This window comes from Zingiber officinale, chromosome 4A (genome assembly GCF_018446385.1).
Source record: "Zingiber officinale cultivar Zhangliang chromosome 4A, Zo_v1.1, whole genome shotgun sequence".
NCBI lineage: Eukaryota > Viridiplantae > Streptophyta > Magnoliopsida > Zingiberales > Zingiberaceae > Zingiber > Zingiber officinale.
In genome coordinates this window covers 89,169,428-89,241,516 of record NC_055992.1, presented here as the reverse complement: position 1 = coordinate 89,241,516, position 72,089 = coordinate 89,169,428, and the positions used below count along the sequence as shown (strand labels likewise).

Here is a 72,089-nt window from a genome sequence, read left to right as displayed (position 1 = left end):
GGTTGCTCCCATATCCAAGAAAGTCATGTGCCTCTCCATGCAGTCCTGGAAGCCAATTTTAGAAATTAATATTTATGGAATTAATAACTTAGGTAGATTTGAATCAATAGTGTTAAGTTCCGCTTGCGATTCAAATCTAAACCATTAAGAACAGATAAGTTAAATTTGGAATCAATGATGTTAAATTCCCTCTGCGATTTCTAATTTAACTTCTAAAGAACACAATAGGTTATTTAAGGAAAGGTTCGACATTTGTACAAAAATTTTTGTACAGTGGAACCGGTACGTTTTCCTAGGACTAACCAACAATTGGTATCAGAGCTAGGGTTTTCCTCTGTGTATTTTTAGAATTCAAATAGGTTATGCACATGTCATACATAATTTAGGCAGGAAAATAGTAGGATGTGCTAACTCTTTGGTTGCAGACACCAACTATTATGACTTATTGATATTGTGTGTGATTGGACCCTTGGACATGTTAAGGGTATTATTTGTGTGCATGATTGTATGTATAAAATACAGCAGGAGCTGTATTATTTTTAGAATTTTATTTTTTGTTCGATCTAGAATACATGTACATTCCCTCGTGGAATATAGGATCGATATATGTAAAATTCTATTTTTGTCGCGAATCGGATTCTTGCGAGGCGTGGTACTTTTGGAGCACCAGAGTCGCAGCAGAATAAGAAGCAAGATGGATGCGACGACTCGACCCGATGGCAGTGGCTAAAGATGGCAGCACTTAGGGTTGAAGCACAAAGAGGATAGTAACAGAAAAAGGCCATAATAGTTGGAAAATGATTTCCATATTTATTGCTTTTATTTACTGTGATGTGTGTGTATGCATGTGATGTATGCTAGCATAGGTTAAAATCCTCATTTTTAAATAACTAAGTGGGAGAGGGATTTTAATAAATCCCATGGTCTCCATTACTGGTTTGTAAGTGATACAATAGGCTTGCGTGTTGGCTCTGAGTGCCTCTCTCCACAACGGATGGGTTTGTTGCAGATCACTAGATCAAACTTCCTTTTATGGATGGTTATAGGAAATTATTTAGGAGCGTGTGATCTTCTCCAACTGAAGGGGCACAATCCTATTTAATGGACTTAGTATCAAGTAATGGTATACACTTAGACACATTCAATAGTATCCTCCCCAACGGAGTCACTGCTATTGTTTTGTGTGACCAAAGTGAAACCAAGTATTAATTTTATTTGTCATAAAGTTAGGATGACACGATAATAAAATTAATGGGTCACACCCTCCTCTTACAAATGTTGAATTTGTATACGTCCACACTAACGTGGCATGCAATATTCACGGTGATTTAAGGTGTTGGTTAATTTAAAATAGTATTATTTGAGGAATCAATATTATTCTAAATTTAGAGTTATGACCAAAGTTTATTTTTGTGATTCTTAGGATGACTTTCAACCCACTGGCCATTATACTGAAAGAGAACAAACTTACTAGTCCCAACTATATTGATTGGAAAAGAAACCTGGGCATTGTCCTTACTGCAGAAAGCTATAAATTTGTACTGACTAAGGCTTACCCTGATACACCTGACGGTGACTCTACCCCAGAGGAGATTGAGTATCATAAGAAATGGGTAAAAGCTGATGAGATGGCGCGGTGTTATATTTTGGCATCTATGTCAAATGTATTGCAACATCAGTATCAAGATTTACCAACAACTTATGATATAATGAACAATCTCAAAGAACTTTTTGGGCACCAGAGTCAGACTGCTAGGCAAGAGGCAATGAGAAAGCTAATGACAGTCACCATGTCTGAGGGAACACCCGTAAGGGATCATATCCTCAAAATGATGACCTATCTGAACGAAATACAAGTTCTTGGAGGAGAAATCGATGGGGAAACCCAGGTCGATATAATTCTCCAAACGCTACCCAAAAGTTTTGAGTAGTTCCGCCTGAACTATAACATGAACAAAAGAGAGTATACGTTGGCGGAACTTCTGACAAAACTACAGACAGCAGAAGGAATTTTTCGTCAAAGTTCTCAGATTCACTATGCTGAAAATGGTTCTACTTCTAAGTCGAAAGGCAAGAAGAAGAAGAAACAGGTCTTTTCAGCAAAGAAGGTGAATAAACCTCAGAGTATATGACAGAAAGCTAGAATGAAGAAACCGAAGGGAAAATGCTTCATCTGCAAGCAGTCTGGACATTGGAAAGCGGACTGTCCTCGTAAGAACCAGAACAATAAAGGTATATCTCATACTCTAGTAGTTAAAACATGTTTAGCGATGTTATCTACCAGTACCTGGTGTGTAGATACGGGAGCCACTGATCATGTCTGCAATTCTTTGCAGGGGTTCCAGGAAACCCACCGACTATTTGATGGAGAGATAACTGTCTACATGGGCAATGCTACTAAGGTGGCGGCTGTTGCAGTGGGAGACGTCTACTTATCTTTTGATAGGAATAGAAATTTGATTTTAAGAAATTGTCTTTATCTACTCAGTTTTAAAAAGAATTTAATTTCAGTTTCTAAACTGTATTTGGATGGATATTCAGTTTCTTTTAGTAACAATGTCATTATAAAGAGAAATAAGGTGATTATCTGTTCTGGTGCATTGGTTGACAATTTATACACTTTAAATCCAATTTCTCCCATAAAGCAAAATATGGAAATTAATAACACATCTTCTAACTCTAATAAGAGAAAAGAACCTTCGGAAATGAACCAAACATATCTTTGGCATCTAAGGCTTGGACATATTAACTTAAGTAGGATTCGAAGGCTTGTAGTCGATGGACTATTGGATTCATTAGAGTTGGAAAACTTTCCAACATGTGAATCCTGCTTGGAAGATAAAATGACCAAGAGACCTTTTAAGGCCAAGGGGTATAGAGCCAAAGATGCGTTAGAACTGGTTCATTATGATTTGTGTGGTCCTATGTCTATCCAGGAAAGAGGTGGTTATGAATACTTCATCTCCTTTATAGACGATTATTCAAGATACGGATACATTTACCTGATGCGCCGCAAGTCTGAATGCTTTGACAAGTTCAAAGAATATAGGGTTGATGTGGAGAAACGTCTTGGTAAAAGTATCAAGACACTACGGTCTGACCGTGGTGGCGAATACCTCTTTGGAGAGTTTAGGAATTACTTATCAGAAGTCAGGATTCAATCCCAATTGTCTACACCTAGTACACCCCAGCAGAATGGTGTGGCAGAACGAAGGAATAGGACTCTTATGGAAATAGTTAGATCAATGATGAGTTATTCAGAATTACCGAATTCATTTTGGGGATATGCTTTAGAAACAGCAGTGTACATTCTGAATATGGTACCTTCTAAAACAGTTCCTTATACTCCCATGGAATTATGGAATGTGCGTAAGCCTAGTCTGAATCATATCCGGATATGGGGTAGTCCAACATATGTGCTGAAGGGAGATACTGACAAGTTGGAATCACGTACAGAAGTTTGTCTGTTTGTGGGATATCCTAAGGGAACGAAAGGTGGTTTATTTTATAATCCTAAAAATCAGAAGATCATTGTTAGTACCAATGCTTGATTTTTAGAAGAAGATTATTTAATGAACCATAAGCCCATGAGTGAAGTTGTTCTAGAAGAACTTAGAGATGACACGTCTACTTCAGTACCAACAGTACAAGATGAAGTACCACAAGAGACTGCAACACGTGTCACACATGATACACAACCACAGACGGTGCCTCGTCGTAGTGGAAGGGTTGTAAGGTAGCCTGAGAGATTCATGTTTTTAGGAGAGTCTTCGGACTTGATCCTGGGTAAACATGAACCTGATCCCCGGACATATGATGAAGCACTCTAAGATATAGATACAGTATCTTGGCAAAAGGCAATGAATTCTGAAATAGAGTCTATGTACTCTAATAAGGTTTGGGAGTTAGTAGAACCACCTGATGGTGTAAAAGTCATTGGATGCAAGTGGATCTACAAAAGAAAAAGAGGGATAGATGGGAAGGTAGAAACCTTCAAAGCAAGGCTTATTGAGAAAGGGTATACTCAGAAAGAGGGAATCGACTATGAGGAGACTTTTTCATCGGTAGCCATGCTTAAATCTATCCGGATACTCTTATCCATTGTCGCTCATATAGATTATGAGATTTGACAAATGGATGTCAAGATAGCTTTCCTTAATGGAAGTCTTGAAGAAAATATCCATATGAAGCAACCAGAAGAGTTCATTGAAAAGGGCAAAGAGCATCTAGTGTGTAAGCTCAATCGTTCCATTTATGGACTAAAGCAAGCTTCAAGATCTTGGAACATCCGATTTAATGAAGTAATCCAGTCATATGAATTTATTCAGTATCCAGATGAATCTTGTGTATACAAGAAGTGTAACAGAAACGTGGTGGTATTTCTTGTACTATACGTAGATGATATTTTGTTAATTGGCAACAATGTCAAGGTATTATCAGATGTAAGGGTATGGTTGTCCAAACAATTTGATATGAAGGACTTAGGATAATGTGCACACATTCTTGGGATCAAAGTTATAAGGGATCGCAAGAAAAGAATGTTGTGCCTATCCCAAGCTTTATATATAGATACAATTTTTGCTCGTTTTAGCATGCAAAACTCCAAGAAAGGTTTCTTAACTTTTAGGCATGGAGTAGCCTTATCTAAAGAGATGTCCCCGAAGACATCAAAGGAGATTGAGGACATGAAGGCAGTTCCTTATACTTCGGCTGTAGGAAGCCTTATGTATGCAATACTGTGTATGAGACCTGATATCTGTTTTGCCGTGGGCATGGTTAGTAGATATCAGAGTAACCCTAGACAAGGGCATTGGACTGCGGTAAAGCATATATTAAAGTACCTGAGAAGGACTAGAGATTATATGATAGTTTACCAAGAAGACGATTTGCTCCCTGTGGGTTACACAGATTCGGACTTCCAATCAGATAGGGACAATAGTAAGTCAACATCAGGCTATGTGTTTACTCTAGGAGGTGGAGCTATTGCATGGAGGAGTGTTAAGCAGAAATGCGTCTCGGACTCAACCATGGAAGCTGAGTATGTGGCAGCCTCTAAGGCAGCCAAAGAAGCTGTATGGCTCAGGAACTTTCTAATGGACTTAGATGTGATTCCTGGTTTGCCCAAGATCATCACAATTTATTGTGATAATAGCGGTGCAGTTGCAAACTCGAAGGAACCACGAGCTCATAAGGCAAGTAAACATATAGAGCGCAAGTACCACCTGATACGAGACATTGTCAAGCGAGGAGAAGTTGTCGTCGCCAAGATTGCATCAGAAGATAACCTAGCAGATCCTTTCACAAAGGCCCTTCCGACAAAAGCTTTTGATCGGCATGTGGAGGGGATGAGAATCAGATGTAAGGCAACAGATATGACAACTTAGTCTTTTAGTATAAGTGGGAGATTGTTAGAGTGCATACTAAAAGCCTAGATTTTGTAAACATTTATTTGTTGAAATAAAAGAATCACATTGGTCAAAATCTGCATTTATTAAATTTAATTGTTCAATTAATTTATATAGTAGACAACATGGAGTGTGGTGTCATACTCAGAAGATCATGTTGTCGGTTCTCTATAGATTATAAACAGTTGCTCGCGACTAAGATGGAAATGAACAAACCATCAGAATAGTCGTAGTGTAATTAAGTATTAGTTTATCTTTACTAATAAATTACACTGATACACTTTAAGTGTATTGAGTAGGATCATTTAGGTAAGTTCTTTTTGTACTGACTTAGTAAAAGAACTAAACCTTAGTTATTATAGAAGTGTGTGCTCTTAATTCTAATATAATAATAAGTACATATATTTAATATTTATTTCTTTGATTTATCAAAGGGTGAGGTTTAGCTCGATAAATCAATATGCCCGATAAGTTGGAAAATGATATTACCTATAGTGTGTGTTGTTGATTATAGAAGGAATCTGTGTCCTAGTTAGGTTGAGAATGCAATTAATTTTGGTGATTGATTCAATTAAGAGGAAAGACAAGTAAAAATAAAAGGAAAAATTAAAGGAAAAACTCTTGGATGATTTTATTTTTTGTAAAAAGTTTTCCTTATTTACCTTGGGCAAATAATATAAAAGAAGGGGTGAGGGGGCTTCATGAGGAATAACTCTTATTCTTTTGCTTGGAGAATCTCTTGGTGGCCGGCCCTCTCTTGGCTTTCCCTTTGCTCTCTTCTCCTTGGTGGTCGTGGTGGTCGGATTTTAGAAGAAGAGGAGAAGCTCTTTTGGGTGGTGTTTATCTTGGAGGATCGTCGCCCACACGACGTCCAAGGCGAGGCGAGGAATACGGCAGAAGATTTCGAGGTCATTAGCTTACAAAGAGAAGGTATAACTAGTATTTTTCTTCCGCATCATACTAGTTATTTTTCTTTGTATGAATTCTAAATACAAGAGGCAATTAGATCTAGTTTATCAAATTTATTTTTCGATTTTGTGTTTTCTTCTTTTTCAAATTTGTGATTCGATTGTTCTTTTTGGTTAACCTAGAGTTATTTAAGGAAATAAATATTAGCTTTCCTTAAAAGGCTTTGCCTAGGCGGTGGTGGTTGCTCCCATATCCAAGAAGGTCATGTGCCTCGCCATGCAGTCCTGTAAGCCAATTTTGGAAATTAATATTTATGGAATTAATAACTTAGGTAGATTTGAATCAATAGTGTTAAGTTCCGCTTGCGATTCAAATCTAAACCATTAAGAACAGATAAGTTAAATTTGGAATCAATGATGTTAAATTCCCTCTGCGATTTCTAATTTAACTTCTAAAGAACACAATAGGTTATTTAAGGAAAGGTTCGACATTTGTAGAAAATTTTTTATACAGTGGAACCGGTACGTTTTCCTAGGACTAACCAACACAAACAAGAAACTAAAATTATGTTCTTAGTTAAAGTAGGCACATAACAACAATCATCCAACTCTAGTACAAGCTCAGAGGGCAAAGATAGAAAATAAGTCCCTACAGCAACAGCAGCAACCCGTGCTCCATTGCTTACGCGTAGGTTCACCTCGCCCTTTGTCAATGTCCTGCTATTTCTTAGCGCCTGCACATTAGTACAAATGTGAGAAGCACATCTAGTATCTAATACCCATGATGAAGAAATAGATAGATTGACTTCTATAACATATATACCTGAAGTAGAAATCTTATTTCTCTTCTTCTTAAGATCTTCCAGGTATCCTGTGCAGTTCCTCTTCCAGTGTCCTGCTTGTCCTTGATACAGTTGACGAAGATGTTCAACCATATCATAAGCAATCATCAACTCATGTTGCTTCTGAAGCTCAGAGTTCATGGTTGCGAGCATAAGACATGACACATCTAATGCGTCATCTTGATGCTTCTTGTAAGCATCACGATCAGCTCGCATGGCAGTGGCAGGAAGTGCCTCGGGAATGGGCTACTCCAGGACGTACAGTTTTCTTTCCTGAGTGAGAACTATTCTCAGATTTCTGTACCAGTCCAGGAAATTTGCTCCGTTGAGCTTGTCCTTGTCAAGGACAAAACGCAGAGAGGTGTTCGTGTTTGACGTCATGGTTATCTACAACAAAAAAATGTAGAAAATAAATAAACATCATATTCTAGTAATCATTAGGCCTTTTAATTAAATGATGCTCCTACTGAATTCTATAATTCATGTGGGACAAGATCTACATCATACTATGCCCTGAGTTAGCTTTGACTAAATCGCCCAAGACTTAGTATGATCGGTAGGTAACTAATTACCAATTACATCTCTATGCAACTCTTGTTTATAGGATCAAGATCCGTATTTATATTAAAGCTTGAGTTAGCTTTGGCTAATACGCCCAAGAGTTAATATAAACGTGATTTTGACCTATCTACCAACCATTGGAAAATGCCTATAGTTAAACTCGATCCAATTGAGTTAACTAGTTACTCAATCTAATTGAGTTGTACTCACCCATGCATTGATAGGTGGGACCAAGATTGTCCCTCCGTATCCTACCGAGATAATATGTGTTGCTCTGCTTTGGTAGATTCAACAACAACATGTGATTGGGGGTAGTGATAGGTATCATGGCATGGTAGGCATTTCGAGTTGACGCGATTGAGATCTAATCTAATCGACGATGCGTATCATATACTCAATTTAGATCTAATCTAATCGTGGAGGTGCATCATGTGCGCGACTTAGATTTAATCTAATCGTTAAGGCACTAATTAATTACTAATCTAGCGTGCATCACATATACACACACAAGTAATTAATTAATATATTTTGTGATTAGTCATGGCCCTACTACGATCTTCTCAAGCCAATGAGAAGATCAGATGGTCAACCTAAGGTCAACAGCTTCTCAAGCTCCTTCCTTTGACCACCTCGTGTTGCTCGCACCCTCATCGTAACTCCGTCTCGAGTGGACCTTCCACCACCTCATTTTTTTGTACATTACAAAAGGTGAAACTCGAGTTACATTCGAGTCTAAACTATTTACAACAAGAATAAATAAATAGAAAGGCACGACGCGCAGGTCGCGTATCAAATATACAACACGCACAATTACATGACGGCACACAGGCCGTATTATGAATTACAACACATAATATCCAATCAAATTGGGTCTTTTGGGCCATGACCATCACAAAATAATATATAATTCTAAATTATGTAATTTCTATAAATTTCTGTAATTTTTCTTACAATTTTTACAATTTTATGAGTAAAAATTCCTGGCGGTCCCGTTTAGTGATTTTCGGGCGTAATCACGGAACGAAGCCCCTTGCGGGGTTAGGGACAGCACCCCTACCCGCGATATAACCATTGCGAATATTCCTTAGCGATCCTACAGCGCCTTAGCCTACTGTCCCAAAATGATTTGGGGCAAAACCTTGTCGTTTCAGAAAAATTTTCTCGGTAGTCGAAGCCTACAAGTGTCTAAACTCTTGTGCTTCGCTTCTACGAGAAAAATACCCATAAAATCTTTAAAAACAGTAAATTTACAGAAATTCATAGATCTGTAATTTTCATAAAAATACAAATTAAAACTCGTACGCACTTCGCACGTGGCTCTGATACCACTGTTGTATTTTTCGGGCCGCAAAAACCTCTTTTTGCGTTGCGAAAACCCCGAAATTCCCATGCCACGGATCCGTGCGAAGAAATAAAATTTCGTTAAACTTTCACATACGAGTTTTCTAAGCCTAGATCTACTTTAGATCTACAAGATAAGAATTTACCCTTGATGCGAAGCCCTTCGCTTAATCCCGCTCGTCCACGGTTCACCGGATCTCGAGAGTATCAAAGTAGATACTCCTCTATGTGTATTCACACAAGCAAGAGATGGAGAAGAAATCTTGAGTGTGCTAGCACTCCAAGAAGTCTCGGCCAAGAGGAGGAGAGGGAGAGAAGAGAAGAGAGCAATGAGGAAGAAGATGGGAGTTACTCCACAAAATGAAAACTCCCACACAAGAATGAATGTGACTGGCCACTTCATGGAGGAGTTTTAACTCCATGGGATACCAAGAGTCACAACTCTTGGTAACTCCCATGAGGTGACATCTCACTTAAGCAACCATGATGATGTGGAGCATTATCATTAGTCCACTTAATTCCAACTCACCAATGAGGTGGCAAATGGTCAAGTCAAACTTGACCCTTCATCTTCCTCTCAAGTCAAGTCAAACTTGACAACTTCTCTCCCATGGTTGATCAAATCTAACCATTGGTTCAAGTCAATTTTAATTTAATGAATCTCTATTCATTGAATTAAATTAATTAAATGAGTCTAAGTCCAAATTAGACTCACTTAACACATGAACCAAATTGAGTCCAACTCAATTAGCTCAATTTGAATTACTCTTAATCCAATTTGGTTCATCACATGAACCTAATCCTTTAGGTTCATCAAATGAACCTAATCTCCATATAATTGCCCTTTGTGTGTGGCCCTATAGGTTCTTATAACATTGGCAATGCTCCTAAACCCATTTAGAAGCATAAGTAATGAGCGGTATCTAGTAACACATCATTACTACCCAAGTTATAAGAATGTTGAGATCCAACATCACCTTATGACTACCAATTGTGACTCCTCACAATATATGTCATTGTCCTTCTATCATAAACATCTAGATTGATCAAGGTAAGGCATAGACCGTGTCATCCTCTAATCAATCTAAATCTTGAATCCCAAGTAGACTTACTCAATCAAATGAGCTCAATTTCTCATATTGACTCATTTGGGCATGACTATGCACTTAGTGGTCTCACTCTATCAAGAATATCGATGTCACTCCCGTCATATAGAAGGGATAGACCCCATCTACATCACTCACATCCCTCCGCATAATTTGTTATATACCCAGTAATCGCCTTTATAGTCCACCCAGTTACGGGTGACATTTGACGAAGTCACAGTACGTGACTCCTTATGTAGGGAACCATGGTGATTTCAGGTCCAAGGACTAGTAGTCATACTAATAGCCACATGAGAAAGTATATGACACTCATATAACGATCCATGATACTTTCTCATGGCGGATCATTCAATATACATTCTCCAATGCATACCCATGTGTCAACTTGATATCTCTATATCCATGACTTGTGAGATCAAGTCATCGAGTTGACCTACATGCTAGTCTCGTCGCATTAACATTGTCCTTGAATGTTAATACTTGACTAGGAATGATTAAGAGTAGTGTTCTCTATATCATCTCACTATCGATTCAACCAATCGATTGATATAGGTAAGAACCTTCTACTCAAGGACGCTATTATACTTAGTTATTTGGCACCAATACAAGTAAGTATAATAACAAAAAACAAATGCCTTTATTTATATACAAGAATATGATACAACGAGTTCATACAACAATAATTAAATGATTGGCTCTAGGGCTCTAACTAACATCAATATATTGTGTCAAATTGATGTTTGAGGGAATGAATATTGATCCAGGGGATGATTAGTAGACGCCATGTGCATAAGAGAAGATTGGTGAAAACTGTTAAGGTGATTCCAACAGAAGAAAGTTTAGGGTCTCCTAGCTCCTTAGCCTTCTGTAAGTACCCCGTGATGGTTTTGATGTGATCAACCAAGTCAAGTTAGGTTCTATTGGTATTTAACCCTGTGTTTAAGTGTCTAGGAACTTAGGAGCACAGGAAGTCTAGCGAAAGACGCAGCTAGCGAGAAGGACAGCACGGGAGAGAGCCGACGGGCTCGGTGTATACGAAAGATGAGGTGTTGCGGAAAAGTATGTTGGTGGACGAGAAGGAGGCGCGCGACATTTCTTAGGGACGAGAAGCCGGAGCGGAAGACTGCTCAAAGGTCAAAAAATGGGTTCAGATGAGCCCTATTTCAGATGGCTGAAATCACCCAAGCAAGCGGAGTTGGAGCCGGAGCGGAAGACCCAGGCCCAAGCGAGTAGAGCCGGACCTAGAACCCGAACCAAACAAGTTAACATAAGGTTAACTTTGGTCTGGGCACCCGGATCAGGTTTTTATCCAGAAGGAGACGTGGCGCATTCCATTACAACGAGGATAAAAGTTTAACCACCCCCCCAGGCACCTGGAACCCTTCCAAGTACCCCGACAAGCGCTATAAATACAACACTGGTCCCAGAAGTTTAGATAAAACACTTGTAATCAGTCCAGATTCAGTCTAGCTTTGTAATTAAGTGCTTCAACTGTTGTAAGAGGGTTCTCCACCTACGATGAAAAGAGAATTTGATTAGTGCTTCAGAGTCTTGGATTAACAACCTTCTTAGTTGTAACCAAGTAAAATTCATAACCTCTTTCTTTCTTTAATTAGTCTCTTATTCTTATGCAAGTGTTAGATTTATTAAAGCTATAAAATTTCGAGAAAGGTTTTTTTATTTTTATTGTGTAGGCTATTCACCCTCCTCTAGCCGGTCGACAAAGGAACCAACAAGTGGTATCAGAGCCCAAAAGCTTCAGGAGGACTAACCGTTGAATGAAGCACACGAGATGGCCAGACCGAGCATCTACCCACCAAAGTTTGAGGGGGAATTCACGAGCTAGAAGAAAAGGATGAAGATATTCTTTAAAACATATTTCGTTTGCTTTTAATACATCTACTAAGCATCTTACCGCCATAAGAAGTCAACCAAATCAGAGCCTACAAGTTAGCAAAGGAGCTCTGGGAGAAATTCCTAGAACTATACGAAGGGGCTTCAGAGGCGAAACTCACAAGATGGGATCTGCTCAAGAACCAGATCAGTAACATCAAATTAGAAGAAGGAGAAACTGTTGGACATCTTTACTTGAGAATAAAGGAACTTATCACCAAACTCTCGAATCTCAGAGGAAAGGTAAGCAACCAAGATTCGCTAAGGTACGCACTTAAATGCATTTCCTAGGACTACTGAATGGGCATCATTAATAGATGCTTATTATATATTTAAGGATCTAGAATCAAATACTTTAGAAAAATTATTTTCAATATTTGAAGTCCATGAAACAAGATATGCAGATCTGAAGAATGAGTCAAAGCACAACATTACCTTAAAGGAAAAAATTGATGAACGAGATTTTGAATCTTCTCTCGATGACAATGAAACGACACTCATGGTAAGAAAATTTAAAATATTATTTAAAACTAATAAATTTAATCAAGTGCAGGGTAATAAAAAGAAAAGAAAGATAAGATATTACCACTGTAATGAAGAAAGACATGTTAAAGACAACTACCCTAAATTGAAGAACAAGGAGAATAACAAGAAGCCAGCCTAGACCAAGTATAATCTAAAAGTGACATGAGACGAAACATTGTCCAAATCGGAGATAGAAGTCCTCACCGGACTTGTGCTAGCGGCAAGTCACCAAGAAGACAAAGACGAAGCAAGCTAGTCCGAAATGAACATCGAGATTATCGATGAAGGGCGGGTGACATCGGAAGAAAGAAGCACTTTAGGAGGAGCTTCAAATTACGGGATCGACAAGGTAAGTCATGTACGATCTCTTTCTCCTAATAAGTTATTTCAGTTTGTAAAAATATTATCGAAAAATTAATGTAAGTTAGAAAAGGAAAATAAGGAATTAAAATCAACTTTAGCTGGTTCTTGTTAATTAGAAGACTTCGACAAAGTAAAAATAGAAAATGACAAATTAAAAATAAAAATAGAATATTTGAAAAATTGTGCATGCTCAAATAATCAAAATATTAGGAGATACAATAGTTTAAACTAGTATTTCAAATAGCATAATGGCCAAATTAGGAAAATATCATAGAAATACATTCTTAAGAAATTTTTGATTAATTTTGTAGGAAGGAACGTATTTTGGATTCCAAAATCATATTTAGATTAATTATTTTTTTTTGCCTTGTAGACAGAAAGTTAAATATTTAATTTTCTTGAAAGGCTTTGTCTAGAAAGTGGTTATTGCTCAAATATCTAAGGACTAGTGCCTCGCCACAGCTTGGAAACTAATTATTGAAATAAATATTTAATTGACTAAATGTTAAATAATTAGTTGTTATAAAAATGATTTAAATTATTTGTCAAAAATTTGATTAGAAATTAATTAAAAGTTAATTTTTTTCAAGAAAGATAACTTTATCACTTATCTGAAAAGATAATTTAATGTGGAAAAGACCTTATTTTTTACTGAACGATAATTTTAACTTTATATGAATTTTTTTTTACCTTATATAGGTTAAATATTTTTTAAAAACTTTATTAATAAATCCAGATTTTTTGAAACTTAAACTTTAATATTTTTTTTGGAATTTTTCCTTAAACTTTTGTTTTAGACTTTCCAAGTAACATTTTTAATGTACCCCACTTTTAATGTGATCAAAAGGGGGAGTAGTCAAAATTAAGTCTAGGGGAAGGGTAGTACAATTTTTAATTTTTTTTTGTACTTAATGTTTTAAATTTTATACTTGCAAAAATTTTATGACTGTTATTTTTATGGTTTACCCTAACTTAACTTGGGTTTGCTCACATCAAAAAGAGAGAGATTGTAAGTACCCCATGGTAGTTTTGATGTGATGAACCAAGTCAAGTTAGGTCCTGTTGGTATTTAACCCTGTGTCTAAGTGTGCAAGAACTTAGGAGCACAAGAAGTCGAGTGAAACATGCAGCTAGCGAGAAAGATGACACGGGAGAGAGCTGACGGGTTCGGTGCGTCCGAGGGATGAGGTGCTATGGAAGAGTACGCGGGCAGACGAGAAGGAGGCGAGCGGCGTTTTTGAGCGACGAGAAGCCGGAGCGAAAGACTACTCGAAGGCTGGAAAATGGGTTCGGGTGAGCCCTATTCTAGATAGTCGAAATCACCTAAGCATGCGGAGATGGAGCCAGAACGGAAGACCCAGACCCAAGCGAGCGGAGTCGGAGCTAGAACCCGGACCAAACAAGTTAACATAAGGTTAACTTTGGTCCAAGCGCTCGGAGTAGGTTTTTATTCAGAATCCAACATGGTGCGTTCCTTTGTGATGGGGATAAAAGTTTATCCCCCAAGGTACCTAGAACCCTTCTAGGCACCCCCGACCAGGGCTATAAATATAGCCCTAGTCCCAAAAGCTTAGATAGAACACTTATAATTAATCTTGATTTAGTCTAGCTTTGTAATTGAGTGGTTCAACTGTTGTAAGAGACTTCTCTGCCTAAGACGAAAGGAGAATTTGATTAGTACTTCAGAGTCTTGGATTAACAATCTTCCTGATTGTAACAAAATAAAAATCATAGCATCTTTCTTTCTTTAATTAGTCTCTTATTTTTATGCAAGTGTCAGATTTATTAAAGTTGTAAAAGTTTGAGAAAGTTTTTTTTTTGTTTTTATTGTGCAGGCTATTCATCCCCCTCTAGTCGGTTGCCAAAGGGACCAACACCTTCTAGCCCCCGACTCTCGGGCCTGCAAGCCTCTTAGGCCTCCCGACCCCCAACTCTCGAGCCACCCGGCCTCTTGGCCTCCCGGCTCCTTAGCCCCTCCTGGTTCTCGAGTCTCTAGGCTCTCAACTCTTGGGTCACTACCCCTTTTGCTTCCCGACCTCTTGACTACACAGGACACAAGACCATTTCAAGAAAATAATAAATCATCATGCGAATCTCGGATTATTTTAGGAAAGGGATAATAATCACGCAAATATCAGACTATTTCAGTTAAAAGCAACGCCGTGAACAAGTCTTGCATTATTTAAGGAATTAAATAATGACAACATGAAAAAATGAATAGAAGGAAAAGTATCTCCTTATAAAAAAGAATCGTTTATGGTATCCAGGTACACACACCTCTATATACATCAAAACCCTAATACTCATTTTCTTCATCATCTAACTTGAGTGTCAGAGTGTCTACTCCAGAGAACACATAGTCATCATTCTAACTCTCTTCTTTTTTGTTTACCATCGTTTAATCTCCCCACCACCTCATTATCCTTGTTGTTACTAAACAATTGGCGATTAAGTTGGCAACAGAGCCAACTCACTAGGGAATCACATGTTGACATTTGCGGGCAGGATCAAATTGATATTGTATATGGGAAAAATGGGCTAATACCTTAACCGAAATGTGAAAATGGATGATGCTAGAAGACCTAATGTCCTTGCTATAGCAACGGAAGACTTTGACAAGTTAGTAACGATGACGCTGCAGGCGGTGTTAAAGGGGCAACCCTCATATCCTCCTACAGTTAATCTTTCAACTGAACCACCACCCCAATCGATTAAAGCAACACTTATGCATCAGAAGGTACCTTGGCCTATGGGAATGTCGTAAACTGCTTCTCCCATACCTTTGGGTAAGTCCATCGTTACAGAGCTCTCTATAGAATTTTATGATGAAACCTCTCATCGAGGTTTCCCACAAGGAACAGGAACTGAATTCGATAGATCGAAAGCCCCTCAAGGTCATTCATTCTCAAAAGACATCCTCCATGATGAATTACCAAAGCACTTTAGGGCATTACAGATCGAGGAATATAATGATACTACAGATCTAGAAGATCATATCAACAAGTTTGAGAACAATTTATATCAGTATACAAATAGAGTCAAGTGTTGAGTTTTCTTAACTACTCTCTCAAGTTTGGTGTAGAGATGGTTTAGTCAACTCCCTACCTCTTCTATTTTGACCTTTTAGGAATTTAAAACCATCTTCATGAAATACTTTACAACCAGTCAAAGATATAAAAAAACTCCACATGATTTGTATCCTCTTAGATAGAAATTCCAAGAACCCTTGAAGGAATACTTGCAATGGTTTAATCAAGTAGCCATGGATGCTCCCTTGATTACCCTAGAGGTGTAGGTTAGTGCTTTCTCTCAAGGTTTGGTTGACTAAGATTTTTTTAGATCTTTAGTAAAAAAGCCTCTAGCTGATTTTGAAGGGTAACAAGTCTAGACACTTAAATATACTCAAGTCGAGGAAGCCCAGTCAGGAAAGAGAAAAGAAACATAGACTCTGGCTCCTATCCCCACTCATCAAGATCAGAGAGCTCCTCCCCCACCCATGTAAAATCAAAAATTTACAAATCGAAGGGGAGAAAAAGTTGTATAAGCTATAGAAGTAGCCCTGACTCCGACTCTCAAATTCGGTCGACAATCTCCCAAGATGACTTAGTATTGTGCCTACCATAAATCAAGCATTCACTCCATTCGAGATTGTCAGGAGTATGTAAGGGAGTTAAAATGAATATCCAACCTGCGGAAGACCAAACAAAGTGATTTGAGCAAGAAGAAGTCTCCTAAACCCTACAAGCGTCATCGCCACCATGATACTGACCAATCCACGAGTTGGTGATCCCGTTCAACTTCAAAAGAACCTTGAGGCCCTTCTTAGTCTCGATAAAAGGCCAAAGAAAAAGACACAAGTAAGGACAAGATTAATGCTTGAGGAACTGTAAACATAATCTCAGGCGGACCCACAGATGGGGACTCCACTTGAATCCAAAGGGATTATGGTAGAAGGCTAGAAAATTATGCTGTTAGCACCAGTCAGGGAAGAGGCAATGTCCTTTCATAAATTTTGGACTCGACTACGTCCAAGTTCGGGAGAGTTTGGGTCTTGTAAAGGATAAGATGATACAATACTCACTCTTCCCTTTTACAAAAGAGAGTCTGCTACCGCAGCCTAGAAGATCTCAATCCTGACTACATCTAAGTCCGGGGGAGTTTGTGCCCTAAAAAAGACAAGGTGATATGGTAACAAAGGCACAAGTGATGCTAAGGTAATGAAATGTGATTTGTTGTTAAATAATTTGTTTAACATAAAAATGTAAGATAGAGAAATGTCAACTCAACTACATGCAAAAATCAAAGACATCCTCAATAGACTGCATATGATCGACCACCAACTAGAGAGTAGGGACATAATCAGGTATGCTTGAAATTCTTTCCCTCAAAATGCACTTGGGTATCTATAGTATATGCTTATAAAGTTTTGAGGAATTTGTCCAAATTAAAATTAGATGAATTATTTTATGAGTTAGAATTGCATGAATAGACTAACTCAAGACAAGTCAAGAAAGGTATAGCATTTTTTGTAGGTTCATCAAAGGAAGCAAAAACAAGAACTCAAACCAAGCCCAAGTTAGAAGATGAGTTTGACTCAAAATCTGACGAAGAAGAGCAACTAGTTAACTTAGTAAGGAAAATGTTCACTAGGAAGAAGAAAAACTTTACCAAGAACTATCTCTAGAAAATAATCAAGTCAACATCCAACGACGCTAAAGCAAACATCAATTTCTTCAAATGTAACAAGAAGGGGCGTTTCAAGTATGAGTATCCAAATAAAAAGGAAGACAAATCCAAGAAGACAAGGAGGAAGAAGGCACTCCAAGCCACCTGGGATGAATCCTCTTTAGAAGAGTAAGATATAGAAGATCAGAAGCAACTTAGTCACCTTGAACTAGTGGCAACCTAACCCGAGTCAAAGAGCAACTCAGATCAAGAAGATGAGTCAAAATACAAATCAAGCCATGAGTCTGTATTCATATCCAAAGGTTTCAACGAGGTAATATCTATTTTAAATGCAAAGTTTTTCATAATAACTTCATGTTTAAATAAAAAAAATTATCTAAATCTAAGAAACAAACTAACATGCTCCTTAAGAAAAACCAAGACCTTAAGGAACAACTTAACCTAAACTCAACTAAACAAGTTCAAAATGGAAACTCAACTCAAGTTGCAAAACTTGAGAAAGAGAACTCTAGTTTGAAATGTTAAGTTGATAATCTTAAAGGATTACTAGAAAAATTCACAACATGATCTAAAAATTTAGATTTAATACTTGGATCCCAAAGAGCTATTTATAACAAGTCTAAATTCAAATACAAATCTAGATCAACAAATAAACCATTTATTTCACTAATGAGTCAAAATAAAAAATAAATCAAAGCATGAGTTCTGAAAAAATTATCTAACAAAGCAAGTAGAATAAAATAAATATTATATACCAAAAAATAAAATTTATTATATTAAAATAAGATATAATATATATAATTCAGAGGGAGACATCAGATTAGTTGGCACATCAAAAACATAGCCTACCATTTTGGATAATTAGGACTAGAAAAAAAAAAGATAATTTGACTCTTATCCTACCTAGTACTAGGGTTGGATGAGATGATAGTACTGTAGGCTCGGTGCACACATGAGAGAAGGGGGAGTGAATCATGTGTGTTTTTAAAAATAGTCTTTTAATAATTTAAAACAAAGTGCAATGGAAAGAAAGAAACAAAAACACAAGAAGCAAAACACAAGATTTGGTCGGTTACTTGGTTCGAAGCCTTCGGAGACTCCTACTCCAAGACCCATAATTCCTTAGATCGCATTGATGGGCAATTCACTATAAGCCTATTATGGAACCACTAGAAAAGAGAATTGAGTACAAGTACAAAAAAAATGAGAAAGTGTAATAGCCTACACTTTCCTTTTGCAAGTATGAAAGATGTACAAAAAATAGTTAGTGTATCTGCTTTTAGCATCTTTGAATAAATGCCCCAAGAAATAGATACAGTGTTATATTCCATATTCTTGTCGAGTAGGACTGCAACAATTGCTCCTTTGGATGCTGATAAATATACCCACAACATTTCTAGTGTTACTGGTTTGAAGAGCAAAGTTAGTCGAGACAAATATTACTTCAATTATGCGAAAGCTTCATCACACTTTGTGTCCCACTCGAACTTAGAAGCTTTTCTCAATATTTTGAAAAAGGGTAAACTTTGATCAACTAAACAAGAGATGAATCGAGAAAGTGTTGTAATATGCTCAACTAATCGTTGTGTTTCCTTAAGATTATGAGGGGAGGTATGTTTTGGAGTGACTGGATCTTCTCAGGATTTGCCTCAATTCCTTGTTCAGCCACAATGTATTCAATAAAATTTTCCAAATAGGCATTTATTGGGATTTTAAACTCATGAGTGTGTGACACGTCTCCTCGATATATGAGATTAAGATATCATATCATATAGACTTGATAAAAATATCATCAACATACACCTCGATGTTTCTCCAATTTTGATGATTAAAGACTCGATCCATGAGTCATTAATAAGTTGTGCCTACATTCTTTAATTCTATGGCATGACAGTATAACAAAAAATTTCATTAGCAGTTATGAAACTAACATTTTCTTGATCTTTAGAAATTAAGGGAATCTGATGATATCCTTGATAAGCATCTAGCATATATATAAGTTAACAATCAGAAGTAGAATCTACTAGTTGATCAATATAGATAAGCTTTATTGAGGTTACAAAAGTCAATGTAAACTCTCCATTTACCTTTTGGTTAGCACTGAAACCACATTAGTGACCCAAATAGGGAATTGAACTTCCCGTATGTATCCGGATTTCATTAACTTGGTAATCTCTGTCTGAATTACTTGATCATGTGCTGACGAGAAGTTACGCTTCTTTTGTCGAGCGGGTCTAAGTACTAGCAGTGTGTTCAACCAATGAACACTGATAGTGGGTAAAATTCCTATAACGTCCTTGGAGGACCAAGTAAAGTCATCATAATTGTGTAAGTGACATGCAATTAGTTCTTGTTTTTGCTCCAAAGGGAGGTTAACCGCTACTTGAGTGACCCCATCTAGTCTATCGGGATGTATCCGTACATTTTCGTGATTCTCCTTTGGTAAGGACATTGGCATCTTTTGGATGGCTTGGACAACACTATCTTAAGCTCGACTAATTTTACGTGAGTTAGTTCAGATTATATCCATATAGTATTTTCTCGCCACCAACTAATTACCTTTTACCTCCCCCACTCGGCTTCCCACCAAAAATTTAATTTTCTTATGAAAAGTGGAGACCACTGCTTGGAAGGTAATTAGCATCGGCCTTCCCAGTGTAGCACTGTAGGCTGAGGTAGTATTTATTATGATAAAGGATGTTTGTTGAGTTCATACTAATGGATCTTTTCATGAGGAAAGAGAGAAGTTAATTTGACTGATAGACCATGTCCTGTGAAATCATAAAAGGGAGTATGTATGAGATGAAGTTCCTCACTGTCCAGATGCATTTGATCGAAAGCATTTTTAAATATGATGTTGACATAATTGTCGATGTCAATGAATACTCTTTTTACTTGATAATTAGCAATGAAGGCTTCCATTACTAAAGCATCATCATAAGAGACCTCATCTCCTCCTAGATCCTTGAGTTCAAAATTTATAGAAGGAACTTGCTCTCTTCTCCAACTGGTGCTAATAGCGTAACTTTCTAGTCTTCTTCCATGAGCCCTTCGAGCTCGAGTGGAGTCCCCATCCATGGGTCTGCCTGAGATTATATTTACGATTCCTCGAGCATTAATCTTGTCTTTGCTTATATCTTTTTCTTTAACCTTCTATCGAGAATGAGAAGAGCCTCGAGGTTCTTTTGAAGTTGAATGAGATCGCTGACTCACGAGTTAATTGGTATCATGGTGGCGATGACGCTTATAGGGTTTAGGAGACTTCCTCTTGCTTGACTCACTCTGTTTGACATTCCACTGGTTGGCTATTTGTTTCAACTTCCTTGCATACTGTTGACAATCACAAATGGAGTGAGTACTTGATTGATGATAGGTACAATACTGAATCACCTGGGGGGATTGTCGACCAAATTTAAGATCCGGAGTCAAGGCCAGTTCCATAGTTTGTACCATTTTTTCTCCTCTTCGATTTATAAATTCCTAATTTCATAAGGGTAGGGGAGGAGCTCTCTAATCTTGATGAGTGGAGATAGGAGTCAGATTCGATGTTTCTTTTATCTTTCCTCACTAGGCTTCCTCGACTTGAATATGTTTAAGTACCCAAACTTGTAACCCTTCAAAATTGGCTGGAGGTTTTCTTTACTAAAGATCTAAAAAAATTTCAATCAACCAAATCTTGAGAGAAAGTACTAACTTGCACCTCTGGGGTAACCAAAGGAGCATCCATGGCTACTCCATTAAATTGTTGAAAGTATTCCTTCAGAGGTTCTTTCAATTTATATCTAAAAGAAAACAAATCATGTGGAGTTTTTTGATATCTTCAACTGGTTGCAAAGTGTTGCATGAAAATAGTTTTAAATTCCTGAAAGGTCTAAATAGAAGAGACAGGGAGTTGACTAAATTATCTTTGCACCAAACTTGAGAAAGTGGTTAAGAAAATTCGATACTTGACTCTATCTGTATACTGGTGTAATAAAGAAATATTCTCAAACTTGCAGATGTGATCTTCTGGATCTATAATACCATTATATTCCTTGCTTTGTAATACCCGAAAGTGCCTTAGTAATTCATCTTGGAGGATGTCTTTTGAGAATGGAGAATCTCAAGGGACTTTCGATCAAACAAATTCAAGGCATGCTCTCCTTGGGAAACCTCAATGAGGGGTTTTGCCAGAAGATCTACAGAAGGCTCTCTAACGACGAACTTACCAATAGGTATGGGAGAAGCAGTTTGCGACGTTCCCATAGGCCAAGATACCTTCAAATGCACCAGTGTAGCTTCAACAGATTGGGGTGGTGATTCAATTGAAGGATTGGCCATGGAAGGATGCGAGTGTTGTTGTCCCTTTAGCACTACCTACATTATTGCCGCTACCAACTTGTCAAAATCTTCCATTGCCATAGCGATGATATTAGGTCTTCCAACATCATCCATATTCACGATTCGGTTCTGGTCTTAACTTAGTTTTTCGACGAATGGTGTCAATTTGATCTTGCCCACGAACGTCGATTTGTGATTCACCGGTGAGTTGGCTCTGTTGCGAACTTAATTGTCAATCACTGAGTAACAACGGAGATGATGAGAAGATGGGGAGATAAATGATAGTAAATAAAAAAGAAGAGCGTTAGAATGATGATTATGGGGTTTCCTAATACAGTCACTCCGATGCTCAAGTTAGATAATGAAGGAGATGAATATTAGGGGTTTAATATACGTAGAGGTGCATGTGTACTTGGATACCAAAAAAGATTACCTTTTATAAGAAGAACATAGACTTTTCCTTCAATTCATTTTTCCATGTTGTCATGATTAAGTTCCTTAAATAATACAAAACTTATTTATGACATTGCTTTCCTTTTTTTTAAATAATCCGAGATTTGCGTGATAGTTATTCCTTTTCTAAAATAAATCGAGATTCGCGCAATGATTTATTTTTTTCCTGAAATTGTCCAATGTCTTGTGTCGCCAAGAGGAGTGAAAGAGGCAAGACCCAAGAGTCTAAGAGTCGGGAGGCTAAGAAGCTAGGAGACTAAGGAGTCGGGAGGTCGGGTGGCCCGAGAGTCGAGGTTGAGTGGCCCGAGAGTCGGGGCTAGGAGGCCTAAGAGGCCGGAAGACTAAAGAGTTGAGAGGCCCTAAACTTTCCTTTGTTAGAACCACCTCAGATCAAATAGGGTATCCCACCTCTATATACAATTATCAAATTACCCTCTACTATACTATTCTCATTATTATCTTCTGCATATATTTCCGGTCTAAATTCTAAACCACGGGTATAGAATCATAGGTGTTATAATGTGAATATTTGATAAATTTTAAAAAGTTATAACTTTTGACTCGGATTGAATTACGAGATGTATAAAATATCAAATCAAAATTTATTAAAAATTCTACATTTGTTACCAGGTGTAATCCATAACAGTCCAATCTTAGGCTAAAAAAAATATCATTTAAAATCTTTTCAACTCTGAAGAATTTAATCCTTTTTATTAAAATTATTTTTTATGTTATAGTAGCTCTAATTAACAACTACGAAATCGTAATTATTACATAGTAATTATAAAATCATAACTGTTATAAATATAAACTGCAACTGATATAATTATAGTAGCTATAAAATTATAATTATAATAGTTATGATTTCATAAGTTACTGTGACATATTTGACCAATTAAGCATTTAAAAAAATCAAGTGGACGTTCTTACGAAGTTACGAAGATTTAGAAAAAAAATTAATGGCGTCTTCTTGAATTTTGCCCCTATATTCTTTTATCATAATATTCCATTTATTTAACAGTGGCGTACTCAAAACTAAAAGAAAACAAAAAAAAAAATCACAGGACAAGGAAATTAAAATTTAATTATACTCCATGACCTCATTCAACTAAATTATATTTCATAAATTTCAATTTAATAAAATAAATTTTTTATCTTCTTATAAAAAAATTTTGAAAAAAAATATTTATTCCTCAAAATTATGTGTTTACTAAATATGAAAAATCTAAAAAACTTTATCATCCTAAGAAAAAGACCTTAGCATTCAAAGTTGTTGCTAAGATCATATCTTCTTAAAAAAATTACATCACAATAATTATGACTACAAATCATATTTCTTCTACCTTTACTCCGATCCAATAATATAGATGTGGCAAGAGAAAACATGGATCATTCAGACAAAAGAAAAGCTATGAATCAAAAATATTGAATCAGTGTAAATACACTTGACCTTCCTTGGCAAAGATCACAAGTTTGCTTCACCGAACTGACTGATACACTCTAAAAATATAGTAAGTGCAAAAATGAAGAAAGATCATCTCAGAAAGAACAAGCTGGTACTGACATTTCATGCCCCTTAAAGTTACATTTGTATCCATCATGGAATAGGGTGCTCCAATGAATCTGAAGGAGATCTGAGTCGATACATCTGAGGCCCCACACCTAATTGGAAGGCCGTCGATAATGCATGAAATTGCATGCACTTCGCATCCTTGCACCATTGTTGAAGAATAGGTTGCCAATCAGAGTATTATATCCCATAGTAGTCATCTCTGTGATAGTTGGATGCAGTACCATCTCCGACTAAATGATCGCCATCAGGACCTCCACCTTCAAGCACGCCTTGCAAATGAAATTCTTTTTTATGTCTGCGTGGCCAATCAGTCCATGCCATGCTTCTCTCCTTAGTTTGTCTATGTGATATCTGGTCGTCTTCCTCTATGTCATAAGAGGATTTTCATTAGCACGTGCAAAAAGTAATCGAACTTAACCCAAATTTCCAATGAATAGGCAGGATGCATTTGGTATGTAAACATGTTTCCATCCAATGAAACTTTGGAAAGGCTTAGGATTAAGTAAAATGCACTACCGTTTTCGCTATCCGACATGTTATCATCAAGCTTTGCGATGGCTTCCACCAGTGACTGCTCTTGTTTCTATAGAAATGGCATGGACACACAAGTCACAAAGTAACTTACAAATGGCACAAAGAAACTAAAATTTATTTGTAAAATTCTTCTTTACTTTGAGAAGTTTCTTTGCCTTCTCAATCTCTTGATGATCTGGAGGACTAATGTCGAGAATTCTCTCCACCTGCAAGTTAAAGAGAACAGTGGAACAATGCATTAGACACCAACACCTTTTGCAGTTCAACAAATGTAACAATCTGTTCACCTACATCCCTAACAATAACTTTGGTATCTAGTATTGTAATGTTCTGAGAACCCTTTTTCCCAGACCAATTTTGCGATGACATGTAATTTTTGCTGAATTGATTCTTTGGACCTCTTCCCCTGCCGAAACCTGGACTGATGCCATTGAGGCGTGACTTCTTGCTACCTAGACCAGGTCGATGGCGATCACCAGGTTTTGACTTACCAGGTTCGTTATCTGCCCATCGTATATCCTCAGGAGAAATCTGTCATGAAAAGAAAATTTAAACTGTGATTTAAGACTGCAGAAACCTCAGTCGATCTGTCAAATTAATGAAAGATTACTTTGTGCTTTGTTTTGAAACGGATATTAGATTTCTCGCAATCCCTTTTTATTTGAGTTGCAACCTTTATTACAATATTGCAGGACGTTGTTATGACAAACTATGCACAAGCCGCAAGGCATGCTAGTTCTTAGTGGTGGCTGTTAACAAATTTAAACCAATCAACAAGTTATTAGGTGGCCACCCAAGAAAGATAAAATTTTAAGGCAGAAGAATTCTTGTTTCAGTAATCAGTGCATCATTAGATCAGAAATGAATAAAATGTTCATGCAAGCAAAATACCCATCTCGTCAAAAGCTTATTTACGTTTCTTCAATGTAAAATATATAAAATAAAGTAGGACCATTGGAAGCCAATCCCTAACCTCTAACAGATACTCATTGGTGTTACTATGGTAAATATACAATATGTCTTCATATAGACATTTAGATCAAAGGCATCGCCAAACCCACTAGATAAAGGAAAATTCACCATTAAAAAGCAACTAACCACTGTTCAATGTTCCTACAAGTGAACATGATTGCATTGTCTACTGAGCAAAGAGAGTTATCAGAAAAGATCCTCAAAAAACTGTTATCAGAGATATACTAGGTTTCAACAAGTTTCCACAAGTTCAAGTAGTAGGGATGCAAATTTAGTACACAACACAAAAACACTCACGATGAGAATGGTATCAGGGTAAGTGATTCTGTGCATGAGAGTTTGCAGCAATGGGATAGGATGAGTAAGAGAAAGATGAGGTAATGCAAGACACAAAAGCCATGAGCTTTGTACAGCTATTAAAGGTTGCAGAGAACAAAGACCTGCTATCACTTGATCGGGTGAATGGGAGCTGCAGACTGCTAGTTCTGTGCCATATTACGTAGGTGAGCAACTGTTGCAAATGGAGGAGAAGACAATACCTGACCAAAACAAGGGCCTAACAGCATAGGATGAGTTTTTCCTTCTATTAACAGCATAGGATGAGTTTTTCCTCCATGATTTCCTAAGTGCAATAGAGGCACTACATTGAGTTATGGTTCATTACAAAGATGAGAATCCCAAAGTATTATATCCTTGTAAGATCCAGTATGGTGTCACATTAGCAAAGAAGGGGGCAATGTAGATGGTGCTTGAGGATTTGGCACATGTGGTGGAAAACTTAAATTACATTGTTGATAGAATAAAAAGGAATCTTGGATGGGAAACATGATAAAAGAATAAAGGCAGGGAGGAAATAGGTGCGTTGGTGCCATTTAAATTAAGAACAGGATGAGAGGAAGAGGAAAGGAGGGAAAAGAGAGGGAGAGCAGGAACAGAACCAAGTGAAAATTATTTAATAATCATAAAAGTACCAAATAGGCTAGTATATTAAATAAAGATTTACTAACTATTAAATACTATACAAAGAAAATCATACATATACAAATACCAAAATATACCAAAAGTCAAGTAAACCACTACCACAATCCATATTACTATAATTTCTATCCTTCTTTATATTCCCAAATTATGGGTTCTTCCATAATTTGACATGCATTCTGGTGTGTTTAACTCACTGAACTCTTATATAATACTAGATAGTTAGAACCATCTTCTTCTTCCTGATTGGTGCCGAACAGCACACCAACTACTGTTATTCAGCACTAAAACAGTATTTTACACCTTGGGAGCTCCTATTAATGAATCAGGAGCAATACTTCTCAAACCACAGATGCTAGGCACTAGAATGGTAGTTTAAACCTTGGAAGATCCTGTTAATGAGATCTGTAATAGCTCTTGTTCTTCTCTATTTATGCCAACCAGCTCCAACCTGTACGTACGAGCGTTAGCACCAAAACTCTTGCATCTCCAACGAGCCACTGATACCAAACATCTGAACTGTTTTAAAACTTAGGAGTTCATATTGATGACTAGTACCAAGGTTCCAACTAAGGTGTAATAAAGATTAGCATGTTTGTAATCTGTTGTGTAATCTATGAAATTAATAGATTTGTTATTTTTGCAAATAAATAGGTCAGATAGGAGGGGACAAAATTGAAGAGTTGAATGAATGTCTGGATGGTCTTAACTTTGGGAAAAGGAGATAATTTGAAGAAGAAAAACATGTTTGACACCACATGTTTTATGTGCACTACCTCAATTTTCTTAAAAAATATCGATCAACAATATTTTCACAAATAGTAAAAAATCAAGAAATTGAAAGATTTGAAAATAATGAAAAGGTCAACATTTTACTATGCTATCAGCATTCCATTGCTCTGAAAATACTGGTTTTGTACATAACAAAGGCAAAGGAGAATGGTGGCCCTTTATCAAAATTCAAGAGATCATTTACTTGGATAAATGGCAACAAGCCAATGGAACAGACCATTAAACCCAACATGGTAACTGTATTGCACAAAACCCCAAGAAGCAAAAGGCAGAACTACAAAGCTAGTCATTACTAAACATTACCTCATTGAGATTAACCCATTCCCATGTCTCATTTTCTGTGTCCATATCATATACAAGAGCATGTAAACCCTGAAAATATTATGGCATTGGCACATTGGTTAGTAGCTGCCCTGAAGTGAAATAGCAGATGCATACTAAGTGAATCAACCTCATGAGGTTTGTAGTCAGTTATAACAGCTTCATAGAAGTTATTATCATCAGGCCATCTTGTCATTACTTTCTGTCCCACCAATGAAGTATTTGCTGGGACATCAGCAGATTCTGCTGCTATGTTTTTAACTTGATCCCTTCCAATTGAACCAGGAGGATTCTGCAGTAAATAAAATTCAATAAAAAGCAAATAACAACCAAGAAAACTATCTCCACCATCATAAATCCATGAACTATTAACTCACTGGTTTAGTCTTCTTGCCTCTGGCCCCTGCTATATTTCCTTGTTTTGCAGTTGATGCTGATGGATGTAGTGAAACAGCACCTGGTTGTGAGTGCGGCACAGGGAGAGATCCTCCCATAGATAAAGCAGCTGCTGGGTTTGATGTCTTGCGCCTTTTCTGAGAAGCTGAAACAGTGGGACTGGGAATCACATCAAGCGCAGTTTGAGCATTGTTCACTAAACTAGTTTGCACTCCACCAGCTTGTCTCCACTCCCTAACAAGGCATCAGACTTTTAGTCAATAAGTCAATAATCCATGCATTGCACAAACATAGTTTGATATTATTTTACTATTTCTTTGAACATGGTACAGCAGGTCTTTTGCACTGCAAATTTAATTAAAACATACATAAAATGATAAAGATCATTCTAGAAGTTAGTGAAAATGATACTACAATATTTGAGCTTAAAGAAACATTTATTCATACTTGCATAACCTAGGACATATTTTCTTATGTGATCAACACACCGACACAAATGAAGACATATTTAATGAAACAAAAAAATAAAAGTTCAATTATATTTAATATATAATATCAAATATTCAAGCATTTATAAGTAAAGAGAAAAGTAATTATATCTATAAGAATATTTGAAATCAACAAAGTTTGAACATGCAAGATCTCTTAAAACCATTTAGTCTTACATATATTTATATATGCATATCATAACAATAGGACCATAAATATGCAAATACCATAAAAGGTAAAAATAATATGCTCATAAATTTTCATTGTTAAAATAAGTTAGGAATTGATTAGTTAACAAAACATCCATGAATTACTTCTTTTAGTTCTACACCATTGCATACTTCCACTACCATCTTATAACTACAGAGAAACAGTTTCGTGAAGATAGATAGATAGATAGATACAAATTCCAAAAATATAAAATAACATGATTTATAATTTTTTAAAAAAAAAGTTAGATAAAAAACATGGAAGGGAAATGAAAGATGAATCATAATAGATGTATGACAATAATAGTTATATAATTGAATGTATAAAATGAGACAAATCGCATAATATGTGACATTGTCAACACTGAGATGATTGATGGCTTCACCATACCAAGGAGAAATAAGATAGGACAATCAATTTATAATTTAAATGATAGAAAATAATTTATATTTGTCAATTGCATCACCAACTGTTGACTTTTCTCTTCTAATTGAAGTGTTTAGTGCCTAAGCTTAATGTAAAAGATTAAGGGCACTATTATCAAAGGAACTATCAAGCGCACATGACTTTGAGCACATATGAAAGTTCACCATTGTTGAGTTTCTTGACTATTTTTAATGAAGGCAAAATGCATAGTTGGCATAAAAATTATAAGGATACTTGTTGAACACACCTTTTATCACATGTACACATACACACACACACAGCTAATTTGTGGGAATGAAAATCAAACCTAAAATTGTGCCAAGCTAATTAGTTAATATTCCTCCACAAAGGTTTAAGAAAATCATTGTGACATTTTCTTTTGAAGACAGACCTTATACGCCTAATATTATCATCAACATTAACTCTATGTAATAGTTCTCTGTGTTCCTCATTAGTTAATCTCAGTTCTTTCCTCAATTCAGTAATCAGACCTTCCTTCTCCTGCAAAAAAATATTTCTTTAAATCAACCTTAAGAACCAGATGTTAAATAAGAAAAACTTATATATGCATCTTGATGAATACCCAAGTAATAGCATCTGATTGGGCCTTAAATGCCCGAAGAACAGAACAGTATGCTTCCTGCTCAAGTTGATGTATTAGGATCTTCATATCATTCTGTACCCTAGAGGGGGGAAGGGCACCAACGTTAGATTTTCCACCAGCAGCCACAGGCCGTGCAGCTGCACCACGATTTTGAAAATATGGTGGAAGGTCATCATCAGTTCCTGCAGCGTGTGTGAAATAATCAAATTACAATAGAAGCCTGCCAATGATGACTCAAGAGAAATGGTTGGCAGGAGCTATACATTCTGACAAAGTTCCATTCTTAGAAAGTATTTAACATGATGCTCAAATATCAAAAGGAAATTTGAAAACTAATGATTGCATCTACACATGGAAGTAGGTTACGTGCAATCTTAGCTAACATAGTAAGCCTTGAAGGCGGGATAATAAAGATAAAATAGGAAGTGCAGGACAAGGATTAAAATGCCAGCATTCAAGTTGGATTAAAAATTAACTCAGAATGTATAAAAATAACTCAACAAAGTATAACACTGGACTTCTAATTCATTTTGCTAGTAACAATATTTCTATTAATGTCTTATTAGTAACAATTTCTATCAATGCAAGGACAAATGTCTTGCATTAGATGAGAACATGTAAGTGAGTTTAAGTTCCAAAGGGTTTATGCAACTTAACTTGATTTCCATAGGGTAAGTGGGTCTAAGTTCCAAAGGGTTTATACAACTTAACTTGATTTCCATAGGGTTTAAGTTCACCATGCTACACATGTAAGGATTGGAACAAACAATTATACATACATGAAGCTAAGTGGAGGCTTAACAGCCAAAGAATCCGAATCAAGTTTAATGTAAGAGAAATCATGAGAATGATTAAGCCGTTATGGGAAAAATAATTATGTATTTTGAATGTCCAAAAAAAATAAATACTACTATCAAGGAGCAATTCAGTATAACTAAAATAGATAATAAAAACAATAAGTTGAGATGGTGTGGACATATTTAAAGATGCTCGGTCGATTCTATAGTTAGAATTGTTGAATCAATTAGAACGGAAGAAGTAACTAGGTAATGAGGGAGAGAGAGAGAGAGAGAGAGAGAAATTTTGTTAATGTAGTAAAAGTTTAATTGATGTGAATACTACTCATAATGCATAGACTCCATTAAAATGATAAGATCCGTAGCTGATCCTAAATACTTAGGACAAACACAATTTGAGATGATAATGATAACTGCAAAGGTCCAGAGGTATGTTGATGTGTCAAAGCACATAAGCTCCTTTTCCAGCAGCTAGAGCGCCACCGGAGAAAATTTTATTGAAAAATTGATGATACCGAAAAACTTAGACTGGAATCCCCATCCAAGTGAAAGGTTTTCAATTCAACCCATTCTACTGCAAGCCTACCACTAGCTAATTCAGCTCGTTTCCTATGCCCCGAAAAAAAATTAATGATCTTTACGAGAATCCACACTCTAAAACCTAAACAACCGACCAATCCAATACCGACCCCAAATGTGCAAATGTGACTCACCGCTGCTATCCGTCGGGCCGTAATCCATCGCCAGACTCGCACACCGAGGTAGATCCGAATTGACGGACCTCCCAAACCCCGGAAGCAGCTGCCTAGAAGACCAGAGAGGTAGACCCCGATCCGCCAACTCCAAGCTCGAGAGGGGATCGAAGCGACCTCCAACGGCGATCGGAGAGAGAGGCGAGAATGCCGGGAGGATCCTAGAGTCGATAGAGGCCGGGAGCGAGAGCGGCGGTGGCTGGAGGCAAGGGCGGAAAGATCGGAGGAGGAGAAGGCGGACCCGAAAGCAAAGCCCTCTCGCGGCGCTTAAATAGCTTGGTTGAGATCCGGAATTGGATCCGAAGGGGATGGAAACGTCGAGACTTGGAAGTGTTTTGAAAGGGCATGACTGTTAAAGCGCCGCCACTTGACCACTTGAGTATGGGAGGGTTTACAGTTTACTTGGAGGGAAAGGGAATAAGGTATGTGTGTTGACTTACATGGAGTCAACTCTTAGGCTTAGTTTGGAAGTTGGAAGGGAAAAGAAAAGAAGGGGAAAGAAAGAAAGGAGAGAGAAAGGAAGAGAAGAGAAATAATGTGTTGTTTTTTTTGGGAGTGGAGGAAAAAAAAAGAAAGGAAATTATTTTTTTGTGTTTGGAATTTGTAAGGAAGTGAAAGGAAAATACTTAATAATATATTCATTTGACTTTTATAATCTTTAATTTTTTTTATAACTCTAATTGTATGTTTGATACCGTATATATTAGCCAAAAAATTTATTAATCATGAAAAATTTTAAAGTTATTCGCTGTTATACAACATGGACAATGTAAATATTGTTACAAATATATGCATAAATATGTTTTACTGTAAGAAAGATTAAATAATTTCTACAAATTCAGAGCGCCCAATAATATAAAAAATAAATCAATTTAATGAAAACTTAACCATTAAATCATGATTTATTTCAAGATATTAACTTCACCAAAAGTAGTACAAAACATGTTCTACACAAACATGAATATGCACATCTACATAGTTTCACTTAATTTTTAGATCCTAACACAAAAGATAATATAAAAAAGGATCCTGGCCACTCAAAATAATTATCTATCTTCAAAAGTATTTCCATTACTCGTAGCATGCTGATATTCAAGAATGAGAATTAAACATCAACTTGTCCAAAATATTCTTGGGTCTTTCCATTGGATACCCAAAAAAAGTTCTTGCTTTATCCGGATTTTTAGTGAGGAAAATGTAGCAATCATCAATTTGATTTTCTTCAACTCCAATAGCGATCAACTTATTGAAGATCTCGTTCTCTATATAAACTCTAGTTCTAGAATTCTGGAGAATGAAATTTCCCTCTCTAATTGTCTCAGCAACATTGTCAAGTTCAAACTTTAGAACCTCAAGTTTTTCATCATTTGAGATTTTTTTTTCTTCCTTTGTGAATTTGAATATGATGCATCCAAATCTTTACCTGAATAGGAAAAGTCTTCCAAACTTATTTCTTTTTCACACACCATCCGATCAATATCGATAATACTTTCAACCTGCACTCCATTTGTTTCATTCATCCAACGCTTGCGTTTTTCTTTTGCTATTTCAGCATCTTCTCCTGTTGCTCTATCTTTAGCAAAGAGTTCTTCCAAATTATTATAGTTGCTCACAACTTTGGTCTTCCACTTTATGGCATCAGGTTTCTCCTATAAAAATTAACAAAAGACATATATTAATTTCTGATGAAAAATAAATGAAATAAAATAACAATTAAAATTCTAATTAACACCTACCTTTATAAGTTGTTCCCAAACTTCAAGTTCGGCACACCAAGTTTTTGTGAATGGATTCCAAGAAAAATCACTTAATTTTCTATTCTTAAAAAAATCATAAGACTCATTGAAATGTTCCTTGAGTGTCTTCATTCGATTCTTCAAATGGTCTTTAGTGGATTCCATTTTAAGTTTTTCTTTCAATTCAATGATAATGTTATTATATGCCATGGTTGTAAATGTCCCATCCACTCGAAATCCTTGGTAGTGCTGATTTAATAATGCCTCAATGAATGTTTCATCCATATGGGCTGTCCATTTCATGGTTTCTCTCTTCATTTTGAGAAATTCTTTTAATCTTTCTAATTATAACAAATAGTAAGCCAAATAGAAAATGTCACATAATAGAGTTACAGACATTATATATTGTTAAATAATAATTCATAAGTTAACTTACAAAATAAAAACTTTGCAGCATTAGTTCCATCACTCATAGCATGCTAAACAAAATGAAGTACATATCATATCTAATAATTTAGTAGGTAAAATGAAAAATAAGAAGGTTACAATACATAATCTTACCACATTTGAATGACTATTTGATTTCTTAATTGTTCACATTGTGCTGAATCTTTTTCTGTACTTACTACTTCAACCGTATCTTCTTGTGGTGGAGATTGTCGTGACAATTCTTCATCTACTTCATGAATATATTCCACATTAGGATCAACTTTCATTAAAAAATTATGTAAGATGCAACAAGCAAGAACTATTTGTGATTGTACATCCAGACTATAATTTGATTGAGAATCTCCAATGATAGGAAATCTTTTTTTCAGAACACCAAATGATCGTTTAATTGCATTGCGTAGGGAAGAATGTCGCAAATTAAACAATTCACGATAGTTTTGTGGTTGCCAATTTGAGTATTCCTTCAGGTGGTATCTTACATTTCTATAAGGTGTAAGAAGTCCACTTTTCAACATGAATCCAGCATCAACAAGGTAATATTTCCCTATAAAAGTTCAAATAGTTATTAACTTCTTAATTAAAGTATTGACATGTAGCTAAAGATTAAGAATGATTAATTTATCTTCTCTGCTAAGCGCATTTTTTATGATTCTCGAATCTGATGCAGTCCCTTCCCAACCAGGTAAAACGTAGGTGAATCGCATGTCCAAAGAATATGCTGCTAGCACATTTTGTGTTGCATGTTCTTTTCTACCTCGGTATCTTGCGGCATCTTTACTAGATACTTTCACATGTATATGAGTTCCATCAATTGCACCAACACAATCCTAATAAACATGTAGTTCATTCATATTATGGTTGTAGGTAATGGGCCTAAAATTGTTAACTAGTTGAGCAAATGAAATCACCTTGAAATATGGGTAAAATCTTTCGTTGTGAAGTATTTCTTTGTTCTCCTGTAGGTTGTCGAAGAAATTGATCTTCCAATGTTATAACTGATTTCAAAACTCTATGAAAATGACGACTAATAGTTTCACTAGAACATCGATAAAAGAATGTCATTGTGCCATTTTTTGCCGTAATTGATAATATATAGAGAAACTTAACAACTTGTTCTTCTACCATGACTCTTTGAGTAGGATTTAAACCTCTATGTGTTTGTAATAATTCACACAAACGATCAAATGTTTCTGGTCCTATGCGAATCACCTTATTTAAATTTCCATTAGATCTAAGTTGGTATAATAATTCCTTTCTTACTAGATGGCATCGCTTGGACTTATTTCCAATAGGTCGATCCACATAATTTAGACGAGAGATATGTCGAAAAATGATTAATCTTATAACACGACAAATAACTTCAACAGCAACTAATTGTCGACTTCTCTCATGAATATCACACTCTCTTACAACTACGGTTTGCTCTATATCCATCTAAAATATAATCATTAGTATTCCAATTAATTGAATACCTTCAATAATTTATGATTGCTATATTCCATCAAAGTAGCATAAACACAAAATAAGTATAAAATAATTAAATAAATCAACAAATAATTATGAGAAAGAGTGAAAGTATATCAACAATATGGAAAATAAAGAAAAATATTAAAAAAAATAAAGCCCATCAACAAAAATAAACATAAAATAATTAAATAAATCAACAAATAACTATGAACAAGTGAGAAAGAGATAAATGATATCAACCAAATAAAAAATAAAGGAAAATATTACCTGTTAATTGATTATGGTAGAAGATGTGTTTTTCAATCTTCCTCAACTAGTGTAGCTTTTGTGCTCTTTGGAAGTCTTTGGAAGAGAAAGCAACTTTATCAAGGGATATATTTATTTTTTATTAACTTTTGAAGGGTATATTTGGAATAAAAATTAATGACTTTCCCTCCAACAAAAGTTTCCCTCCATTTCCTCCCATTTTTGGGTGGAAAATCTTTTAATTATGAAAGGAAAACTTTCCCTTTCCTCACTTTCTTTTTATTTACATAAAAAACCTCCCAAACGTTATTTTTTTCCACTTTTCCATCCAAATCTTTTCCTTTCTCTCCAATTTAAAACTTCCAAACAAAGCGTTAGGGTGCATTTGGCTAGAGGTCATCCTTGATAACCTTGGTTATCCATCCAAGGTTATCAATGAAAATCCTGTTTGGTTTAGGTAATCGATTATTCTCGAGTAATGTTCCATGCTCGACTTGTCAGCAAAAGGGGCATGTAATCCGGAATCGGAAAGCCTCGGAAAACTTATGTTTATCTTGATTCCGGAGTTAACAAAATTTTTTTACTCAAAATACCCTCGAATAAAAAAAATGTTATAAAAAATATAAAGAAAAAAAAATAAAAAACCTAAAAAATTTAAAAATTTAAAAAACATAATTTTAAAAAAAATTATAAAAAATAGGAAAAACGTAAAAAAAATAAAAAATAGGGAAAAATAGAAAAACGTAAAAAATTTTAAATTTTTTTTTTAAAATTAAAAACCATAAAAATAATAAAAAACATAAAAAAATTTTAAAAATATATAAAAAATAGAAAAAAATTAAAAATTAAAAAGCATAAAAAATATAAAAAAAAATAAAAAATTTAAAAAATAAAAACGTAAAAAAATAAAAAAAATAAAAAATAAAAAACCGAAAAAATAAAAAAAATAAAAAAAATAAAAAAACACAAAAATAAAGAAAAATGAGAAAAAGAAAGAATAAAAAAAATATAGAGTTTAAAAGATATATATAGTTGGTTTTGTAACTAAGGGTAATATAGTAAAATATTAAATTAGGTTATTCATTAAAACTTCCAAACAAATAAGTTTTTGTTACATTACCTAGGTTGAACCACATAACATTTGGTTATGTTTTATTCCCCGTAACCTTAATTATGTGATTACTTGATAATCACATAACCAAGATTATACATGATAATTTGAACTAAATGCACCCTTAAAGTTTTTGCTAATGAAGGCAAATTTTGACCGCTCACTCTATCAAGGTCCACGTTGAACAACCCTAATTAGAATTTGATGATAAAAAAATAAAAATAACCTAAATTTTAATCTATAAAAAATGATTTCAATGTATTTTGTATTAACAAATTAACACATTGTATAGTTTTTTTAATAAATTAGCAGACTAGTTTTTGAAATATTTTATTATTTAAAATCACTTGAAAGTGTTCTAAAATTGTTAAGTAATGTGTTCGAAAATAGTATATTAGATTTATTTTAAAAATTGAAAGTATAATTAAGTAAAATTGAAAATTCTTATTAAATTTATTAAAATATTATAGTTCATTTAAATTTAATAAGCATTATAAGAGATAATAAAAAAAATACTTAAAAGCTCTCTAATAAGGCCTTAATGAATAAACTTCTTGAAGACATTTTCATCAAATTCTTAAGGTCATTTTGAATGGAAATATTGAGTATTATTAGGTAGGACCGATAGGCACACAATTATTATTTTCTACCATTCAAGAAAGATTAAAATGATTGAAGAATATGTTTATTCTGGAATAGAATCAATTATTAATTAGTCAATTGTCATAGTTCTGTGTTGACAGTATTGAATTATCTATTCTGTATTGACGAAAGCTTTATCAATTGTCATAGTTCTGTGTTGACAGTATTGAATTATTTGTTCTGTATTGACAAAAGCTCCATGCATTGAACTATTTTATGAGTGAGTCCACAACTCAACTATTTTATGAGTAACTCCACAACTCAATGCTCCTCTATAATTACTATTTTATGAGTGAGTCCACAACTCAACTATTTAAGGAGTAACTTCACAGCTCAATGCTCCTCTATAATCCTCTAAGCTCCACCGTTGCTTCATTTATTCTAAGTTGTTTATTCTAAGTTGTCAAGCCGTTAAACGCACAATCTGTACAATTGTATAATCTTTTTAATAAATTAGTAGATTAGTTTTGGAAATATTTTATTATTTAAAATCACTTGAAAGTGTTCTAAAATTGTTAAGTAATGTGTTCAAAAATAGTATATTAGATTTATTTTAAAAATTGAAAGTATAATTCAGTAAAATTGAAAATTCTTATTAAATTTATTAAAATATTATAGTTCATTTACATTTAATAAGCATTATAAGAGATAATAAAAAAAAATACTTAAAAGCTCTCTAATAAGGCCTTAATGAATAAATTTCTTGAAGACATTTTCATCAAATTCTTAAGGCCATTTTGAATGGAAATATTGAGTATTATTAGGTAGCTAGGACCGATATGCACACAATTATTATTTTCTACCATTCAAGGAAGATTAAAATGATTGAAGAATATGTTTATGCTGGAATAGAATCAATTATTAATTAGTCAATTGCCATAGTTCTGTGTTGACAGTATTGAATTATCTTTTCTGTATTGACAAAAACTTCATGCATTTAACTATTTTATGAGTGAGTCCACAACTCAACTATTTTATGAGTAACTCCACAACTCAATGCTCCTCTATAATTACTATTTTATGAGTGAGTCCACAACTCAACTATTTAAGAAGTAACTCCACAACTCAATGCTCCTCTATAATCCTCTAAGCTCCACCGTTGCTTCATTTATTCTAAGTTGTTTATTCTAAGTTGTCAAGCCGTTAAACGCACAATCTCTACAATCGCGTTATGATCTAAAGTCCTCCAAGCTACTCCAATGCTTCATCACTAATAACTTCTTAGATACTGGTATATATAAAAAATACTGATAAAATTTAACTAAAATCATATTACGGTTTGAAAGAATTTAGTGGAATTACAGTCTAGAAATTTAACAAGTCAGTAGTGATAATAAGTTGTTCCCAAGGGAGAAAAAAAAAGTACTATTTATTTATTTTCATTACTGTAGGATATCCAACTCTTCAAAATCGACTAAGATCGACTAATATTAAGAAGTGCTCATGCCCATCCAGACCAGTATTCTTAGACTCACTTCTCATTATAACTGAAACTAAGATTCTCTTGATTATCCGTGAATGACCTAACTATTACACCATTACCCGGGGCATGATATACTTACTATTGATAATATGGTGAATCAGACTATTAAACGCATCCAATACTCAAAGGCATACACATCAAGCAGTTATGTAACTGGAAAAGGGAACACTAGATATCACACTGGGAATAAATAGCTCCTTGTAGTGCCAACCATGCTAAATGCCGTCTGAAAAAATATGCAGTATACCACCATTATTTTTAGAAAGTGTTTCAAAAGCCAGCCCATCCTGCAGGCTGGTCAAAACCTGTTTTCTTGGTTGTCCTAGTGTCAAACCTCTGGGAAGAGGTGCCTTGACCAGAAGTCCAAGACACTTGGGAACCAGATTGAACAAGACTTTCCAAATTGAAGCTCAGCAAATCTCTGGAGCGTTCAGCAACATTTTGATTGCCATTAGTCGATCCAGAAGATAAAATAGGTATGGGCGCCGTCTGAACTTTAGGTTCTTCTTCAAAGGCGTTCCATGGCTTAGGCTCTGACTTGTTCAATGGGCATGGGTTAATCATCATACCTTCCTGGAGTTCCCAGACAGTTCCTTCAATCTTCTCGCTTAGCTGATAGGCAGAGGAATCATAAGGAGCGTTGAAGGTTAGTGAAATCGTCTGGAGAACTTCCATTTGAAATGAGAGTACTTCTAACGAAACCAATGCTTACCACAGCTGCACGTCTGTGGATATCTTTACTTGGTGGTGATGTGTCTACTGCTGCAAGGGCATGTTTCAGTTTCTCTATATCTTGTTGCTGAGAGTGGCAGATCGCTGATAGCTTTTCATGCTTGGAGGTGATTTCTGCTTTCTCCAAGTTGGCTTGCTTCAGCTGTGCTTTTAGGCGATCAACTTCTGCTTCTAGATCTCTTCTCATTGATTTCTCATAGTTATCTATATTCATAGAGTGCAAGTTTGCAAGTTAGTATCAAAATCAGCCACAAAAGGATTGAATGTTTTGTTCTCAAAAGCTGGCAACCTTTGTCTGAGAACTATGCTTTTCGTCAAAAAAAAGTTTGCCACCTCACCTTGCTCACTTTTGCAGGACTGATGCAGATGGACATGTTGACGGCCACCTTTGCTTGTAACATTATTTTGATTAAGCTTTGGTACTGCTTGTTTTGCTGGTTGATCAGATGAGGGGACGTTTTGATCTGAACCCGCTGCAACCTTTGCATGTTCAGTAGTCCAAAATGAACCAATCGCTCCTCCTTTCTTTAAATCTTGTTGGGCAGACTTGAAAGGATGGATATCAGATTCTTGTGATGGCGGTGGATTTGGAGGGCTTCTTTTGGGAATCGAATGTTTTTTTGGAACTCCTGTAGGTAAAAATATAACACAATTTAAAAGTAAAGCAAAATGTAAGTAAAATATACAAAATTCAAATAAATCTAGTGCCTATTTGGAAATACACCATTACAAGTGTAATATTATATTCAATGGATAAGAGTGTTTCAGACGATGCAAACACTGCTGAAGAGTTCTTGGACGCTTTAATTAGGATGCAGGAAAAATATTCAGCATACGAGAACTTTTTATATTGCACTCACTGAAGAAAAAAACCAGGTAAACTTTTCCTTGTAGTCCTGGAGAAAACAAATGTTAGTTTTAACTAGCAAAATCCCTTAAGATTATCATTTTCCCCAGAATTATACAGCAAGATGATAATAGTTGCTAGAGCCTTTTTTTTCTCTCCAAGATGCATTTGTAAGAGGTAATGGAGGTTTCGAGGAACAAACTATCTGTGAATTCCAAATTTAGTTTCACGCAAAAAAGATTAGGACCAAGGGAAAAGGTATATAGGAATAGATGAGTGACAAACCTATTGGTTAGACCTAACAAGCTATGGGTTAATGCTTTCATTTGGTAAGTTGTGGCATTTTTGTAGCACACTTATCAAAATATATATTGGGTTATCAAAATTAATATTGGGATCAAGATAAATTAATCAAAGGACCTAAGTATTTATTCCATTGGGTCGGTAGAATCTGTGAAATTGAGGAAAAAAAATGAGAAAGATATAATAAAATCATACCATATATGAAATTACATGAGATGTTCTAAAATCTTAAAAAGAATTTCTATTATATGTCACTACATGTCCAATTCTTAATGATGTCATATACAAATAATATCATATTTACTAATTTAAGATTAATGAATAACAAAAGATTGATAACAAACAATAATAAGATCATACTTTTAATACAAATAATTCAATCACATCAGATTATAAATATTTGTTAAAATAAAAAGGATTAGTCGGGTACCCAAATAGGTTTTAAGTTGAACAAAGACCAGTTTAGGAATTTGTTGTTGATCGAGAGAAATTATTTATTCTATTTATCCACATTAATTTCTCTTGATCCATAATAGCTTCTCTGGATCTACAATTATGAATAATGTCATATACAGATACCATTATATTTACTAACTTAAGATTAATGAATAATAAAGGATAGTTTACACCAGATGAAAAGATCATACTTTTAGTATAAATAATCGAATCACATCATATTATTAGTCGGTCCTAACTAGGCTTTTACTAGAACAAAGAGCAATTTAGGAAGTTTAAGAATTTGTTGTTGCTCGAGAAAAGTATTTGCTTTCTTGATCCACATCTATCATGATCCATAATAGCCTCTTTGGACCTCCCATATGCAAAGGGTCGCTGCACTATGGCAAAATGTCTTGCCGTGGGGCCGGCGATACTGGGCCACTTGGGGTGAGCGATATTACCTTTTTTGCTCCAACATAATAGCCTCTTTGGACCTACAATAACCTTACTCGATCAAGAGTGAGTGAGAGTTACTCAATCAATAGTGAGCGAGATATGAGAGAGAGATCAAGTATAAGAAGTGAAAGAAAGATTGAAAGAGTGATTTTTGATCTTGTGATGAATCTCGAGTTAGTAACTCCTGATCTTGTGATGAATCTTGAGTTAGTAATTCATGATCTTGTGGTTGTCAGTAATACTTGATCTTGTGATGTATTGTGATGTAGCAAGGTTAAGAAATTCAAGAGGATGACAACAGCTCTCCTTTGATGAAAGTCATCAAGCATCAAGTTGGGGTAAAAGGAAAGGCTAAATCAGCGAAAACTTTCAAAGTCATCTCAATTGGACCACATTATCTTGTTATATATCCATTTCTACTCTCAATTTGAAAAAATTTTATGTTTTCTATCAATTTCTAAAGTAATCTAACTTCTAAGTAATTTCTTTGAATCTCTAGTTGTTTTTTTTCTAAACTCCTCAGTCATTTTGAGATACTGACTTCTCACAGAAAATCAGATTGAAAATTGTTGATGCTGATCCAACTTGGGCTCACTATCCTCTGATTTTGTCAACGAGATTTGGTAACATAGGGGACATAAGTTTAAACATAATGAGCCATTTGGAAAGGATTGTATGCCTGATGCCAAGCAATTGTCAAACCTCATAATGAGCCATTTGATGTTCAATGATGATTTAGAGCTATCAATTAGACTTTCAACCTCAACAAGAATGTCAAGCCTTAATCGACATAAGCTAAATTTAGAGAAGAACTGGGGATAAGGTAATTATAAGCTTTAGATGTTCAAACAATTTTTAAATCTAACCAATTTGGACTAGTAGTTGGGCCAACCAAATTAATGGGTTAGTTTTCTTGGTAGTTATTACGTATTTGGTAAAGAACAACAAAGATATTATATACCTACTAACTTCATATGATTCACTTGTCATTTACAAACAACAAAGCATGAAATGTTGGGTGTACAGGTTCCACGGTTGAAGGAAATAGTTCTTGCTTAATATGAACGTGTAGTTAAGGAGTTTGAAGTAACTTCTCACCTTGTTTTTGTGAATTTGAAACAGAATGGTGAATGGGTAAAGCTCCAGAATAGCCATCAGGTAAATGCTTCCGCAATTCCACTGGGAGAAGTTCATTAACATGAAGCCACACCTGCTGAGAAAATGGATGATCAATAACAAGGAAATTAAGACATTACAGCTCTAAGGTTACTGCATATGCAGCAATCTATAACTAACCTAGATTGATGGAGATGAATGACCAATCAAGCAAAGCCCTTGCCTGCATGATATCTGGTCTGGTGTTTGGAGAATCTTCAAGCATTTCCTTTATCAGACAGGTTAGAGAAGGGCTGTACTTTGGCATGTCAGGTATGCGATAGTTTCCGTTCAGAACTTGAAGCTTCGATTCACCATCAAATGCAGATTTAAGGTAGCAAATTCGGTATAAAAGGCATCCAAGAGCCTGAAAGAAGTGAGTATTATCTTGGCCATAGTTTTATCAACATAAGTAACTGAATCCACAGAAATTTCCTCTCAATTAGGAAATGACATAGAATTATTTGGCAGCTTCATTAATTTCCTTTTAATGCATGAAATATTGGCGGTGTTCATATGCCAAAGAGCATTATTTCTTAAACTTTTGAGATATTTTAATTATGTCAACCTTCTAAAAAAATATATCAAGAATTAACCCAGATTCATATTCTATGCTTTGTGACTTGTGAGATCTTCAAGTAACTAAACTAATTTACTGTAAAACAACAATTTCTAATAAATCTTATATGTAATTAAGTGTTATTATAAAACAGGATATTGTACATAGGTTTAATGGAACATATCAAATAATTCAACATGTCAACTGTTAGTGGACAAGAGAGAAATCTGATCCTCTATTTATTTAATTAAATATGAGAACTAAATTATATTCAAGCACTACTTGAATTTTTCAAAGATTAAACATGTAGAAATAGTTAATATCTGCAAGTCAGATTGATCTGGCGATTCATGTAATTGCATTGTATAATTTGTTCTGATATAAAGTCATGTAGTAGTATAAAACCAGTTAATATTTTTAAAAATTACATATGACATAAACCTAGTTAAACTTTCTAAAATTACTTGATGTAAAAAAAAGTCAAATTTGATCAGAAGTTTCTTTTGATAAATGGATCATGTCTTGTCAATTCTCCACTGCAAGTTGGTGTTATGTGATGTCATCTGTTGTGTTGAATATTGCTAGCCACAAAGTTAAAAGAAAGTAACCTACCACATAGAGATTTATGTGTCAAACACGTAAAAAATATTAATAATAATCCAGCTAAAAAGATACATGGAATTGTATGTAGGGCAAAGGATAAAATCATAAAAACTGAAAAACGAGGAAGCACTGATTCATGAAGACCTGAGATTTCGGTTCAGATTACTAACCCATATGTCAACTTTCACACTTATAACCTCCCTTCTAAAAAGATCCCACATCTGCATCAGGTAAGAGAAAGAGTCAAACTAACATTTCTTTAACAATTTGTAAAATCATTCTTCTGATGCATTTAGAACTAAAGCAACTCTTCACAAAACCTCAGGGGCTCTGTATGCTGGGGTTGTGTGCTTCCTGATATTGTCTTCTTCAATTCCCATCTCCTCTGGCTTGTCAAAGCACTTATGATTAGTTGAAGTGCTGCCAAAATCACATATCTTCCAAGCTCCATCAGCTCCCAACAGCACATTTTCAGCTTTCAAATCCCTGTAGAGTTCAATAAGAAGATCCTGAGAAGCTGATTGACTAAAAGATAAACGGGCAGCTATCCGAGCTAGTTGGAAGAAGGCCGAGAAATTGATGGATGGCCGTTGTACATTTCAAATTTTCAAAGAGAACAACATCTTCATTTGAAGTCTTAAAGCCTTGTCCAGTAACCACCAGATAATCCATACTGTAGTAGTTATCTAGTTGCGTACCTGTGGGCGATGGGTGGCGACTGAGAATGCATGGCATGCACCGCATTGCAAACATCTCTAAAGATTAAGAGGATTTGTTTCTCCTCGAAGTATGCAGCCCCTCTGTTCTCTAGCACAGTTACCAGCGACTTCGCACAGATTTCCATGACAAGCAATGCCTCCTTCCTCCGACCCATGTCCAATATGGTGTGCGCAACAAGAGTCACAACGTTCGGGTGTCCTTTCAGAACCTTCATCACAGAGATCTCCTTCATCACAAGATCCAGCGACTCGCTGTCATTGCAAATCATATGCTTCAGGGCGTACTCCTTCGATGACTGCATAGCATCTTGCGCGATATACACACATGAAAACCCTCCTTCTGCTATGGCATTTCGAACATAGATCTTCACATTACCAACATCCATCGTTCGTCCTTCAAGACCAACGGGTTCTTTGCCCCCCAATTGTTTAAACATCCACATAATTGCAAGAAATAAGATCCTATACCTTCAAAGCAAGCTATGCCAGTTTCCGTAGCTGTAACATCCAAATCAAGTCGAAGCTTTATAAGAACACAAATCAAAGCAAATAGAAAATGCTGCAACGAAACCTCAATACCTAATTTCCATCGAAACCACAAAGAAAAAAGAGATATTTCAATACTACCAAAAGGAAGCAGTTAGCGAATGATCCAATCTAGCTGACAACAATCGTCATTGACGAATTAAAAACAGACAAATAGAAATGCACGAAAACTATGAAACAGACAACAAGGATCGCCCTCAACACCGAAATCACAGAAAGGAAAGCGACCAAATCAAATGCAGGATCGAGGGTTCCTGGAAGGGGGGGCAGATCCCTCTTCCGTGCTCCGATCGCATCCAGAATGGACGGAGAAGCCGAAAGTAGCGTACCTATGCGACGCGATCCGTAATGGAACAAGTGAGGCCGGAGAAGGCGTCACTTTTGTATTTGTGCACAAAGACGAGAGGCGTTGTTGGTTTAATAAGCGACTTCCCAGTGGACGCGTGGACGGCGATCCGTAGTCTCTTGACGAAAGTCGGTGACATCACCACCGCCCGATACTCCAAGCCTTCGTGGAAAGTTGATCTGGACTTTCGCATGAAATTGAACGGTTTGGATACGTCCACTGGTGATGTATTTGGGAAATATAACGTTGCTATATAGGCAATTTTATTTTTATTCCTTTGCAAAAATATATTTGCATTTGGGAAATATAGGCAATTTTGTATTTGGGAAATATATTCCTTTGAAAAAATAACTTGCGCATTCTGTTATTGCCAAATATAGGCAATTTTATTTTTATTCCTTAACTTGTGATAATATTTCTGTTGATGTCGATCTAACACGATATTTAAGGGATTCCTCGTATTTTAATTTTATATAACTTTAGAATTTTGACTTTGTAAAATGATTTGCAAATTCTCTCATTAGTATCGATTTTACCTCACTTTTATAATTTCAAAAATACATGCCATATTCTCATTATACCATTTCTTTCTTTTCATAACATAATTATGTGGATTTATATATGCATGTCTAAATTTGTCTTAATCCTTTTAAAAACCAACTCCTCTCAATTTATAAGGTTGAATTTAAATATGAAGACATCACTATTTTAACACAGGTTGCAGAAATATATTAATTTTGGTTTAAAATTATTTAAATTTATCGGATTTGAAATTTTAAAAATTTAATATTTTTTGAATCAGATGAATCCTAGGAACCCATTAGTGCTGTAGGTTAATGAATACCATTATCTTAACCCTTATAATGAGATTGTAATAAATTTTATCAAGTCTTTATGAGTTTAAAAATTTATTGCTATCGAGTTCATGTATGAGAGCAGGGATGCATTAAGGAGGCTTCCAGGTTTGAAATGATTCAAAAATTTTAAGTCCATCACGGTTTCAAACAAAAGTGGCATATTTAAAAGTTTAATATTTTTCGAACCAGAAAAGTCCTAGGAAATCATTGATAGAGTTGATTAGTGAGTATCATTATCTTAGACTTTATAATAAGTTTGTAACAAATTTTCTTATGCCTTTACAATTTAAAATTTTACTATTTCAATTTATGCTATTGAATTCAACTGTAAGGGTATTGATACATTAAAGAGACTGATAGAAATTAACTAATAGACCTAGAGAACCCTAAATCACTTCAATTTAAAATCAATGTACTCCTGCAAGTTTTCTTAATATATCAATGTCATCATATCTGAATTTGATAGCATAAATTGAAAGGGATGAATTTTTGAATGGGTAGAGCAAAAATTTAAAGACACACATGTTGGGTTCTGAAACAAAATAAAGGATTAAAATTAAATGCAGTGGAAAAGAAAACCTATCAGAGATCTATGCAAATTTAGGTTATATCATTGGTTTGGAAATAATGTTATTTCTTGATGCGTAAAATAACTTTTACAAATATGGAGAGTTTGGTTGATCTCAGCATGATCAATACGTTCAAGCCTTTAGAGGTATCCACATGAGCATAACCGCCGTCTGTCTCACAAGCACAATTGGAAAATCATGATATATCTATACCACAGTGCTAGCTATATAAAAGTTTAGATAAAACCCTAACTTTTAGGGTTATTTTATTAGATAAGACATATTCATTACCACCCGTCTTATCTAATAAGACTTTATAAATACGTGGTCTAGGCTTATCTAATAAGACTTAAATAAAATGTAGTCAAGTCTTATTTAATAATGTAGTCAAATCTTATCATACTAAGATATTATCTAATAATGTGGACTTGGTTTTAGTTTATTTGAAAAATTCAAATAAATATTAAATTAACCATTAATCTAATAAATTTAAGATCTAATTAGATTAACTCAAAAATCTAATAAGATCCAATTGATTAATATGAAATTTTAATTGTATTCCTAGCAATCCTCCCCTCAAATGAAAGACATTAATTAATCTAATAAGTTTAAAATCCAAAACTAATTTCAAACTTAAAACTTAGGCCTACTTTATTTTAGTCATACTAAAATAAAACAAACTACAAATTTGATACGCACTCTGTGTGTAACTCGATAGGTTCTCATAACATTGGCAGTGACTCTAAAATCACATTTTAAAGACTCAAGTGATGAGTGTCATCTAACAATACATTATGACTACCTAAGTGAGAGAATGTCATAGATCCAACCTAACTTGTCTATAACTATTTTAATGTATAACTTAGTCTTTTTGTCTATGATATATAGATTGATTTACAAGGCATAAATTATGTCATCCTCTTATCAATCTATATATTTTTTGATCTCTAAGTAAATTACTTAACCAAATAAACTCAATATATCATATTTGTTGGTGCAATATTCCCTAGGTCAAGGTTGACTAAGCTTGAGAAAGCTCAAGTTTGAGTCTTGATGTTTAGATTTCGATGTTTGACAATACATGGAGACTGATAATACATGGAGACTGATAATACATGGAGATTGCAGGTGCAATCATTCATTTGGGGAGATTGTTAGTACAATTCTCCTTTGGTCAAGGTTGGCCAGCTAGATGTGAAGAAGAGTCAACTAGGTCAAAACTGACTAGATACTTGACTGAGAAGTCCTGGTGAGTGAAGCCAAACAGTTAGGAAATCCTGATGAGTGAAGCCAGGTGAAAGACCTAGTGAGTGAAGCTAGGCAGAGGAGAAGTCCTGGTGAGTGAAGCCAGGCAGTTGGGAAATCCTGGTGAGTCAAGCCAGGTGAAAAGACCTAGTGAGTGAAGCTAGGCAGTATGAAAATCCTAGTGAGTGAAGCTAGGTGAAAGTCCTGGTGAGTGAAACCATGCAGATGGAAAGTCCTGGTGAATAAAGCCAGGCAGATGGGAAATCCTAGTGAGTGAAGGTAGGTGAAAGTTCTGGTGAGTGAAGCTAGGCAGATGGGAAGTCCTAGTGAGTGAAGCTAAGCAGAAGGAAAGTCCTGGTGAGTGAAGCTAGGCACGTGGAAATCCAGGTGGGTCAAGGTTGACCGGACACTTAGTATTAAGAAGTCTAAGTAAGTCAAAAGGTTGACCGGATACTTGGCACGAGGAGAAAAGTCCAAGTGGGTCAAAGGGATTAACCGGACACTTGGTGAGGAAGTCCTAGCAGGTCTAGGATGACCGGATGCTAGGCATGATGTCCCAACAGGTCATAGTTGACCATATGTTGGGTTTTAGGTGCTTAGGACTTGATTAGGGTAAATCAAGTTGAATCAATTGATCAACCGATCAATTGACTCATGCCAAATCGATCGGTTGATCGATTGGGTGAGGTGCCGCGACAACATCTTCTCCCAATCGATCAGTGGATCGATTTGGGGGGGGGGGAATCGGTGTGCATAGAAGCCCTCCCAATCGATCACCCGATCGATTGGGAGCCTCCAATCGATCGGGCGATCGATTGGAGCGCAGGAAATCGCACGAGAACCATGAATCGATTCAGGCGATTTCCAAAGAACACAGAGGCGCTCTGGATTGATCGACCGATCTATCCAAAGCCTCCCTAATCGATTGGGAGCAATCCAATCGATTGGGATCCGACCGTTGGCACAGATTATATCCGTTGGCGAGCATTCTTCTTCATATAGCTCACACAACTACAGCCCGATTCATCTCAGACACAAAGCGATTTCTCCACAGAGCTCATCGCCAGATCTTGAAACTTCTTGGAGCAAGGTTTTCTTGCATTTCCAAGGTCAAAATGCGTTCCAAATAAGAAGGGGATGCTAGCTAGGGTTTACTGTGTAAAATCTTGTAAGGTTTACTTGTATTTTGTTTCTTCTTTTCTTCTTGTTGTTGTGTGAGTTTGTACGAGGTTTCTCCACCTCCGGCTACGACCGAGAAGGAGTGTTTTTAAAGTGGAGAGTGCGTGTTGTGTGTGGATCCTTGGATTAGTCACCTTTTCTTGAGGTGGATACCAAGTAAATCCTTTGTGTTAGCGTTGTATTGTTGTTTATTGTATTTTCCGTTGCCTATCATCACCAAGAAGCAAGACGACGAGCACGACGAGCTATTTGTTGGTTGCTACTCGGAATATCATACTGGCTCCCCTGTACAAAAAAATTGTACAAGTCCTGAAGCTTTCCTAACAACCTTTTGTGTTTTTTAGAAATTAAATTTAGAATCACAAACGGAACTTAACATTATTGATTCCAAATTCAACTTATCTGTTCTTAGTGGTTTAGACTTGGATCGCAAACGATGCTTAACATTATTGATCTAAATCCATCCATGTTACAAATTTGATTAAATATTTATTTCAGAGATCGACTTCCAGGTTAAATATGGCGAGGAACTAGACCTTCTTGGTTATGGGAGCATCCACCACTTCCTAGACAAAGCCTTTCAATGAAATTCAATATTTAATCTCCTTATAGTAACCCTAGGTTTAACTAAAAAGAACAATTGAATCATAAGATCGAAAAAAACAAAAGAAACACAAATCGAATCATAAATCCGAAACCTAGAATCACTAACCTCTTGTGTTTGGTATTTCAAGATCTAAACAAAAGATGAACTAGTTATGATGCGGAAACTAATAACTAGTTATACCTTTTGTAGCTTATAGACCTCACGATCTTCTGTCGTATTCCTCTTCTTATCTCGGACATCGTGTGGGCGACGATCTACCGAGATGAGAATCCACCCAAGCTTCCTTCTTCTCCAAGCAAGTTTTGGCCACCAACAATCTTCAAGAGATGAAGAACTTTTGGCCACCAACCAACCTCCAAGGGATGCAAAGAAACAAAGCCTCCTATCTCTCCTTCTTCCTCTAACAAGATCCGGCCACCACCAAGCTCCTTGAGATGAAGATGCCACCGGCCACACAAGGAAAAAGAATAGGAGAAAAGGAGGAAGAGAAGAGAGGAATCCTAGATTATATGTTCTTAGGTGAGACACCTCTACCCTCTCTTTTATATTCCTTGGTCTTGGCAAATAAGGAAAGTTTTATAAATAAAACTTCCTTATATTCCTTGTCAATGTTTAAGAAGGAAAATTGAATTAAAAATTTCCTTATAAACCCTCTTGTGGCCGGCCCCTACAATCCCCCAAACAAGGAAAGTTTTAAATATAAAATTAAAACTTCCTAATTTGTTTCCGAAAATTTTTAAAATAAAAATTTCTCTTTTAAAATTCCTTTCATGGTTGGTTATAAAAGGAAATTTTTATAAATTAAAATCTCTCCTTTAAAACATGTGGATGGTTACAAGGAAAGTTTTCTCAAAATTAAAATCTTCCTTTTCAATCTACAAATAAGGAAAGATATCAAATCCTTCTTTTAATCTTTTGTAGGAAGTTATAAAAGGAAAGATTTATAATTTTTAAAACTCTCTTTTAAAACCATGAGGATGGTTACAAAAAAAGAGAGTTTTATCAAAAATTAAAAATTTCCTTTTAACTACAAATAAGGAAAAATATCAAACCTTTCTCTTAATCCTTTGTAGAAAGCTATAAAAGGAAAGATTTATAATTTTTAAAACTCTCTTTTAAAACCATGAGGATGGTTACAAGGAAAGTTTCATCAAAAATTAAAATCTTCCTTTTAACTACAAATAAGGAAAGATATCAAACTTTTCTCTTAATCCTTTGTAGAAAGCTATAAAAGGAAATATTTAAATTTTAAACTCTCTTTTAAAACCATGGCTTCCACATAAGGAAAGATTTAAAAAATTAAAATCCTTTTATTGTGTTGTGGCCGACCACCTAAGCTTGGGCTCCAAGCTAAGGCCGACCACCACTTGAACCATCCAAAGCTTATCTTGGTCGACCCTTGCTGGGGCTCCAAGCTTGGCTTGGCCGACCACCTAAGGATGGGTAAGAAGGTTGATATGGGTGGGTATAATACTTTATAATTAAGAGGCTACGACAGGGACCGAGAGGAGGAATTGGTTTTGGTCTCCCGATGAACTTGAGCTTCTCATGTTCGCCCCGAACACCTAACTCGAGTTCATCAATAATAACTCATTCCACTAAAGAGTTATTATTGAACTACCACACCAATCCCATATTACTATATGGGCTATTTCTTATCATGAGTGTGTTAATCTCCCTATGTTTAAGATATCGAATGCCTACTAATTAAATAAGTTACTGACAACTCACTTAATTAATATCTAGCTCCAAGAGTAGTACCACTCAACTTTATTGTCTTGCCGGACTAGGTCCACCTGCAGGGTTTACATGACAATCTTTTTGAGCTCCTCAAGGGGACATTATCAACCTAAATTACTAGGACACAGTTTCATTCTATAATCAACAACACACCATATAAATAATATCATTTCTCAACTTATCAGACCTATTGATTTAACGAGCTAAATCACACCCTTTGATAAATTAAAGAAATAAGTATTAAATATATGTGCTTGTTATTATATCATGATTAAGAGTACACACTTCCATAATAATAGAGGTTTTGTTCTTTTAAAGAGTCAGTATAAAAAGAAACTACCTCAAATAGTCCTGCTCAATACATTCAGAGTGTGCTAATGTAATTTTATAGTCAAGATAAACTAATACCAAATTACACTACGACTATTCTAATCGTTTGTTCCTATCCATCTTAGTCGTGAGCTACTATTTATAATTTATAAGGAATTGATAACATGATCTTCTGTGTGTGACACCACACACCATGTTATCTACAATATAAATTAATTAAACAACTACACTTAGCTTATAAATGTAGACATTTGACCCATGTGATTCTTATTTTTAAATAAATGTTTATACAAAAAGCTAGGCTTTTAGTATACACTCTAATAATCTCCCATTTATACTAAAAGACAATGCTGTCATATACCCTGCCATACATTTGATCCCCAACCCTTCAACATGCCCATCAAAAGCTCTTGCCTTAAGGGCCTTAGTGAAAGGATCTCCCAGGTTATCATCTGATGCAATCTAGGTGACAACAACTTCTCCTCATTATACGATGTCTCATATCGGGTGGTACTTGTACTCTATGTGTTTACTTGTCTTATAGACTCGTGGTCTTTCAAGTTTGCTACTGCACCACTTATTATCACAATACACTGTAATAATTTTTGGGCAAACCAAGAATCACATCTAAGTCCATCATGAAGTTTCTGAGCCATATAGTTTCTATGGTTTCCTCAGAGGCTGCCATATACTCAGCTGCTATAGTGGAGTCCGAAAAAACACCTATGCTTAATACTCCTCCATAGTTATGGCTTCACCTCCTAAAGTAAATACAAAACTCTGAGGTTGACTTACTATATATTGTCCCTATCAGATTGGAAGTCCGAATCCTTGTAACCCACAGGGAGCAAATCATCTGCCTTTGTAAACTAGCATATAATCTCTAGTCCTTCTCAGGTACTTTAATATATTCTTTTACGGCAGTCCAATGCCCCTATTCTAGATTACTTTGATATCTGCTAACCATGCCCTCGGCAAAACAGATATCCGGTCTCGTGCATAGCATACATTAGGCTTACTACATCATAAGGAACTGCCTTCATTTCTTCTATCTCTTTTGATGTCTTCGGAGACATCTCTTTAGAAAAATATACTCAATGTCTAAAAGGTAGAAAACCTTTCTTGGAGTTTTGCATGTTAAAACGAGCTAGGATAGTATCGATATATGAAGCTTGGGATAAGCACAACATTCGTTTCTTGCGATCCTTATTACTTTGATCCCGAAAATATGTGTGCATTCTCCCAAGTCCTTCATATCGAATTGCTCGGACAACCATATCCTTACTTACGACAATACTTTGATATTATTTCCAACTATCAAAAATGTCATATACGTATAGTACGAGAAATACCACCACGTTTCCATCACACTTCTTGTATACACAAGACTCATCTGGATACTGAATAGATCTATAAGACTGGATTACAACTGGATGTTCCAAGACCTTGAAGCTTGCTTCAGTCCATAGACCGATTGAGCTTCCATACAAGATGCTCTTTGCCATTTGCAATGAATTCCTCTGGTTGCTTCATATGGATATTTTCTTCAAGACTTCCATTAAGGAAAGCTGTCTTGACATCCATTTGCTAAATCTCATAATCTATATGAGCAGCAATAGATAAAAGAATTTGGATAGACTTAAGCATGACTACTGGTGAAAAGGTTTCCTAATAATCGATACCCTTTTTCAACAAGTCTTGCTTTGAAGGTTTCCACCTTCCCGTCTGTCCCTCTTTTTCTTTTGTAGACCTATTTACACCTAATGGTTTTTACACCATTTAATGGTTCTACAAGCTCCCAGACTTACATGGATTCTATTGCTCTTTGCCAAGATGCTGCATCTTTATCTTGGAGTGCTTCATCATATGTCCGGGGATCAGGTTCATGTTCACAAGGGATCAAGTCCAAAGACTCTCCCAAAATATGAATCTTTCAGGTTGCCTAACAACCCTCCCACTACGACGAGGCACCGTTTGTAATTGTGCATCATTTGTGATACGTGTTGTAGTTTCTTGTGGTATTTCATCTTGCACTGTTGGTACTAGATTAGACGTGTTCTTTATTATTTTCTTAAGAATAATTTTACTCATGGGCTTGTGGTATATAACATAGTCCTCTTCTAAAAATCAGGTATTGGTTCCAACAATGACCTTCTGATCTTTAGGACTATAAAATAAATCACCTTTCATTTATCTAGGATAACCCACAACCAAGTGAACTTTTGTACGTGATTAGTGTCTCCCTTCATCACATATGCTGGACTACCCCAAATCCGAATATGCTTCAGACTAGGCTTACGTCTATTCCACAATTCTATGGGAGTAGAGGATACTGATTTAGAAGGTACTATGTTCATTGTCATTTCCAGAGTATATCCCTTCAACGAATTTGGTAATTCTTAATAACTCATCATTGATCTAACGATTTCTATAAGAGTCCTATACCTTTGTTTTGCCACACTATTTTGTTGGGGTGTACTAGGTACAGTCAGTTGGGATTGAATCTCAACTTTCGATAAATGACTCCTAGACTCTCCTAAGATGTGCTTGTCACTATGATCTCACCGTAGTGTCTTGATACTTTTACCATGACGTTTCTCCACATCAGCCTTGTACTCTTTGAACTTATCAAAGCACTCAGACTTGCGGTGCATCAAGTAAATATACCCATATCTCGAATAGTCGTCTATAAAAGAGACAAAATATTCGAAACCATCTCTTGCCTGGATAGTCATAGGTTCACACAAATCAGAATGAACCAATTCCAACACATCTTTAGCTCTATACCCCTTAGTCTTAAAAATCCTCTTGGTCATTTTCCCTTCCAAACAAGACTCATAGGTTGGAAAGTTTTCCACCACCAATGAACCCAAAGGTTCATCGGCTATTATCCTTTGAATCCTACTCAAGTTAATATGACCTAGCCTTAGATGCCAAAGATATGATTGGTTCATTTCCGAATGTTACTTTCTCTTATTAGAGTTAGAAGATGTGTTATTAATTTCCATTTGTTGCATCATGGGAGTTATTAGTTTTATAATATATAAATTGCCAACCAACGTACCAGAATAGATAACTTTCCTATTTTTCTTGATAACAACTTTGTTATCAAAATAGACAGAATATCAAGTTCTTTGAATAGTTTAGAAACTAAAATCAAGTTGTTTCTAAAACTTGGTACATAAAGACAATTTCTCAAAATCCATGTTTTATTCCTATTAGAGGATAAACATCTCCCACAGCAACAGCTATTATTTTTGTAGCAGTGCCCATGTAGACGATGATTTATATAGTTGTCGGGTTTCCTGGAACCCCTGCAATGAATTGCAGACATAATTAGTGGCTCCCGTATCTATACACCAGGTACCGGTAGATAACACCACTAAATATGTTTCAACAACTAATGAATAAAATACACCTTTATTGTTCTCAATTCTAAGAGGACAACCCACCTTAGTGTCCAAGTTTTGTTTCCAATCATTATAATTGGAACTACTAAGTCTATTTTATAGTATAACAGCTAGGAGATTGAAAAACATTTGAAATCCTAAGAATCACAAAAAATATTTGGTCAAGACCAACACTTCAAAATCCCCATGAATTTTGTATGCCACATTAGTGTGGACATATACAAATTCAAACATTTGTAAGAGGAGATTATATTAATTTTATTATCTTGTTAACCTATCTTTATGACAAATAAAATTAATAGTTGGTCTTCCTTCGATAAAATATTTGGTCAAAACTTTAGAATTTAAAATAATATTGATTCCTCAAAACAATATCATTTAAATTCACCAACACCTTAAACATCGTGAATTTTGTATGCCACATTAGTGTGGACGTATACAAATTCAAACATTTATAAGAGGAGGGTTTTACCGATTAATTTTATTATCTTGTCATCCTAACTTTATGACAAATAAAATTAATAGTTGGTTTTCCTTTGGTCACGCAAAAAATAGCAGTGACTCCGTTGGGGAGGATACTATTGAATGCGTCTAAGTGTATACCATTACTTGATACTTAGTCCATTAAATAGGATTGTGCTCCTTCAGTTGGAGTAGATCACACGCTCCTAAATAATTTCCTATAACCATCCATAAAGAAAGTTTGATCTAGTGATCTGCAAACAAACTCATCCGTTGTGGAGGGAGGCACTCAGAGCCAACACGCAAGTTTGTTGCATCACTTATAAACCAGTAATGGAGACCATGGAATTTATTTACTAATCCCTCTCCCACTTAGTTATTTAAGGTGAGGAATTTTATCATGCAAGCACACATCACATACACATATCACAGTAAATAAAAGTAATAAATATGGAAATTAATTTTCCAACTATTATGACTTCTTCCATCACTGCCCTTCGTGTGCTGCTAGCCCTAGCAGTCGTCAACTCTAGCCGCCAGTCCTAGGGCTCATGTCGTTGTATCCATCGAACTTCCTTTTTCATTGCGCCTCTGGTCCTCCAATAGTACCACGCCTCACAAGGATACGATCCACGACAAAAATAGAACTTTACATTATCGATCCTATATTCTACAAGGGAATGTACATGTAATCTAGATCGAAACAAAAATGTAAAATCCTAAAACTAATACAGCTCCTGCTGTATTTAATATATACAATCATGCACACACATAAAATGCCCTTGACATATCCAAGGGTCCAATCACACAAAATCACAATAAGCCATAATAGTTGGAGCATGCAATCACAGAGTTAGCATATCCTACTATTTTTCTGCCTAAATTATGTATGACATGTGCATAATTAAACTGAAAACCAAACATACAGAGGCAAACCCTAGTTCTGATACCAATTATTGGTTGCTACTCAGAATATCGTACCGGTTCTCTTGTATAAAAATTTTGTACAAGTCCTGAACCTTTCCTAACAACCTATTGTGTTCTTTAGAAATTAAATTTGGAATCGCAAATGGAACTTAACATTATTGATTCCAAATTCAACTTATCTATTCTTAGTGGTTTAGACTTGGATCGCAAATGATGCTTAACATTATTGATCCAAATCCACCCATGTTATAAATTCGATTAAATATTTATTTCAGAGATCGGCTTCCAGGTTAAACATGTCGAGGAACTAGACCTTCTTGGTTATGGAAGCATTCACCACTTCCTAGACAAAGCCTTTCAATGAAATTCAATATTTAATCTCCTTATAATAACCCTATGTTTAACTAAAATGAACAATCGAATCATAAGATCAAAAAAAAAAACAAAAGAAACACAAATCGAATCATAAATCCGAAACCTAGAGTCACTAGCCTCTTGTGTTTGGTATTTCAAGATCTAAACAAAAGATGAACTAGTTATGATGCGGAAACTAATAACTAGTTATACCTTTTGTAGCTTATAGACCTCACAATCTTCTGTCATATTCCTCTTCTTATCTCGGACATTGTGTGGGCGACGATCTACCGAGATGAGAATCCACCCAAGCTTCCTTCTTCTCCAAGCAAGTTTTGGCCACCAACAATCTTCAAGAGATGAAGAACTTTTGGCCACCAACCAACCTCCAAGGGATGCAAAGAAACAAAGCCTCCTATCTCTCCTTCTTCCTCTAACAAGATCCGGCCACCACCAAGCTCCTTGAGATGAAGATGCCACCGGCCACACAAGGAAAAAGAATAGGAGAAAAGGAGGAAGAGAAGAGAGGAATCCTAGATTATATGTTCTTAGGTGAGACACCTCTACCCTCTCTTTTATATTCCTTGGTCTTGGCAAAAAAGGAAAGTTTTATAAATAAAACTTCCTTATATTCCTTGTCAATGTTTAAGAAGGAAAATTGAATTAAAAATTTCCTTATAAACCCTCTTGTGGCCGGCCCCTACAATCCCCCAAACAAGGAAAGTTTTAAATATAAAATTAAAACTTCCTAATTTGTTTCCGAAAAATTTTAAAATAAAAATTTCTCTTTTAAAATTCCTTTCATGGTTGGTTATAAAAGGAAATTTTTATAAATTAAAATCTCTCCTTTAAAATATGTGGATGGTTACAAGGAAAGTTTTCTCAAAATTAAAATCTTCCTTTTCAATCTACAAATAAGGAAAGATATCAAATCCTTCTTTTAATCTTTTGTAGAAAGTTATAAAAGGAAAGATTTATAATTTTTAAAACTCTCTTTTAAAACCATGAGGATGGTTACAAAAAAAGAAAGTTTTATCAAAAATTAAAATTTTCCTTTTAACTACAAATAAGGAAAAATATCAAACCTTTCTCTTAATCCTTTGTAGAAAGCTATAAAAGGAAAGATTTATAATTTTTAAAACTCTCTTTTAAAACCATGAGGATGGTTACAAGGAAAGTTTTATCAAAAATTAAAATCTTCCTTTTAACTACAAATAAGGAAAGATATCAAACTTTTCTCTTAATCCTTTGTAGAAAGCTATAAAAGGAAATATTTAAATTTTAAACTCTCTTTTAAAACCAAGGCTTCCACATAAGAAAATATTTTAAAAATTAAAATCCTTTTATTGTGTTGTGGCTGACCACCTAAGCTTGGGCTCCAAGCTAGGGTCGGCCACCACTTGAACCATCCAAAGCTTATCTTGGCCGGCCCTTGCTTAGGCTCTAAGCTTGGCTTGGCCAACCACCTAAGTATGGGTAAGAAGGTGGATATGAGTGAGTATAACACTTTATAATTAAGAGGCTACGACAGGGACCGAGAGGAGGAATTCGTTTTGGTCTCCCGATGAACTTGAGCTTCCCGTGTTCGCCCCGAACACCTAACTCGAGTTCATCAATAATAACTCATTCCACTAAAGAGTTATTATTGAACTACCACACCAATCCCATATTACTATATGGGCTCCTTCTTATCATGAGTGTGTTAATCTCCCTGTGTTTAAGATATCGAATGCCCACTAATTAAATAAGTTACTGACAACTCACTTAATTAATATCTAGCTCCAAGAGTAGTGCCACTCAACTTTATTGTCATGTCGGACTAGGTCCACCTACAGGGTTTACATGACAATCTTTATGAGCTCCTCAAGGGGACATTATCAGCCTAAATTACTAGGACACAGTTTCATTCTATAATCAACAACACACTATATAAATAATATAATTTCCCAACTTATCGGGCCTATTGATTTAACGAGCTAAATCGCACCCTTTGATAAATTAAAGAAATAAGTATTAAATATATGTTCTTGTTATTATATCATGATTAAGAGTACACACTTCCATAATAACAGAGGTTTTATTCTTTTAAAGAGTCAGTATAAAAAGAAACTACCTCAAATGGTCCTGCTCAATACACTCAGAGTGTGCTAGTGTAATTTTATAGTCAAGATAAACTAATACAAAATTACACTACGACTATTCCAATGGTTTGTTGCTATCCATCTTAGTCATGACCTACTATTTATAATTTATAAAGAATTGATAACATGATTTTCTGTGTGTGACACCACACACTATGTTATCTACAATATAAATTAATTGAACAACTACACTTAGCTTATAAATGTAGACATTTGACCCATGTGATTCTTATTTTTAAATAAATGTTTATACAAGAAGCTAGGCTTTTAGTATACACTCTAACACTATTCACCCCCCTCTAGCACATTTCGACCCCAACAAGTGATATCAGAGCAAGGTCGCTCTTCACCGGAATCATCACCCGAAGGGGCAACAAAGCTAGAGGGTGTAAAAGTTGAAGCAAATTCAAAAGTCGAAGACTTCATCAAAAGGCTCAACTTCAAGATGTAATTCCGAGATGGACTCGGATTCGACACATGGGTGCCTCCACCATTCACAATGACGAGCTTCGATTCTTGGAAATCAAGAATCAAAAAATTTCTTGATGATGGAGATAGAGCAATGGTTTGCTCTAATGGAAGGCTTCAAAGCTCTAAGAAATTCAAAAGGCAAGATACTCAAGAAGAGCAAATGGAGCTAAGAGCAAATTCAAAGGAGCGAGGCAAATGACATAGTGACCAAGCTATTGGTCAATTTATTGCCAAGCAATATTTTGACTCAAATTGGAGAATTCGAGGATGCCAAGGAGCTTTGGAGAAAATTGGCAAAGATTCATGAGATCCCCTCCACTATACCAAATCAAGAAGAATCCAAAGAGGGTGACTCGGTGGATCAATGTCAAGAGCAAGAGGACTCCGAAGTTGAGAAATGTTCAACTTCCGAAGAGGAAGTCCAAGAAGCCTCATCTTTAAAGGAATGCAATGAAACGAGCAAGGAAGGAGCATATTCCTTGTTCCATGTACAAGATGAAGATGAAGAAGCCTCCACCTCTAGGATTGAGGGGGAGAGACCTTCATTGATACCAAATCAAGAAGAAGGAGAAGCTTCTACATCTGTGTCAAGTGGAGAAGAAGATGATGTATCCTCCAAAAATCAAGAGACATCAAATGGAGGATCAAGTGTCATCCCTACACGTGAAGGTATAACTAGTTCAATTAAAAATAAAAATCATATTATATGTTTTGAGTGTAGGGAACATGGGCACTACAAAAGCAAGTGTCCCAAATTGGCCAAGAAGAAGGGCCAAGTGGCACCTAAGGGCAAGGAGAAGCCCAAAGAGACCATCCCCACAACAAAGAAGAACAAGGAGCACATTATGTGCTTTTCGTGCAATCAAAAAGGGTATTACCGAAGTCAATGTCCTAAGGGGAAGAAAGCGGTCAAAGTCAAGGGAGGAAGCACAAGTCAAAGGGGAGTTTCGAAGGTAAAACCCAAGGTATCATTTATTGAGCCTACCTCTTTAAATAATGGTAAAAAGCATGCTAACTCTAATTTATTTCATTTTAATGCTATTTATCATAAAAATAGAAAGAATGATAGCATTAAGAAAAAACATGTAGCTCATCATGCTAAAACTACTACATCTAGGATTAGGAAGATAGATAAAAATCTAGACAAGAAAACTAAGGATTTTAGTTATAAGCCTAAAAATAAAAATGCTCAAGGACACAATGAAAAATCAAAATCTAGGGATTTATGGAAAGAAAATCAAGTTTTGAGGTCAAGACTTGATAAAATGAAAAAGACCCTAAAAAGGATGGAAAATATTCTAAAAGGGCAAAATGAGCATAAACTAGGTCTAGGAAAATAACAAGGGTCATCCAATGGTCATAGGGATTTGTGATACAAATCTAAAACCAAGAAGGATGTGCCTTCTTACCATAGGGTTCCATATAGCTATGGAACCAAGTCTAGGTCTAGCGGTCAAGTCAAGAATACAAGGGAAATTATCCCTAAGAGTATCTTTGCAACAACAAATGTGACTAAGACTTCTAAGAGGTCTAAGAAAGTCACTAAGAAGGTCACAAGGAAAACAATCCCTAGAGTTGACCTATAAAAGGTGACCAAGGCTTCTAAGAAGCCTAACAAAGTCATTAGGAAGGTATCTAGGGAAGTTATCACTAGTGAGTACCTAGAGCATCCAAGGAGCACCAATAGGTTTTAGGTTCCTAGGAGCATTTTCTCTATCCCTTAGATGGGTTAGAGAGTGTCAACTCAAATTGGAAGGGTAGTTAACCCAACTTTGATGAAGTTGACACTCGGAGAGCATTTTCAAGGTTATTATTAACCTTTGAAAATAAAATAGATTACTCATTTACTCTTTAAAAGAGTAAAATGTGGCATAATTTGAATTTTTTGATTTTATTTTAAATTGGAACAAATTAGGAAAACATAAGAAATATCAAGTTAGAATTTTGGTATTTTCTTAGAGGTTTAAAGATAAATCAAATCCTTAATTTAAAGTGTTTACTCTTTGGAAGAGTAAAACGTGCCAAACATTGAGGAATATACTTAATTTTAATTGGCACAATTTAATCATGAGTTAAAGAAATGCCAATTTGGATTTTGGCATTTTCATGAGTAGATAAGGGACAATCTAGGTTAATTTTAGGTTTAGCTAAGGATTTAAGGGCATTTAGATAGATAATCTAGGTACTTTATTTAAGCTAAACTACCATGCTTTGTTTGCCCATCACATGCCATGACATCATTTTTACATTCATGCTTTATTATGAAAAACATGAAAAGACCATATCATGTCATACATACATCATGTAGTTATAAGAAATTTTCTTTTGAAACTTATTTATTTTGATGTATGTCATAGCACATCATACATTATTTTTAATTCCTTGTAATTAAGGACTAATGACATTTATTAACAAGTAACATCTTTGGTGGGTGTTCAAAATTTTCAAAATGTCTAGATAGATATGCATGATCCCTAGTTTAGGGTAAAATCAAACTTTACATCTCACAAAGACTTATAAGGTGACTTGTATATGTTTTAGTGCACATTAGATATAAGTGAGATGTTAGGACGATGAACAAAACTCAAGATGTTGATTTAGTGCATCTAGTTGAGTTTTAGGTTTATCAAAATACATAGTTATGTGTTTTCCAATCATTGAGAAAGATAATATACAAGTCATGTGCATTCAGCCAAAAGAACATGGTTGGATATTGGTTTTGAAAATGATTTCAAATACACTTTGGAAAACCTTGGTGAAGACTATCTTTTGATAGTAACCATCATTGAAAAGTTAGACACAAACTTGAAGAAAACATTGAAGTTTTTGCAAGTTTTCAAGTTTGTGTCAATCTTTAAAAATAGGAAGTATTTTCATAGAAAACTATTTTTCCTTGATAGTGTATACCCTAAGTAATGTCTACATGAATTTTTATGATTTTTAAAATTTTATAAATTTTTTGGGGAGTTTCTGAAAATCACTAAAATTGCATTTCAATTTTTCAAGCATTTAGTTGATCACCCGATCGATTGAAGTGCCTCAATCGATCGAGCTATCAATTGAGAGGGGTTTTCTCACGAGCAGAAACTCACTAGATCGATCCACCGATCGATCCACACTGTATGAATCGATCCATTGATCGATTGACACGGTGGTTTTGGTTGGGAAAGCCTGTTTCAGTTGTTTAAACCCTTTTTCGTCCATGTAACTATTCCTAACCCCTTGAAACACATTTGTATGCATTTTGGGGGAGTTTTCATGATGAAAACAAGATTGGATTGGTTAAGGAAGACTAAATAGAAGTTTAGGTTGAGGTTTAGTTTCATTATTATATTTTTGAACCTCAAAACTTCTAAATTTGAGTTTCCTAAAGATTTAGGGATTCTAAGTCATTGTTGGTGCAATGACAGAAGTTTGAAGCATGTCTTTAGGGGGAGTTATTCTTTAAGAACATGGAATTTATTTTCCGAGACTGTTGAAGGTGGTTAAACCTTCGTTTAGAAAAACAATGCTTAAGGTTGAGCATCGAAAAATAATGGAGAGTGGATATCTTCATTGAGGGGTTATGGATGATTTAGGATGAGCATCATAACGTGGAGTACTGCTCCAGGGTGAGCATTTAATACATTGAAGGGTATGGGACCTTCATTGTTGGATTGGTTAACACTCAAGGGTGAGCATTGAAAATAATGAAGGGTATGAGACTTTCATTATGGTGTTGTGAATAATGAGTGAAGTTGTGAACAACGGTGAGTAACTCTTCAGGGGGAGAGTTCCTTTTGATGTGTGCCAATAGGAGGAGAATGTAGGGTTTAAGTTAAGCCTTCATTACCTAAAGTGGGAGTTTACCCTCTAGGAAAGGAGGAGAATGAAGGAACCCTCATTCACGCCTTGGCATGAAGGAAGTTGAGACTATGGGATTAGCCTAACTTAAAGGTATTGTCAAATATCAAAAAAGGGGAGATTGTTGGTGCAATATTCCCTAGGTCAAAGTTGACCTGGTTGACTAAGCTTGAGAAGGCTCAAGTTTGAGTCTTGATGTTTAGATTTTGATGTTTGACAATACATGGAGACTGATAATACATGGAGATTGCAGGTGCAATCATTCATTTGGGGAGATTGTTAGTACAATTCTCCTTTGGTCAAGGTTGGCCAGTTAGATGTGAAGAAGAGTCAACTAGGTCAAAACTGACTAGATACTTGACTGAGAAATCCTGGTGAGTGAAGCCAAACAGTTAGGAAATCCTGATGAGTGAAGCCAGGTGAAAGACCTAGTGAGTGAAGCTAGGCAGAGGAGAAGTCCTGGTGAGTGAAGCCAGGCAGTTGGGAAATCCTGGTGAGTCATGCCAGGTGAAAAGACCTAGTGAGTGAAACTAGGCAGTATGAAAATCCTAGTGAGTGAATCTAGGTGAAAGTCTTGGTGAGTGATGCCAGGCAAATGGAAAGTCCTGGTGAGTGAAGCCAGGCAGATGGGAAACCCTAGTGAGTGAAGGTAGGTGAAAGTCCTGGTGAGTGAAGCTAGGCAGATGAGAAGTCCTAGTGAGTGAAGCTATACAGAAGGAAAGTCCTGGTGAGTGAAGCCAGGCACGTGAAAATCCAAGTGGGTCAAGGTTGACCAAACACTTAGTATTGAGAAGTCTAAGTAGGTCAAAGGGTTGACCAGATACGTGGCACGAGGAGAAAGGTCCAAGTGGGTTAAAGGGATTGACCGAACACTTGGTGAGGAAGTCCTAGCAGGTCGAGGGTGACTGGATGCTAGGCATGATGTCCCAACAGGTCATGGTTGACCAAATGTTGGGTTTTAGGGGCTTGGGACTTGATTAGGACAAATCAAGTTGAATCAATCGATCAACCGATCGATTATATCATGCCAAATCGATCGGTTGATCGATTGGGTGAGGTGTCGCAACAAAATCTCCTCCCAATCGATCAGCGGATCGATTGGGGAGAATCAGCGCGCGTACAAAAGCCTTCCCAATCGATCACCCGATCGATTGGGAGCCTCCAATCGATCGGGCGATCGATTGGAGCGCAGGAAATCGCGCGAGAACCTTGAATCAATCGGGCAATTGATTCAGGCGATTTCCAGAGAGCAAAGAGGCGCTCTGGATGATCGACCAATCGATCTAAAGCCTCCCCAATCGATTGTGATCCAACTATTAGCGCAGATTATATCCGTTGGCGAGCGCTCTTCTTCATATAGCTCACACGGCTACAACCCGATTCATCTCAGACACACAGCAATTTCTCCACAGAGCTCACTGCCAGATCTTGAAGCTTCTTGGAGCAAGGTGTTCTTACATTTCCAAGGTCAAGAGGCGTTCCAAACAAGAAGGGAAAGCTAGCTAGGGTTTACTGTGTAAAATCTTGTAAGGTTTACTTGTATTTTGCTTCTTCTTTTCTTCTTGTTGTTATGTGAGTTTGTACGAGGTTTCTCCACCTCCGGTTGCGACCGAGAATGAGTGTTTTCATAGTGGAGAGTACGTGTCGTGTGTGGATCCTTGGATTAGTCACCTCTTCTTGAGGTGGATACCAAGTAAATCCTTTGTGTTAGCGTTGTATTGTTGTTTCTTGAATTTTCCGCTGTCTATCATCACCAAGAAGCAAGACGATGAGCTATTCACCCCCCCTCTAGCACATTTCGACCCCACAATATTGACTTATTTGAGTATTGTCATGGATTTCAGTAGTCCTACTTAATCAAGAAACTCACATATATCACTTCCGTTATAAAGAAGGGACAAATTCTATTTACATCACTCACATCCTTCTACATAACTCATTACATACCTAGTGAATGACTTTATAATCAACCTTATTGCTGGTAACGTTTGTTAATTCTAAAGTACACAATTCCTTATGTAGGGAATCATAGTAACTTCAGGTCAAAGGACTATCTATACTCATAGTTATTATAAGAATGTTTATGATACTCATATAACAATTCATTAAACATTTCATAGCAGGTCAATTCTGTATATATTTTCTAATATATATTAATATGTCAACTTGATATCTTATATCCATGCTTGTGAGATTAAATCATCAATTAATCTACATGCTAGTATCTGTTAGGACCTTCGGATGGCTAGAGAGGGGGGGTGTGAATAGCCTCCTCTAAAACTCAAACAATTTCCTCACAAAGATTTGTTAGCACAGCAGAAATAAGCAAAAGGAAACTGATGCAAGGAAAATAAACAACCCACCACTAAAAAAAATGATGTACGAGGTTCGGGGATAACTTGCCCCTACTCCTCGGCGTGTCCGTAAGGTGGACGATCCCTTGATCTTTCGGTAGATCACACCCCGGACGAAATCCGGCTAAGTATTTCTCCTTCTCGGTGGAGTAACCTCTCCACAAAGTCACAGAAAATATTTGAAATGAAGCACAAGACTTACAGAGTTCAGTGGCCGAAAGAAATGAACAATAAAACTTATAGCCACGAAGCAAAACGCAAAGACAGAAGGAATTCCTCAGCCAAGAGCTCAACAACACAGCCTCTTGCTTGATCGACAGAGAGTTTTTCCAGAACCTTTTCAAACCTCTCTTCTTCCTTCTTCTTATTCTGCTTTCTCACTGTCTTCAGCCAGAGCCGAATCACTGTCACCTGTATCGAATCACTGCAACCATCTCAGGCGTCGCCAATCACTCTTCCTCCTCATCTGGTTCTCTGAACTCACACCAATACCATCCATGGTCTTCATTGGTGTCTCTGAGCTCGAACCAATGAGCAAGAGTCAAGCTGTTGCCAACTGATCGCAGCCAGTGAACGTTGACGCTCGAATTGCACCACTTGTAGTGAAACACAGCAGAAAGAGCATTTGGTCTTATTCTTCTGATGGAGCTTAATTTGAAATTAAGCACTGGCACGACACCTGCAACCTGTAACTCAAAAATCTCACAGCAGATGATTTAATCAGGTGAATCAGAAATCGCAGAGAAACAGCAGAAGACAAACGACATTGTTGTGGATCGGTCAACAGACCGATCCATAGTCTTCCGGACCGATCAGGACATATCCTGATTAGTCTGGGATGATCCTGATCGGTCTGTGCACCGATCAACCTATAGGTGGATCGGTCCACAGACCGATCCCCTATAGTTTTCTAGAATCCATCGCTTCCTTCTGATCGGTCTGTAGACCGATCAGATAACTCACAGAATGATTCTGTGTGGTTACTGATCGGTCACGAGACCGATCAGATAATCCACAGATTCCTTCTGTGTGGTTACTGATCGGTCACGAGACCGATCAGATGATTAAGGTATCACTGGATCGGTCGACAGACCGATCCAGTCAACCAAAGTATTACTAGATCAGTCAACAGACCGATCCAATGTTTCTGTGTTAGTTTTAGAGCTTTCCAGCCCTAAACCCTAACGTTTTCTTGGTCCAGAGAACGAGCTACCAAGCCCTCTCTGACCTAGTCTGGAAAACAAGCTACCGAGCCCTCTCCGACTTCCACGTCTGGTCTAGAGACCGAGCTACCGAGCCCTCTCTGACCTAGTCCGGAGAACGAGCTGCCGAGCCCTCTCCGACTTTGTCCAGTCCAGAGAACGAGCTACCGAGCCCTCTCTGACCTAGTCTTGAGAACGAGCTGCCGAGCCCTCTCCGACTTCGTCCAGTCCAGAGAACGAGCTACCGAGCCCTCTCTGACCTAGTCCGGAGAACGAGCTACCGAGCCCTCTCTGACTCCGTCCGGTCCAGAGAACGAGTTACCGAGCCCTCTCTGACCTAGTCCGGAGAACGAGCTACCGAGCCCTTTCCGACTTTGCGTGCCAAGTATCCATACTTGGACTTTTCCTCTCCACATGATCAACCTTGATCATTAATCAGTCTGAGTTTAATTAATATTTGATACAAACTTAAATCAGTGTCAACATCAAAACAACAGCCAGGTCAGACTGTATTAACATTATCAATAGATTAATATTGCACTTATTTATTAATATTTGACTAAGAATAATTGAGAATAGTGTTTTATATATATCTATAGTCTCCCATAATCAATTCAACTAATTGATATATTATAGAACAGAACGTACTACTCTATGACCTTATTATATTTATTCAAATTTGTACCGATATAAATAAATATAATAAACATAAAATATTACCTTTTATTAAAAATATGATTCGATGATCTCATATCAATCATATCATGATAACAATCTCCCACTAATACTAGAGTCAATCACTGAAGTATCGAATATCTAATAACCTAGTGTGACCATCATGCTTCCTCTATGTCAAAGCTTTGGTCAGTTGGTCAGCAATATTATCATCTGTCAGTACTTTGTATATTTTTATATGTCCTCTATCGAATCTTGCGAATGAGATGGAACCGTTGAAGTATGTGTTTGGATCGCTGATGAGAATTGGGCTACTTAGCTTATGTAATAGTCCCATTATCTAGGATTTACACCAAGTTCTATAATGAACTTTATTATCAAAACCGCCTCTTTTGCTATATTAGAAGCAATAAAATACTCAGCCTCTGTGGTAGAATAAGCAACTATATCTTGCTTTACACACTTCTAACTTACAACACAACCATTTAAGTAAAACACATACCCTGACTACAATTTTGAATCATCCTTGTTAGTTTCGAAACTAGAATCGTTGTAACCCTTTACAATGAGCTCTTCATCTCCTCCATATATCAAAAAATAATCTTGAGTTCTTCTCAAATACTTAAGAATATTCTTGATTATTATCCAGTGACTTTCACGGGATCAGGCTATATCTGCTTGTCATGCTTAATGCATACTAGAAAACAGGATGAGTACATAACATAACATATATAATAAACTCAATAGTAGGTGCATAAGGAATCTTGTCCATGTGATCCCTCTCCTCTTTAGAAGAGGGGCATTGAGCCTTGGAAAGGCTCACTCTTAGAATTCTACATAGCAAAGTAATTAAAAACTTTGTCAATATATGTACTCTGACTCAGGCCAAGAAATCTCATAGATCTATCTCTATAAATCTTAATGCCTAAAATATAAGCAGCTTCACCTAAGTCTTTCATTGAAAAATAATTCTCAAGTCAAGTCTTCACAAGTTATAGGATAGGGATATCATTTCCAATGAGAAGTATGCCATCCACATACAAAATGAAAAAGTTGACCGTGTTGCCACTAATTCTTATAGACACAAGATTCATCTTTGTTCTTAATGCAACCAAACTCTTTAATTGCATCATTGAATTGAAGATCCCAACTTTTAGAAGCTTGTTTTAATCTATAAATGGACTTATGCAACTTACATACCTTTCTAGCATTCTTTAGATCAATAAAACTCTCAGATTGTATTATGTACACATCCTCGAATAGATTCCCATTAAGGAATACAATTTTGATATTCATTTGACATATCTTATAATCATGGTAAACTGCAATAATAGGCAAGATCTGAATAGATTTAAGCATCACAACTACTGAAAATGTTTCATCATAGTCTATACCATGAATTTGCTTGAATCCTTTAGCTACAGTTACCCTTTAAAGGTATGCACATTATCATACATGTTAGTTTTCTTCTTGAAAATCCATTTACACCCAATGGAATTTATCCCTTTAGATAGGTCAACCAGAGTCCATACATGGTTGGTATATATGGATTCCATTTCAGATCTTATGGTTTCTAGCTATTTCTTAGAATTTGGGCTCATTATAACTTGAGCTCATTTAAATCAACAATCATTACATCATCGTGGTCAAACAAGAAAAGAGAATATGTCTCAGGTTGACGATGTGTCCTACCAGATCTATGTAGAGCTTATTCTACTTGAGAAGGTTGTTGTTCCACAAGTGCTTTTAGTGCAATAAGCTCCTGATCCACAACATCTTGTGGTGTATGTTCAAGTTCCATCTAAATATTAGTGTTAATTTATGTATCTCAAATTTCTTTAAGATATACTTTTCTCTCACTAGTTCTTTAGAAATAAATTCTCTTTCTAGAAAAATATAATTTCTGGTAACAAACACTTTGCCTTATTTAGGATTGTAAAAGTAATATCCTTTAATTTCTTAGAAATATCTTACAAAGTAGTACTTATCAAATTTGGGTCCTAGTTTCTCTGAGACTTAACGTCTAATGCAAGCCTCACAACCCTAGATCTTAATAAAAGATATTTTGAGACTCTTCCCAGTCCATATCTCATATGGTGTATTTGTAACTGCTTTAGACAGAACACAATTAATTATGAAAGCAGCAGTCTCTAAAGCATGTCCCCAGAAAGAAGAAGAAAAATATACATGACTCACCATTGATTGTACCATGTCTAACAAAGTAGGATTCCTCTTTTTTGATATACCATTCCATTGTGATGTTCCAAGTGGAGTGAGTTGGAGATTATCTCAAACTTAACTAGATGATCATAAAATTCTTGGCTCAGGTATTCATTACCTCGATTTAATTAAAATATCTTAATACCTCTTCCAAGTTAGTTTTATACTTCATTCTTGATTTTTTTTAACTTTTCAAAGGATTCTGACTTATGTTTCGTTAAATACACATAGTCATGTCTATTGAAATCATCAATAAGGCTACGTTCAGTTGGGTGCAATGTAATCGAGCTTCTAATGTAATCAAATTTGTAATGTAATGTAATGTAATCTTGATTACATTACTATGTTTGGTAATGTAATGTATGTAATCTTTGATTATAATGGTGATTACATTCTTTTGTTTGGTGTCCATTATTTTTTATAAGGAATGTAATTCGTATTATTATAAAATGACAAAAATATCTTGTGACTTCTACCAGCGACCGTTGCATCTCTGCTGAAGTTTGCAGCAGCCATCGACAACCAGCGGCCAACCGTCGACCGTAGCCAACGAGTGACGATGGAGGCGGGTGGTGGCTGTGGGGGCGTCGACGATCGGCGGGAGGTGGTGGCTACGTGCGACTGGCGGCGGCTGGCGGACGACTGTCGGAGGGCAATGGTCGGCGGGCGGCGACCGGCGATGGCAGACTAGGGGTATATTCGACATTCAAATTTTGGTTAAACAATGACCTCATAATGTAATCGAATTACATAGTATTTACTTTGTAATCTAGATTACAAAGTTTCACTATCTTTTGTAATCGAGATTATATTACATTACAAGTTTAAAAGTAAATCAAATAAAATAATCAACCTTATAATATAATCACACATTACACCCTACCAAACACCACCTAAAACTAATGAAATATTGATAGTCTTCTCTAGGTATTGCATTGAAAGTGTAGTGTCCAAAACCTTAATTGTTCAATTAAGAGGTTCTACAAATTTAAATAGGTTAGATTTAATTAAGAAGTTATTATGAAAGTTGGATTAATTAATTATATAGTATGAAAAAATTTATAAATACTTAGTGTATGAATTTTTATATGAGTTATTCATCTAATTAATGTAGAAATAAAAATATAAGAATTAATATATCAACCTATATACCTAATGTGTGTATATATATATAATATGTAAAATATATATTGTATATAATAACTAAGAACTACCATATTATCAAAATTATATATATATATATATTAAGGTATATGTGATATATATATACAAAATTTAAACTTAATATTAAGAAACTATAATATGAATTATATATATTAATTAATAGATGCGTTAACTAAAGCCTATGAAAAGAAAGGGGATTTTTAAATTTCTCCTCAAACTTTTGACTCGCTTGTTATTTTTTCTTCAATGTTGCTATATAGATATCTCTAGTCATTCAAAAGTCAAGGTGTAAAGAGTCAAATCTTCAACTAGGTGGAAAAATAATCATAGTCGGCTTCGGCTAAGCGGGTTCAACATTAGGATGGTGTTTGAAGTCAAAAGTGTTTCAAGTTTTAGTTTGATGAATGAAGTTGTGATGTATTATTTTGAGAGGATATTTTGGTCGTGAGTTTGGATAAAATTTGAAATGCGTAGGGAGGGAATCTGAAGGATTGAAAATGGTTTTGATCCCTAAGGAAATTTAGTTGGAGGCATGGGCAATTGGTGGAAGATCGAAGAAGGGTCACGAGGAGGAGGATAATAAGAAGGGAGAGGAGATTAGCTGTTGGGTTATGTGTGTCATATTTTTTTTTTGTTTCTTGATGAGACGATGAAATCACATGGCTAACAAGTAAAAAAATTATTAATGAGATACAAGATCCGGATGTTGACAAAAAATGTTTGATTAGATAGAGAAAAACCAAAATCTTCATGTTTTATTAGGACATACTAGCCTACTTATCGTGTTTTAGTTATTTATTTATTTTTGTTTAATATGAAAACAATGATCTCCACATTACATTAACCCAATAATTTTCGCACAAACATATATTCCACACTTTGAATTATTAAACAAATCTTACTATGCTGGGCATGCTGCCACATATGTTAAACCTACACTCAAAACAATATATTTTAAAAGTGACTAATGAAGCAAAAAATATCTAACAAAAAATTACACTGCTTATGCATGGCTTAAATATTTGATTTTTTTCCTATTATTGTTGCTTAGTTGTAAAAACTCAGGGAAATTTCCAATTGCATACTTGAAAGTTTCAAAAAAATAATAATCGAAAAGAGGATCATTCTATGTTGGCATAAAATGTTTAGTGATTTGTTTGGTAGACAATTGATACATACAACACTAGATTGTGAATTAAGCCAATTTGCATCATAAATTGTATGAAATCTGTTTAGATATGTGTTAATCATTT

General features: G+C 35.7%; 2 protein-coding genes across 4 annotated transcripts; both read right to left on the bottom strand.

Annotated features, from left to right (window-relative positions):
- Positions 1-23,795: 23,795 nt before the first annotated feature.
- Positions 23,796-31,565, bottom strand: LOC121970115 (protein EMSY-LIKE 3-like). The gene is made up of 10 exons (XM_042520588.1): positions 31,209-31,565; positions 29,678-29,880; positions 29,486-29,595; positions 27,951-28,203; positions 27,704-27,865; positions 27,556-27,624; positions 24,802-25,041; positions 24,648-24,716; positions 24,493-24,559; positions 23,796-24,341 (listed from the first exon to the last, which is right to left on the bottom strand). Exons 1-10 carry the CDS (start codon positions 31,234-31,236, stop codon positions 24,154-24,156), a joined length of 1,389 nt encoding a protein of 462 aa, XP_042376522.1. The 5' UTR covers positions 31,237-31,565; the 3' UTR covers positions 23,796-24,153.
- A 6,997-nt stretch (positions 31,566-38,562) lies between these two features.
- On the bottom strand, positions 38,563-45,136 carry LOC121970114 (AP2-associated protein kinase 1-like). Of its 3 annotated transcripts, none has more exons than XM_042520586.1 (9): positions 45,070-45,136; positions 44,174-44,692; positions 43,796-43,961; positions 43,646-43,696; positions 42,498-42,680; positions 42,257-42,368; positions 39,453-39,743; positions 39,095-39,318; positions 38,563-38,994 (listed from the first exon to the last, which is right to left on the bottom strand). In XM_042520586.1, exons 2-9 carry the CDS (start codon positions 44,635-44,637, stop codon positions 38,653-38,655), a joined length of 1,833 nt encoding a protein of 610 aa, XP_042376520.1. In that variant the 5' UTR covers positions 44,638-44,692; positions 45,070-45,136; the 3' UTR covers positions 38,563-38,652. The 3 variants fall into 3 exon arrangements, with proteins under 3 accessions (XP_042376520.1, XP_042376521.1, XP_042376519.1); XM_042520587.1 differs by lacking the exon at positions 45,070-45,136 and adding an exon at positions 44,969-44,987; XM_042520585.1 differs by lacking the exon at positions 45,070-45,136 and adding an exon at positions 44,774-44,888.
- Positions 45,137-72,089: the final 26,953 nt, after the last annotated feature.

Bases quoted from the DNA above. Each gene is read 5' to 3' on its own strand.
- LOC121970115 (XM_042520588.1), bottom strand. From the start codon at position 31,236: ATGGATTACGGCCCGACGGATAGCAGCG. The intron at 25,042-27,555 runs GTAATGTTTAGT...TTTTCATGACAG, and splicing joins AATGGGTTAATCTCAATGAG to ATTTCTCCTGAGGATATACG. The intron at 24,342-24,492 runs GTAGTGCATTTT...CTTATGACATAG, and splicing joins CATGTCGGATAGCGAAAACG to AGGAAGACGACCAGATATCA.
- LOC121970114 (XM_042520586.1), bottom strand. From the start codon at position 44,637: ATGTGGATGTTTAAACAATTGGGGGGCAAAGAACCCGTTGGTCTTGAA. The intron at 43,962-44,173 runs GTACGCAACTAG...TGAACTCTACAG, and splicing joins TCGCCACCCATCGCCCACAG to GGATTTGAAAGCTGAAAATG. The intron at 42,369-42,497 runs GCAAGGGCTTTG...TTTTCTCAGCAG, and splicing joins CCAGACCAGATATCATGCAG to GTGTGGCTTCATGTTAATGA.